This window comes from Silene latifolia, chromosome 1, assembly GCF_048544455.1.
Source record: "Silene latifolia isolate original U9 population chromosome 1, ASM4854445v1, whole genome shotgun sequence".
Classification (NCBI taxonomy): domain Eukaryota; kingdom Viridiplantae; phylum Streptophyta; class Magnoliopsida; order Caryophyllales; family Caryophyllaceae; genus Silene; species Silene latifolia.
Genome location: NC_133526.1, coordinates 11,475,371 through 11,547,459, shown reverse-complemented (window position 1 = coordinate 11,547,459; position 72,089 = coordinate 11,475,371). Strand labels below are relative to the sequence as shown.

General features: G+C 37.0%; 1 protein-coding gene and 2 long non-coding RNA genes across 3 annotated transcripts; 1 reads left to right on the top strand and 2 right to left on the bottom strand.

Moving 5' to 3' along the window:
• Positions 1-40,719: 40,719 nt before the first annotated feature.
• On the bottom strand, positions 40,720-41,176 carry LOC141651184 (uncharacterized). Its single transcript, XR_012546898.1, has 3 exons — positions 41,070-41,176; positions 40,923-40,972; positions 40,720-40,831 (listed from the first exon to the last, which is right to left on the bottom strand). It is a non-coding gene; the product is annotated as an uncharacterized LOC141651184 (long non-coding RNA).
• Positions 41,177-43,490: 2,314 nt separating this feature from the next.
• On the top strand, positions 43,491-55,553 carry LOC141598683 (uncharacterized). Its single transcript, XR_012523617.1, has 3 exons — positions 43,491-44,952; positions 53,548-53,610; positions 55,378-55,553. It is a non-coding gene; the product is annotated as an uncharacterized LOC141598683 (long non-coding RNA).
• Positions 55,554-60,007: 4,454 nt separating this feature from the next.
• LOC141598677 (hydroxyacylglutathione hydrolase cytoplasmic) lies at positions 60,008-70,510 on the bottom strand. Its single transcript, XM_074418403.1, has 7 exons — positions 70,247-70,510; positions 70,038-70,160; positions 65,729-65,890; positions 64,565-64,643; positions 62,798-62,911; positions 62,334-62,510; positions 60,008-60,321 (listed from the first exon to the last, which is right to left on the bottom strand). Exons 1-7 carry the CDS (start codon positions 70,291-70,293, stop codon positions 60,247-60,249), a joined length of 777 nt encoding a protein of 258 aa, XP_074274504.1. The 5' UTR covers positions 70,294-70,510; the 3' UTR covers positions 60,008-60,246.
• Positions 70,511-72,089: the final 1,579 nt, after the last annotated feature.

The window sequence follows — 72,089 nt, the reverse complement described above, 5'->3', positions numbered from 1 at the left end:
TTTAGTTTTGTATTTTTTGATTTTCTTGAGACTACCATTAGTAAAACCTTTAGTTTTGTATTTTTTGATTTTCTTGTTCATGTTCTTAACTCTTTCCCGGGTAGTTCCCAACGATTTCCACTTTATTTTTTATATCATATCGTAGATAATGATAGAAAATTTTAAGAGCTCTTTAAAACAATATTTATAAGACTCAAAAAATTATGGGTGGATACATAAGTTCCAAATAGGCCTCCTATTTATAATCATAGGATCACATCAACTTATACTAATCTTTCGATGTGGGATAATTCTACTATTTATATGTAGTATATTCACCACACCTACTTATTTTCCAATGTGGGACAAAACATACTAAAAAGTAGACAATTTTACGTATTAAGAAGTACACCATCTTTAATATGTGCAAATAATATGAAATCTATACTCTAATGATAGCATTTTTTACCACAAAGCTAATTATATTATTTTCATAATTTTTTTAACGATATTTTGTTGCCAAATGAAATGTAAAAGTTTGATATAAAAATTGGAAATATCACTTGAATATAATTTAGGAAATATACATATTATAATAATTAAAAGATTTTCCACTTTATTTTTTACATCAAAAATTATACTTTCCTAAATTGATTTTTGATGATGTGGACGCTCTAGAATCGCTCGAAAAAACTCTCTTTTATATATATATAGATAGACTAGGTACAAAAGATTACATAGATTACAATATGAAACAAGATAAACAGGAGATAATACAAGCATTCCTTAACATGCCCCCACAAGCTAGACGGAAGATGCGAAAGTCCAAGCTTGGTTAGTAACACATCAAAGCGCGGGCGCGGAAGCGGCTTGGTTAAGACGTCAACAAGTTGATCATCATTATCAACAGTAGTGACACAAAGGGAGCCAGATTGAACTTGCTCACGCACGAAGTAAAAATTAAGAGCGAGGTGCTTCATTCGGGAATAGAAGACACGATTAGCACTAAGCGCAGCGACATCAATATTATCACAGTAGATGGTTGGGGAGCGAGATTGCTCAATACGAAGTTCACGGATGAGATGACTGAACCAACTGAGTTCAACAGAGGTGTCGCCGACAGAGCGATATTCAGTCTCTGTAGAAGACTGCAAAACAGAGCGTTGCTTTTTCGAGCTCCAAGAGATGGCATTTCAACCAAAAAAGATAGCATAGGCACCAGTAGACACAAAATCATTTCGATCACCCGCCCAATCAGAGTCAGAGAAGGCGTGAAGAGAAAAGGCAGAGTGAAAAAAAATTATAATACTCGTCTCAAGAGTACCAGAGAGATAGCGAAAAACCTGTTTGAGAGCAACCCATAGTGAACGGAGGTAGGGCAATGCATAAATTGAGAGAGCTTAGTGACCGAGTAGGCAAGATCCGGCCGTGTTAAACAGAGGTATTGTAGACCTCCAACCAAAGTACAGAATGTTGTAGGAACAGCGAGTACCTCACCATCTGTAGCAAGCAGCCGAGATGAGGAGTCCATGGGAGAAGAAACGGGTTTCGAATCTAGCATGTGGGCCCGAGTGAGGAGGTCAATAACATAACGGCGTTGATTGAGGAACATGCCTTGAGAAGTAGGTCGGACTTCAACACCAAGAAAGTAGCCAAGATGCCCAAGGTCCTTCAAGCAAGGGACGGGATAAACGCCGACACGACCTTGGAGTGCGGACTTGTTACAATAATGTCATCAACATACACTAAATCATAAATTGGACACAGGCCATGTTTAATAAATAGAGATGCGTTAGCGAGAGAGTTCACAAAGCCAACACACAGCAACTAGGAGCAAAGTTCATTGTACCACGCTCTTGAAGCTTGCTTGAGGCCATAGATGGCCTTGCGAAGCTTACACACATGAGTTGGGAAGCGAGAGTCAACAAAACCCGAAGTATGTATACTTCCTCGGAGAGAGTGCCCTGCAAAATCGCGTTATTGACGTCGAGTTGACGTAAAAACCAATCAGGAGTAACAACAACATTAAGCAACTGACAGACCGTGGTCGGCTTAATAACAGGATTGAAGGTTTCGGTATAGTCTAGGCCGGGTCGTTCGTGAAATCCTTTAGCAACTAAGCAAGGTTTATGTTTATGGATGGTGCCATTGGGATTAAACTTGGTGCGAAAGACCCATTTGCACCCGATAAAATTTATGGAGGGAGAAGAAGGGTCGAGTTCCCATGTCTGTTGGCGCAAAGAGCTTCAAACTGAGACTTCATGGGAGCAAACCAAATAGGGTTGGCTAAGGCAGATTTGATAGTTTTGGGTTCAGTAAGGACAGGGGTGTGTTGAGCGGAGAGGTTCATCTTATCAATGCACTACTACAAATCCAGGCAACTACAACGCCCCTTTAACAACGATTATTCACGAAAATCACAATAGACGTTGTAAAATGTATGGCGCGAATTTTACTAAAATTAATTACAACGGGTATGGTTATAACAACCGTTGTTATAAGTTTTAACAACGGGTAACACATGCACAACCGTTGTTAATAATTTGGCGCAAAATTGACGCAAAGTTAGTGAAAAGTAATCACAACGGTTACTTTTGAAACCCGTTGTTAAAACTTATTTGACAACGGTTGTTGTTTTACAACCGTTGTTAAAACTTATTTGATAACGGTTGTTGTTTTACAACCGTTGTTAAAACGTTTTAACAACGGTTTTTGTTTAATAACCGTTGTCAATACCTTCCATACTATAAACCACACAAACACAAATCAACTACAGCCACAAAATACAAATCTTAATACACAAACACAGCAGACAAACACAAACACAAAACACACACTTTCTCATCGTCTCTTTCTCTCTTTCTCATCGTCGCTTTATCTTCTCGCCGTCACTATTGATTTCATCGTCTCTTACTTTCTCTAATTATCAGGTAAATCTCGCCGTCACTGATGGTTTCATCGTCTTTCATCGTCATTATTTTATTTTTCTAATTATTTCATTTGCATGTATGTGTTTTTATCGACCATTATGTTATTTCTTTAAGTATTATTCGCTTAATTAGCTAGTAAAACAAACTAAATAAACTAAAACAAAGAATAAGCAAGATGATAGAGAGGAATGCATGATAAACATAATTAATATATATATATATATATATATATAGTAATAAGATTATCTAAGTCCATGTCTTACACTTGAGCCCATGAGTTCCATTGTCTACCCTTAGATCATGTTATTGAATGGCTTAGATTAAAAGTAAAAAGCAACTAATAATAATATTCTAATGGCTAAAATAATTACCTCTCTCCTCCTACCACTCATAGGGTGGGTATTAGCATGCATGTAGCAGGTTGTCAATCAAAACATCACACACACACACGTCCTAAAAACTTCCCCCCACTTACCATCTCTCAATTATTCAAAATTAATTTCCCCCCAAAACATTTCCCCCAAATTAAACCACATTCATTTCAACTGCTTAAGACGAAACTGCTATAAAAATCCCCCAATTTTATCGTTTTTTTGTTACCTTATTATCGTTTTTTTCTCCATTTTCTTTGCTCACTTGCAAACTGCCATTGTCGTCCTTTCAATCACTTTAGAAGGTAATTTTTTTTGGGGTTTTTAGAGTTTTATGATTTTTCTCTGGGTTTTTAGAGTTTTATTATTTGTTCTCTTCATTTATTTAGACGTTTTTTTTAATTTATTGGACATTGTTATGTTATTGATTTGTATTTGATCTTTGTACTTTGTCACCATTGTTGATGTCTTGTTCTATTTGATCACCTTGTATTTGGTTTCTTCATTTTGATTAGCCGATTATTTTTAGCACATTTAGGACATGTAGGACAGTTATTTTGGATCTTTGTATTTTGTCAACTAACGTTTTTAGCATATATGTTCATATTCATTAAGATTAGTCAGTTTTTTTTGAAAAATCCTACTTTTGTTGCTTACAATTACTCTTTCTTTGTTAAAATTACAGTTTATCCATTTTTTCTTTGGAGAAATCCCACTTTTGATTACCCTTTTGTTAGAATTACACTTTTGTTGCTAAAATAACACTTTATGCAGCTACAATTACACTTTTCTTTGCTAAAATTACACTTTGTAGCTTTGTTAAAATAACACTTTATCTTGTTAGAATTACACTTTTTTTGTCAAAAAAATCACACTCTTTTCTCGTTAAAATGTTACTGTTGCCTGTTAAAATAATTTGTATTTTGTTAGAATTACACTTTTGTAAGCTAAAATAAAACTTTATTCTGCTACAAATCCCACTTTTGATTACTCTTTTGTTAGAATCACACTTTTGTTGCTAAAATAACACTTTATCTTTGCTACAATTAGACTTTTTGCTAAAATTACATCGTTGTCGTAAAAATAACACTTTATCTTGTTAGAATTACACTTTTGTCAGCTAAAATCACACTTTTTTCTATTAAAATGTCATCATTTTTTGTTAAAATAACACTTTATTTTGTTAGAATTACACTTTCCTCTGCTACAATTACACTTTTGTTTGTTAAAATAACACTTTGTGTTGCTACAATCACACTTTTTTTTTCTTTGAGAGTTTTTTATTTGCTGTTAAAATAACACTTTATTTTATTAGAATTACACTTGTGCATTTGCTATAATTACACTTTATCTTTGCTACAATTTTAACTTTTCTTTTTGTCTTATTTTTTTTGTATGCAACAATTAATTTTGAGTAATGTTAACGGATGTCGGTGGAAATGAGGGTAAATCGAGGCAAGTCCAAAAAAGCAAAGGTGCCTGTTAAGTTGAGTAAGGAGCTTGTTGTTGCCAAACCACCAAATCAATGAAACCAGGACACGAAGAAAATAGCAAAGGGGTTGTCAGTCGGCCAAAATGACTAGTTGAGCTCGTTGAAAAGCTTAATGATGCACAGCGAGATGCGGTACGGAGGATCGGTTTCGGTGGTATTATGGAGCTTAAGCTCAAAACATATCCGATGGGTCATGTTAAAGATTTTCGAAAGCATTGGTGATGAATCGTATATTTTTCGGGCCAAGGATAAGGAGTTCATGGTCACCAAGCATGACGTGTATGATTGTTTTATGTTACCACTTGGTCCTAAAACTCTTGAGCTAGTACCTACGGGCCGCCAAAAGGATTCTCAAGCGCCGGAGAACAAGCAATTGAAAGATAAATGGCGAAAAGCGTACAACATAAAAGGGGTTAACGAAGGCATTAATTTAGGAATTGTCTTCCAAGATATTTTTAAAAAAATACAAAAAATGAGGTCCGCAATTCTGCGCAGGCTGTTTGTTCGCTCGCAATGTCATCATTCCTAACTCCAACATCATACGTGGGGTTGACTTCAAGCTTTTGAGAGCTGTTGAAGATGTGGACTCGATTACGCGATGACGATTGGTGTACTTATGTCTTTGGAAAATTTGATGAAGGTTGCGGCAGATTTGGTGAAAATAAACAGACGCTATATTTGGGGTGTATCCCCTTCTTAATGATTACGTACTTTCAACGTTTCGATTTCCGTGGTAAGAGTTGTCGCCATGACCTACCTCTCATTAAGCACTTTGGGGCCAGACGCTTTTTCGACAGACTACATGGTGAGCTTGACAAGAACCGTTTGGGTCGGCTAACTTGGTCCTTGGTCAAGTATCCTCGGTGTCTTCAAAAAGAACTGTTAAGCATTGGTGGGGTGCCTAATGACAGCCAAGTGTTGGCCATTGGAAATGTGGTTAGTGATGCAGCATTACAAGTGACTTCAACTTCAGGACGGAAGAAGTTCATCGAGATTGAACTCCCTCCTGGTGTTGATGATGACGAGGAGTTGAAAGCTCGGGCTGTAGATGTAAGTGCTATTTGTTTATTTGTCAAGGCTAATTTTAATGTTTTAAAGTTACTTTTTCTTTCACTACAATTGTAATTGCGATATTAATCAGTAATTGCTTAAATTACAAGGTTGTCAGTTAAAATTATACTTTTTAAAGTTAAAATTATACTTTTGTATGTTACAATTACACTTTTGTCCTTTAAAATTATACTTTTTAAAGTTAATATTTTACTGTTGTAGCTTACAATTACACTTTCGTCCGTTAGAATTATACTTTTTGACCTTAGAATTACACTTGTCAAGGGTAAATTATACTTTTGAATGAACACTTTTGGTGAACAATTGTCCAGTTATACGTATTTTAATGTAGGATGTGCATGAGCTTTACTTGAAGATGCAAAGGAATGCTACTGTCTTCTATTCATGGTATGCGAGATGCGGCCATGACGCTCAAAAGGTTAACAGGAGGGATGAACCATTCTAGTGACCCTGTCGCTACACAATGCACGCAATCATTCTTTCAAAGCCAAAGGATGAAGGATTATGCTGTGGAAATGCAGGAGATAGCTGAACGAATAAATCATTCCGTGAAATCAGCACCTGTTCTGCAACAAAGTCCAGGTGATCAGTATCAGAATGACGAGGTAGACGACGGCGGAGTACGCAAGCGGCATGTTGGTGACGATGATGAAGAGGAGGACAATGGTGATGAGGACGAGGGAGATGAGGAGGATGGTGATGATGTTGACGATGAGGAGGATGGTGATGATATGGAGGATGATGGATACGATAATGAGAAAGAGGTGACTGTAGATGTTGGTACAGACCGTGAAGGCACGGTGGCCGCCTCAATTGTTTCGGATGAAGCAGCCAGTGAGAAAGCACGGGAGGTGTCTACACAACAGATAATGGAGGCCGTGCAATTTTACGGCACGGCTGAATTTACGGACTCTGCTAACAGAGACGAGTACAGTAAGGACACCGACGTGGATGTTGGTAGTACTCGTGAGATTTTCGTTATTCTGAAGGAGGAAGGTAGGTGGAAAGCAGGTGTCTGTTAAAGAACCACCCAAATTTGACCGGGAAATTCTCGAAGATATATATTCAAAAGAAGAACTTGATGAGGCTGAGAAGAAGTTCTATGCGAATGCTGCAGCTGCAAAGGAAGAAGAGTAGACGATGGATATGGACGTGCATGTGGCCGGGGATATTGAGATAGCTGACAATAAAAATGAGGAGGATGGGCCCACCGACGCTGATCCACCCGTCACTCAATTGCTGATTTCGTCTGCGGAGATTATTGAAGCAGAGCGCCGAGTAGAAATGCCGGCCAGAGAAGACCGGGGAATTGGAGAGGTAAGAGGTGGTGGCGGGGGCTCGACGCTACGGGAGCGGGTGTGCATGTGAGTGAAGTTCTGAATGCCGAGACGGACAAGGATGATGACAAGATTGGGAAGGGTAATGCTGACCCTGGTCTCCAATGTTCAAGTACAATAGTGGTTTCTGCAACACTAGACGATGTTGTACAAGTGGATTGTAAATCTGCGGAATTTTGTGGGCCTGATGCCGGGGAGCCTGAGAAGGGGGATAATGCTTTGGCGGATGTTCAGAACACAGAAGTTACCCCCCCTGCCACTTTGTTCCTATTTTCTACTGCTGAGATATGTGATGCAGAGCGCGCAGCCGAACAACATTATGAAGAGGGTGCAGGAAACGGCATTGGCGCAACGACTGACGAGCGGTTGTTAAAGGAAACGAGCGAGAAATATGTATATGCGTTGCAGGCAAAGGAATTTATGGACGTAGAATGGACAATCTTTGTATATTCTCTGCGGACGAAACGCGCTGTTCTGGAGCACCCAATATATCGTGCATCTTTGAAAATGAGGAGGGGTGGATTAATGATGAGCCAAATTTGGATATAAGTTCTCGGCGGTGGTAGAGAAGGTGGTGGGTGGGGCTGATGAAGGATCACGGAGGTAATGCATTGACCTTTGAGTTTAGAAGTGCCGTGGATGATGTTATTTAGTTAGAATTACATTTTTCTCTTTTAAAGTTACACTTTTTTTAGTTACAATAACACTTTCTTTGTTTAGAATTACACTTTTCTCTGCTGCAATTAGACAATTGTTAGTTAAAATCACACTTTATTTAGTTAGAATTACAATTTTCAGCGCTAAAACTACACTTTTTTAAGTTAAAATTATACTTTTGTAGCTTACAATTACACTTTTGTCTTCTAGAATTAGACTATTTTTAGTTAAAAGTACACTTATTTGTGATAAAATAACAAGATATTTTGTTTGAATTATAATTGTGTCTACTAAGTTATACTTTCTTCTCTGCCACAGTTACAATTACTTACTGATGATGAAATAACACTATTTTTATTACAGATGCGGCAGTTGAGGATGTTTCCGGTAAGTTTTCGGAAGGGACTATCGAGAGAAGAGAGGTAACAGCTGACGTAGTACCAGAGGCAGAGAACGCCGACATTCCTATCCCGGCCCCGTACGTCCCTCACAGTGATCTGAGCTACCACCCTTTTTTACTTCACTCGAGTGAGCCCTTACCATGCATGGATCACGTCATTGAGAACCTTGGGTGTTCTATTGATTGTGGGGCACCTAATCCTGAATTGTGCTTTGCGACGAGAAACCTAGCATTCAGTCAGGAGCTCCTAGTGCCAATGTTCAGTGACAGGAAATACGTGATTGACTATGCGTTCAATCAGTCAGACGCGTTTAACGAGTTGTAAGTGTATTATTTTTTACAAGAGGCCCTTAACATTCCTAATTATCTATATATTTGTTGGCTAATTACATTTTTTTGTTGTAGGGAACGATTGGTCCAATTCAGCGAGTTTTATTTCATTACCCGGGAAGATATTGCAACTTTGAACCCTCGGGAGCAAATCATGACAAGTGTTATTGATGGTTGGTGCTTGCTACTCAACCACATCATGAAACCTTCCGACATATCCCGTTCTTTCTTTGGACTAAGTCACACTTTAAGTTAAAATGTTACCTCTGTGTGTTAAAATTACACATTTGTCCGTTAGAATTATACTTTTTAAAGTTAAAAAGTTTGTTTTGTATGTTAGAATTGCACATTTGTCCGTTACAATGATACTTTTTGCCGTTAGAATTACACTTTTGATTGTTTAAATTATACTTTTAACATCTCCTTCGAGTTTATTCTAACACTTTTTTGGTTAAAGTTTCACTTTATTTTTATAAAATAGCTCTTTTAATTATCCTGTTCACGCATTGACACTTTTTAAATTAAAGGACCCCGCAAGGTATATTTGGAACGCTCAAAAGCTTGGGAAAGTGTTGAACAAAGACGAAGACATTTATGGTGGTGGGATACAGGCTGAAACACGTCGTGCACCATTCCAGCTTGATACGGACATGGTAGGTAACAAAACATGTAATCTGTCACATGGTTTTTAAGTTTTCCTTTTTACGATCTTAGCGACACACGGTGCGAGATCTTTTCGCCCGTGTTATCCGCGACGGTGATCACTACGGCTGCGTGTGCATCAACTTTCTCACCGAGCAGATTGACTACCTCGACAACCGCAAGTACGATGACCCAATAGAAACGCTCCCTTACGGAGGGATAGCGCGTATTTCGGTAAGTGTCCGATATCCAAAAGTCAGCCAATTTATATGGGTCGTACTACATTAACACATCGACATTTTTTCATGTTCGAGGCAAATATAATGGGGAAGTATTTGGTGTCTAAAGGGCATCTAAGGAGGCAAAGGTCGGCGGGTTCAAGATTGTCAACATTGAGTTCATTTGGCAAGGTCAAGGGTATTCGAGAAATGATCGTGGCGTCTTCATGATGCTACATATGATGTTCTACCGCGGAAGCCCTTTTCAATGTGACCTCGTGAAAGAGGATGCTATGAGTTTGTACCGTGCTGAGATTGCTGCAACACTCGTCCTCTGTGACATTAACAGTATCAGAGAAGATATCCTGACGAGGGTAGGTTTTTTCAAAACGACTGCTGGACATCCGTTGACAAGAAAGTTGAATGCTGTTAAGAGGAAAACAGATGGTGACATAGGGCGGAGACCACAAAACGTGCTCGCGAATCGAATTTGAAGAGCCCGTTATGGAGGCGCGCTTTGTTGCCATGCGCATTCCATCTCGGTAAAGCGCTATCCTCTGTTAAGAGCCATCCCCGTGGAAAGGGGGACGGGTTGGGCTGCTCTCTCAACTGTGGTAGAGGTGGTCTCAACACAAATGTGGTGTCGAAGCTGCTCCGGGGCAACCAAGCGTTAATCAAGGATATTAAAGTGAGGAGGAAGCATGTTGCCGACTATTGCTTGTTAGATGACCACACTTATGATGAACGGTCATCAATCGGCTTAATTAACTACTTCTTTAATCAAGGATGCTCAGATTATTTTTCACATTTATTTGACTTTAATTAACGACTTCTTTAATATTACGGGTGCGGTGAAGCAGTGGTGCGGTACACCCGTCACGCAACGCTTCGGAGAAAAGACATTATGTCCTTGATGCACGAAAACCTCATGTCGTTAAATGTGATCGAGTCTTTGGTCGATTTTGATGAACCATTTGGAGAAGGAGGAATATGGCGACCAAATGAGGATGTCATTCTTTGGTATACGTCACATGGTAATTCCATTAATCATTGCATAATATTTATGTCCACTTCTATTACACCTTTGTTACTTAGAATGACACTTTTCTTAATTACAGTGTTATTATGTGAATGTTCCACTTTAGTTCTTTTAATCCACAAAAGTGTCATTCTAACCGTGTGAAGTGTAATTTTAAGGGACACTAGTGTAATTTTGGGTGACAATGTAACCACATTAATCATGTTCACTATTGCCTTTTCAAGGATTTACTGTTGCGTATGCTCGGGACGTTTGAGCAACCAGGCACACAATCAGACAGCAACTATGACGACCTGTACCAGATCTGGGACACCTTCATCATCGGCGGTGAGCGTCATCGTTAACTTGAAAACAGACTTGCTATTTGTCCCGTTCTGCATTGACGACCATTTCGCATGCGTATGTATCAATCACAAATCAAATACGATCGACTTCTTTGGACGGGCAAAGGCATTCGATTTGAAAAAGTCGCGATTTGGCAAAGCAAAAGCGTTTAATTGTAAGTTATTGTCGATCGCTTTCTTCCGAATGCTATCTTTTTTGTTCAATCAGTTTTTATAAGGTAATTATGTACATTTGCAGTCTAGCGCAGTGAGTGATTATTTACAATCACGGGATAAGGAAAAGAAGAACACTAGGGCACGGGAATTCCTAATTATGTGTTGCGCCAGATACCTTTCAGCGGGATGTCACCAACTCTCAACCAACCAGAGTCGGGTCTGTTCACCATGATGGCTATGCTCTTATACGAGGGTCTTCCTTTTGAGCATGAAGACCTTGAAAAGAAGAAATCACGGCGCTATTTGGTGATCCAGCTGGTAGCTACCCTCGTTCTGGCAGACATGAACATTTTGCGCGAAGGTGTGCTCGAGAAGGTCAAAGCTTTTGTTAGCACGAAGGACAAACTGTGGAAGGTATTACAACAGAAGCGTAGACAGCCCCGTGCCAATGTGAAAAAATAACAAGCTTAATTTAGTAGTTCTTTTTTTGTGGGAATATTCCCTTGGCTATGTAAACACTTATTTCATACTTTGTATTATTTGCAGATGTTAGCAACCTTAATGTACAGTTAGTTTTTGTGTAAATAATCTTACAACATTCTATAAAAGAATGTCTTTTCCTCTCAAGCAAGATGCAGCCACAACTGTCTTTCAATGTATCTAGTTCAACAATATAGAGTAATATGTTAGTTAAATCGATCGAGAAGAAAGTGTGTTTGTAATACACAAAAGTGTAATTCTAACCGTCAGAAGTGTAATTCTAACAGGCAATAGCAGTGACAGATAGACCTTACATTACATAAAATATAAATGTAATTTTAAAAGGCAAAAGTGTCATTTTAGGAGTTTTATTTATGAAAAGATAGTAATGTTGTTTTACCTATTTAAAAGATGGTGCAATAATAACTATGTTATAATGCTTTAGTATAGAGGAAGTGTAACTGAAATTGCATACTCTGTAATTATAATGAGTTTAAGTGTAATTCTGATCATAACAATCCTACCGTAAGCAGATATGAGGCCATTGCAATTTTATTCTCTAGATATGCGTACTTTTCAGAACATAATTTGTCATAATAGTCAAGAGTGAAAATTTCAACGTTCTGAATTTGCACATTATAACTGTGTCGTCTAATAAAAAATACTTCATCAAAATACATTGTAATACCAACGGCGACCAGTTGTCTTCCTGGCAGTTTGATGTCTAAACACAATACGAAACATCATGTTGTACCTCGTATTTTGTGTAGACATCCCAAAAAATTGTACTACTTATTACGTATTATATTGATTATTCTAAGATGCCTTCTTCTTCTTCTTCTTCTTCTTCTTCTTCTTCTTCTCCTTATTCTTCGTCTTCTCCATCTTCTTCTTCTTCCGACGAGGTTTCTGTTGATTGCGACACTGGTGGGTGCTCTGCGAATGGGTTAGGGCAGTTCCTTTTGTCATGGTTCGCTAATCGCTTGCAATTTTTACACATACGTTTTGGCTTCCTTGCCAAAGCAACTGCTTTTTCCTTCTTCGACAACATTCTCTTTCCGCTCCCTTTGTTCTTGGATTTCTTGGGCGGCAAAATGGTTATCTCCTCACTAGGAGAACATCCAAGAATTTTCTCCAACTGTTGTCGTTTATTCAATGGTGATCCTAATGGTGAGAGTTTCTCCTTAAACTGTCTAATTACACTAGAGAAGTTCTCGACATCATTCTTCAATTTGCCCATGAGCAACCCAACTGTCTGATGAATCTCCGACCACATTACTGACATCGCAATCTGTTTTCCATCTATTATATCAACGTCCTCAGTTGCCTCACCATTACAATCGAACATTTTAGACAACCTTGCATCTTTACACCATCTTTTAACAATACATTGTTCTGGAATAATCTTCACTCCGTTTGATGTGTAAATCCATATGACATGCCGACAAATAATGTCTTTCCTCTCAAGCATTCTGCAGCTACAAGTGGCTTTCAATGTATCTAATTCAACAATATAGAGTAATATGTTAGTGAAATCAGTCAGATGAAAGTGTGACTGTAATACACAAAAGTAGCATTTTAATCAATAAAAGTGTGATTGTAACGGATAAAAGTATAACTTTAATCAATTTGTAATTTTAACTACCCAAAGTGTAATACTAATCAATAAAAGTGTAATTTTAACGGATTAAAGTATAACTTTTGCAACCCAAAGTATTATTTTAACAACGCAACGTATAATTCTAACAACCCTAGGTGTAAATTTAATCAACAAAAGTATAATTTTAACGGATAAAAGTATAATTTTAGTAAACAAATGCTACAGAATGATACATGGGCAGTATGTGACCTCATAATTTCCGTCCCTGTTTGCATCTCTTACAGTGGTCACTTCTAAAGAGCCACACTCAGTGAATCCTCTACTTTTACAAGTACCAATTGAGCACTTGGCCTCTTCTTTAAATTCCTCGAATACTTTATGACTGTACACTTCCGCCCCGTGCACTTCAATAGCTAGATGCGTTGATATTTCAGTGGAAACGTGTCTCATTACGATTGTATCTGTTTTTGTGTGTGTCTTTTCTTTGGTCCATCGCGCTGTCAAAACGCATCGTAAACTCAACTAATGTTCCTGACTTACTCTCAAATCTCTTAAAAAAACTATTTTCGCTCTCTGATCATTGGGTTGTCCTCATAACACCTCCCATATCTAGGTCCCTACAATGAGCCATAACCCCTTTGCTTCCTTTTAGCGTACATTTCTTGGAACAGACCAATGTTATTAACATTGTGTTCCTGCCAATTTCTTCCCATTTTGCATCGAACTCGCCGCTTCAATGTCTTCATCCCATATTATGGCATTCAATTTCTTTAGAAACACTGAATAATCATCTATCGCCATTCCATACTTGCTTGGAACCTTGTTCATGATATGCCACATACAATAGCGGTGGCGCTTGTTTGTCTTGAACACCAATGGCACCGCTTTAAGAATACCAGGATCCTGATCGGTGATAATGTACTTAGGCTCTTTGCCACCCATCGCACCTTAAAACGGGTGAACACCCATTTAAACGAGTCTGCATCTTCATGAGCAACAAGCGCTCCACAGAAAGTGACTGACCGTTTATGATTATCAACCCCCGTGAAAGGTGTGAATGACATGTCATACTTATTGGTGGAATACGTCGGATCGAACGACACTGCATCCCCAAAAACTGAGTAGTTCCTTCTAGCGATCCCGTCGGCCCATATAGCTTTACTAAGGCTACCGTCAGAATCAACATCATAGTCAAAGAAGAACCCTGGTCTAGTAACAGCCAATTCCTTAAAGTGGTCCACGAACATCTGACCGTCCCGTTCATCTAAGTCCTTAATTTTTTTTGAGTCCCTAAGTCTTTATTAGGGCCCTTGGATTAGGAGAATGGAGAGTGGAGATTTGCCTACTTTAAGGCCATTATAGGCGTGAAAAAAAAAGGAAATAGGGTGAGCAGGAGAGAGGATGTGTGTGTCAGTACAATTGGCTATTACCCACTGTGCACACACAAACACATGCATAATCACTCAACAACCTTCCTCAACACATTTCTAAACATACTCCACCAAAACACAATTTGAAACAAAAAACTCATCAGACTGGCGAAAATTGAGAGCAAATCCTACTTTCTTCATTTCTCATCTTCCTTTATCAGCTTGCATTATCAACTTCCTTGATCATCTTCCATTATTATCCTCCAAGCACAGAAACAAACAACAAGACCAACGTCCAACGTAAAAAATGACGGATTTGTAAATGGTTCCATTTGGCCATGGTATAATTATTGGATTGTTTTTTTTTTTTTTTTTGTTCATGTTGGTTTATATATCATATTTTTATAAAAACATTAGGTTAGATATTAACAGTTGTTTAAATATGATGAGGAAGTGTATTTTAGGTTATTTTTGAAGCTTGTTTTTATTATGTAAAATCTGTAAATCCACTCTTTTAACATGAACTCCATCATTATGGAGTTCAATATCAACTCTGTGAATAATAAGTTAAACTTCTCGATGATGGAAGTTAAAATCTGTGAATAATAAGTTCAACATCATAGTGTCAGGCTTGAAATTTATAATGTGAATTCGATGAAATTGTAATTTTAAGCGCAAAAGGTGTGATTTTAAGCCACCAAAGTATTATTGTAATTATTATGGTAGAATTGAATTTCAAAAGTGTAATATTTGTATCTTAAATTGAAATTGTCAATATCGTAAGTATAACTTATAAAAGTGTAATTATATCTGATAAAAGTATAATTTTAACAGGTAAAAGTGTTATTGTAAGAGACAAAAGTGTAATTATAACAACCAAATGGTTTATTGTAACAGAAAAGCAAGTTTTGAAAGCGTAATTGTAATAATAAAAAGTATAATTCTAACAGATTGATTTGTAATTTTAACAAGGTTAAATTGTTATTATAACGAGCAAAAGTTCTAAATTTGTAAACATTAATTCTTACTAGTAAAAGTGTGATTGCAAAAGACAATTTCTGTAAGTTTTCAAACTGTAATTCTAATAGAAACAAGTATAATTGTAACACAGAAAAGTGTAATTTTAACAACCAAATGGTTGATTGTAACAGAAAAGCTGCAAGTTTATAAACTATAATTGTTATAGTAGAAAGTATAATTCTAACAGGCAAAAGTGTAATTATAACTACGAAAAGTGTAATTTTAAGAAATATATAATTTTAACAAATATATGGGTTACTTTAAGTTGTTATGAAAACAATTGATAATAATTACGCTATTGTCTTTTTACTTTTAATCTAAGCCATTCAATAACATGATCTAAGGGTAGACAATGGAACTCATGGACTCAAGTGTAAGACATGGATGGAGGGAGATGGAGGGATGAGATCAACCCCAAAAATGTGTGTTTATAAGCTAATCTCACCATCTCTCTCGTCCTTCACTAATCCACTCTAATTAATCACTAATTTACTATATATTTGTTTTCCACTCATCCATTTCTCTTTCATCTTACACATTTCATTTCTCTCTTCTCTCAAACTCTAAAAAAAAACCCAAATAAATAAATAAAACCCAAAAATCCAAATAAATAAAAAACCCAAAAAAATCAAAAAACTCAAATAAATCATTCATTCCTCTCTTCCTCATTCACCACCACCCACCACCACCCCACCCGACACCAAATAACCACCCACCACCCCCGCCGCCGCCACCCCACCGCCGCTGATGCGTTTTTTTTTTTTTTTTTCTTTTCAACTCGTTTTTTTTTTTTTTTTTTTTTTCGTTTTGTGTTAATTTGTATGTTTTGAGTTGTTTTTTCCATTCATTATTTTTTTTGTCTTTTATTTTATTTTAGTTGTCTTTTATTTTGTTAGTTCTCATTTATTATTCATTTTCTTAAATCTCTTCTTGTTATACGTTTTTTTTAAGATTTCGTGTTTTAAATCTCGTTTTTTTTTGTGAGATACTTTTTTTTCATCTAAGACAAAAATGGACTAAAGTTATACAAAAATGAACCAAAGTTATACAAAAATAGACCAAAGTTATACAAAAAAAGACTAAAGTTATACAAAAATTGGACTAAAGTTATACAAAAAATTGGACTAAAGTTATACAAAAATGAACCAAAGTTATACAAAAATGGACCAAAGTTATACAAATATGGGCTAAAGTTATACAAAAATGAACCAAAGTTATACAAAAATGAACCAAAGTTATACAAAAATGGACTAAAGTTATACAAATATGGGCTAAAGTTATACAAAAATGAACCAAAGTTATACAAAAATGAACCAAAGTTATACAAAAATGAACCAAAGTTATACAAAAATAGACCAGAGTTATACAAAAATGAACCAAAGTTATACAAAAAATGGACTAAAGTTATACAAAAAATTGGACTAAAGTTATACAAAAATTGGACTAAAGTTATACAAAAATGAACCAAAGTTATACAAAAATGAACCAAAGTTATACAAAAATGGACTAAAGTTATACAAAAAATTGGACTAAAGTTATAAAAAAATGAACTAAAGTTATACAAAAATGAACCAAAGTTATACAAAAATAGACCAGAGTTATACAAAAATGAACCAAAGTTATACAAAAATGAACCAAAGTTATACAAAAATGGACTAAATCAGTCCATATTTGTATAACTTTAATCCATATTTGTATAACTTTAGTCCATTTTTGTATAACTTTGGTTCTTTTTTGTATAACTTTGGTTCATTTTTGTATAACTTTAGTCCAATTTTTTGTATAACTTTAGTCCAATTTTTTGTATAACTTTAGATCATTTTTTGTATAACTTTGGTTCATTTTTGTATAACTCTGGTCTATTTTTATATAACTTTGGTTCATTTTTGTATAATTTTAGTCCAATTTTTGTATAACTTTAGTCCAATTTTTTGTATAACTTTAGATCATTTTTTGTATAACTTTGGTTCATTTTTGTATAACTCTGGTCTATTTTTGTATAACTTTGGTTCATTTTTGTATAACTTTAAAGTTAGTCCATATTTGTATAACTTTAATCCATATTTGTATAACTTTAGTCCATTTTTGTATAACTTTGGTTCATTTTTGTATAACTTTGGTTCATTTTTGTATAACTTTAGTCCAATTTTTGTATAACTTTAGTCCAATTTTTTGTATAACTTTAGATCATTTTTTGTATAACTTTGGTTCATTTTTGTATAACTCTGGTCTATTTTTGTATAACTTTGGTTCATTTTTGTATAACTTTGGTTCATTTTTGTATAACTTTAGTCCAATTTTTTGTATAACTTTAGTCCATTTTTGTATAACTTTGGTTCAGTCCAATTTTTGTATAACTTTAGTCTTTTTTTGTATAACTTTAGTCCATTTTTGTACAACTTTAGTCCTTTTTTGTACAACTTTAGTCAATTTTTGTATAACTCTAGTCCTTATTTGTATAACTTTAGTCCATATTTGTATAACTTTAGTCCATTTTTTGTATAACTTTAGTCCAAAATTGTATAACTTTAATCCAAAAAAAATAAACTTTAATAAAGGATAAAACCAAAATAGACAAGATGTAAATAATAACAATAAAAAAAAACCAACAACCCAACCCAACCCAAAATCTGAAATAAACCAAATAACAATTAAAAAAAACCAATTAACAAAACCAAATTTAAATATCGTGTGTATAACTCTAATGCACGCAGTGTATAACTTTAATAGACAAGATGTATAACTTTAGTCCAAAAAATCAAATAACAATAACAACCAAATAAAAAAATAAAAAATAAAAACAAAAACCAAATCAAACAAATTATTCAATAATAAAAAAATCAAATAATAAAAACCAATTAACCAAACAATGAAAAGTGCTGGGACAAGGGGAGAGGCGGAACCGCGGAACCAACATAAACAAAAACGAAGACACAAACAAAAAAATTAAACAAAACAACATAAACAAAGACACAAACATTAACAACATAAAAAAAAAAATGAAAAGTGCTGATTAACAACATTAACAACATAAACAACACAAACATTCAATTCACGGAACCAACATAAACAAAACAACATAAACAAAGACACATAAACACAAAAAAAAAAAATGAACGACAACAGCAACGAGGGGAGACGGCGGCTGCGACAAGGGGAGAGGCGGATCTCGTTAGTATGTGGCGGCAGAGAAGGGATCTGATGGTGAGGACGATAGGAGGGAGGTCGTGTTGGTTGGGTGGTGTTGCGGTGGTTGTTGTCAGTCGGGTCGGGGTTGGGCGTTTTTGGTAAGGGTGGAGTAAAGGAGGGAGGACGGTGGTGGTCGGGTGGAGTAAATGAGGGAGGGTGCGGGATGTTGGTGTTGCTGTTGTGGTGGGGCGGCAGGTCGTGGTGGGTTGTGGTTGCTACGGTGATGTCGGTTCGAATGGAGGGAGACGGAGGTGGTGCTGGTGGGGTTCGAATGAAGGGAGGTTGCAGTGGAGATCGAATGGAGGGTGGTGTTTTTGGGTTTTTTTTTGGTTTTTTTTTTTTTGGTTTACTGATGAGAGGAATGAGAGAGAATGAGGGTATGAGAGAAGTATGAAAGAATGAATAATGAGGAAGTGAGTTGGGAGAATTAGAAGGAGGATGGAGTTATACAAATTAGGAAGGTGTTGTACATGGATTAGGAAGGGAGATTAGGGAGGGAGATTTATGGCCATCCATTGAGATGTAATCTCATCCCTCCATTCCTTCCATCCTAAGGTCCTTATAAGGACTTAGGGACTTATAAGATGTAGTGGCCTTATAAGAACCCTTCTCTCTCTCTCTCTCTCTATATATATATATATATATATATATATATATATATATATATATATATGGTTCTTATAAGGCCTTCATACCTTATAAGGCCCTAAGTCTTTATAAGAGCCCTTGGATGAAGGGATTGAAGGGATGAGATGAGGAGAGAGGCGTGTTTTTAGAAGAAAAAAAAAAAAAGGAAAATGGTGATTGTGTGAGAGAGAGGACCACTTTCACTGTTTATGTATTTGCGTCCATATCAAATCCCGCGGACAATAGCAATAAACAAAGCCTCCTATATCATTTTGCATGCTTCCCTCCTCTTTTCACCATTCAAAACATCTGAACAAGCAAAAACCCTAAAAAATCCTCTAAAAAACGATCCTAAATCTTTTGTAAAATACAATATCAATCATAAAAAAAATAAGAGAAATTTCAGCGCACATGTAAAACTACATCAGTGATCATCATCAAATAACTTTGTTGAAGAGAAATTAAATTCTCAGTGTTCATTAGAGAAACAAGCAGAAATGACCGTCCGTGGTTGTGGAAATGGATCTATGCGAGATTGAAGTTGCCGTCAATGGTGAGTTGTTTACTTTCTTATTTGTGTCTAGGTTATTATTGTAGGTTGATGTTAATGGCAAAAAATGACAGGTTCTTATTTCATTTTGGTAGTTTGTTGTTGATGGCAAAAAATGATGGGAATTTAAAAGCTTGATAAAGTACGAATTATAACTTCAGTGGGTTTTAGTATAACTCTGAACCAAATATGTATAACTTCAGTAATACAGTGTCAACATGCAGTTCTATATTCATCGTGGGTTTTTGTAAAACTCTTTGACAATTTCCTGCAGATTCAAGTAACAGAGTAACTCAAACCCTAAATTGTGCGTAAAAACTCTTACTAAACAACCAATTTTGATATAGTTATTCATGTTATAGCTGAAGTTTATACATTCATTAAGTGAAGTTATAGGATGTGGACAATTGTACATTATATGCCTAGAGTTATACAGGCTGTGTCAAGAGTTATACATTGTATGATTAGAGTTATACAGATTGTGTATAGAGTTATCCATATATATGTACGAATTATACATTGTATGACTAGAGTTATACATTCTGGAACTACAGTAATACACTCTACAATGTATAACTCTAGGCATATAATGTATAACTCTTAGCATATACAGACTGTGTTTGGAGTTATACATTATATCCATAGAGTTATACATTATATGCGTACAGTTATACATTTTATGCGAAGAGTTATACATTGTGTTTGTAGAGTTATACATCGTTTAACTAGAGTTAAACAGACTGTGCCTAGAGTTATACATTATATCCATAGAGTTATGCATTATAAACCTAGAGTTATACACAATCTATAACTCTATGAACAGTCATTGTGACTTAAATTAATAGATATAGATAATGTATAACTCTAGTCATGCGATGTATAACTCTAGATACACATTGTATGACTAGAGTTATACAGACTGTTCATAGAGTCATACATTAAATGCATAGAGTTATACGAGCTGTGTCTAGAGTTATACATTTTATGATTAGAGTTATATAGGTTGTGTCTAGAGTTATACATTGTATGATTAGAGTTATACACATTTTGGCTGGAGTTATACATTGTATGATTAGAGTTATACATTAAATGCCTGTAGATTATACATTACGTGCCCCGAGTTATACATGTTATTTGCATGTGTTTTTCTCCGTCATTGTTTTTTCTGTAATTATTATTCGCTTAGTTTTTATGTGTTTGTTAGTAAAACAAATTAAATAAAATAAAACAATGAAGATGATGGAGAGGATAGTAAAACAAACCCACATTTAACATACATGAACTTAATTAATAGATATAGATACATAAACTTAATGCATTGCTAAAAATACAGTTCTTAGGTGTTCATATAGGGATGAATTCTCTTCTATGATATTCATCCTCTCCTCCTTTGCTATTTGGAGGTTTCGTTCCGCAGATGCGATATCATCTAATATTTGCATTATCTCTTCGCTCCGACAAGCCATTTTCTTTGGCGTCCTTGAGTGCGATCTGAGCGTCCTCAAGGTAGGTCCTGTACCTCCTCTCAATGTCAAGCAACCGACGTATGAAACTCTTGTTGTACTCGGTCATAATGCATGTATAACGAATGGCATCATTCATTGTTGTTGAAGGAAGTTTGGAGTTTATTATTAGGTTTTAACGATTTAGGGTTCTGAGTTTAGGGTGGAGATAGGGATATAATGAACTGGTTTTTTAGATAGTAGAATGAAGAGAATGAATTTATAATTAGTAATGTGTCCTTTGAGTTGTTTTTTAATTAATATGTTTGGGGTTTGATGCTTAAATTAATACGAATTTTGTTTAGGAAGTTGTGCCATATCCCTGCTTGAAATCTTATAACCCTTCGCATTCCATATATTGTGCTGTTTCATTAAATGTATAACTCTTAGAATGCAAAGTATGCCTAGAGTTATGCATTATATACCTAGAGTTATACATTATTTGCTAAGAGTTATACATTGTGTAGAATGAGTTATACATCTTACAGTCTCTGCCTAGAGTTATACATTGTGTAGCTAGAGTTATACATCGTATGACTAGAGTTATACATTGTGACTAGAGTTATACATTGAATGACTAGAATTATGAATACTGTGACTAGAGTTATACATTATTTGACTAGAGTTTTACATTCTGTGACCAGAGTTATACAAACTGTGACTAGAGTTATACATTGTATGACTAGAGTTATACGTTGTGTAGCTAGAGTTATACATTATTTGACTAGAGTTTTACATTCTGTGGCCAGAGTTATACAGTGTGACTAGGGTATACATTAAATGACTAGAGTTATACAAACTGTGACTAGGGTTATACATTAAATGACTAGAGTTATACAAACTGTGACTAGAGTTATACATTGTATGACTAGAGTTATACAAACTGTGACTAGAGTTATACATCGTATGACTAGAGTTATACATTGTGACTAGAGTTATACATTGAATGACTAGAATTATGAATACTGTGACTAGAGTTATACATTATTTGACTAGAGTTTTACATTCTGTGACCAGAGTTATACAGTGTGACTAGGGTTATACATTAAATGACTAGAGTTATACAAACTGTGACTAGAGTTATACATTGTATGACTAGAGTTATACAAACTGTGACTAGAGTTATACATTGTATGAGTAGAGTTATACGTTATCTGACTACAGTTATACATTCTGTGCCCAGAGTTATACCGTATGTGCATAGAGTTATGTATTTCTTAATCATTTCATGGATGATTGATTCTGCTCAGATGGTCGCAAGCGGCGTGAAAGCGAGTATTGTAAGCATTTTAGCGGAGTTTACACCGTGTGTAGGGCAACAATTTTTTGAAATCGACGAGGCAGTGACATTCTATAAAGTTTATGCATTGGCAACCGGGTTTGATGTTCGGAAGTACTCGACGAAAAAATGGCGTGACGGTGAAATCAGGTCAAAGTTGTTGGTTTGCAACAGAGAGGGATTCACATATGTCCCAAAAGGAGAGGCAGTAATTAAACTTTTAAAAGAGGAAAGGCTAACTGCTGGGACCCTTCCCCGATTGACAGAACGTCCCGCTACTGACGAAGAGGCTAGGCCGAGTGATGCTCTTAGGGTTGGAGCATTACGATCTGCAGCTCAAATGGTCCCAAAAATGAGACCGGGATTAGGGAAGAAGGAATGCAATGGGGAAAAATAACTGCGAACCAGAGGAAATATACAGTCAAGAGGGTAGGGTGTAAAGCACATGTCAGGCTATTTATGAAGAATGGATTACTAGTAATTGACCGATTTCACATGGGGCATAATCACGAGCTTGTATCGAGTGAGGATCGTCAGTTTCAGAAGATGTCGCGGAACATAGAAGATTTTCACAAGTACTTGATAATGTACAACTCCAGGGTTAGTTTACTATTAAACAAACATCCACTAATTAAATGGCAAACTTCTAAAGTTATTCACCGAGATGATAAAGTTATGTAAACCTAAAAGTTATAAATAATAAGAAGTTAGAAGAATAGCTGAAAGGGTTAAAGTTGAGGAATTCTTGGTTATTATTCAGCACTGATAAGGATTTGTTGTCCACTGCAGTTGAGGATAGGAGCAACAAGGACGTACAACATGTGTAAGGAGTTCGTAAACGGGTTCGAGAACATTGGTGCATCCTTAACAGATTTTAAGAACTTCCACCGAGATGTGAAGTGCTTCATCCATAAACGGGACGGTCAATTGTTCATTGACCGGTTCAAGAGTATGGCACAAAATAGGCAGGGGTTTTACTTTGATTATGAAGTTGATAAGGATAATGACCTTGAAGCGCAATATGGGGTGACAAGACGCTAGAAGGAACTACTCCGTTTTTGGAGATGCGTGTCGTACGACCCAACGTACTCAACAAACAAGTACGATATGATTTTCACGCCATTCACTGGCATAGATCACCATAAGCGGTCGGTGACATTTACGTGGGGCATTGATTGCCCATGAAGACCATGAATCCTTCCAGTGGGTTTTCAACGGGTTTTTGAATGCTATGGGAGGAAAGGAACCAAGTACATTATCACGGATCGTGTCCGGGCATTATTAAGGCCGTACCCCTTGCTTTCAAGAGTGCACGCCACCGATTTTGCATGTGGCATATAATGAACAAGGTGCCATCAAAGGTCGGGGTGACAAGGGAGGATTATAAGGAGTTCATTCAGAAATTGAACAACATTATATGGGACGACAACATCGAAAGCGACGACTTTGACGCTAGGTGGGCGAGAAATAATGGAAGCGCATGGTCTTGTGAACGAAGACGGTTTCTGAAGCGTATGATAAAAGGAGCCAATGGGTGATGGCACATTGCAGGGACTTGAACATGGGTGGTGTAATGAGGACAACCGAGAGATCGAGAGAGCACTAATAGTTTTTAAGAAGTTCGAGCGAGAAGTCAGGTACGTTAGTGGAGTTTTGGATGCGTTTTGAAAGCGCTATGGACCATCAACGGCATACGCAGAAGAGACTTGACCATGAAAACCGACACTCAACACCGGCAATGGGGACGCATTTACCCATAGAGGAATATGCGTCGGATGTTTATACCCGTGAGGTTTTCAAGGAATTCCAACTAGAGGTTATTTGCTCAATCGATACATGTAAGAGTGTCGGCTATCTTTGAAGTCGATGGAGTTGAAGTGAGTGTCGTAAAGGATTCAATCGACTGAGAAAAGTTTCAACGTAGAGTACAACCCAGGTAACAACATTTTGGCATCAACTTTATGTAGTAGTTGGCTGAAGTTGCTAGATATAGTGCCAAAGTTACATTGTCTGAACATAGAAGTTATACAATTGTTCAGTGAACTGCTAGATTATCTATTGTATAACTCAAGATTATCTATTTGTATAACTCTACCTTGAGAATAACATTAGAAATTCAATTTTTCAATGAACTGTTGTCATTTGTAGTATAACTCTGATTACATTTTGAATAACTTTAGCTTTCAGAATGTATAACTCTTGTTGCCATATGTATAACTCTACTTTCAGAATAACATTACAACTTATTCAATTTTTCACCTGAATGCTATGACTATTTGTAGTATAACTACGATTAGAGTTTGAATAAGCGTAGCTTTCAGAATGTATAACTCTTGTTGCCATATGTATAACTCTGCGTGATAATGTTTAACTCTTATTATTATATGTATAAGACTACTAATAGCATAATTTTATTGGATTACGGGGACACAGGCTACGGTGCGGTGTATGATGTTTGAAAGGATGGGATTTTGTGCCGACATATAGTGTGGATTTTGTCGGCTAACGGCATGAAGACAATTCCAATTGATTACGTTTCTACAAGATGGAAAAAGGATGCATTGCAATTCAGATTATCAGAATGTGATGGTGTACAAATGGAAACAAATAGTAGCGCTGATGCAAAAGAAGTTGCGATGGTGAAGTTGTGGTCGAAGTTCATTCAACCATTGGTTTACTTCGTGGCGCGAGTGAGACTGAAGTTGTGAACTTAAGCTCGTTAATTAGAGAGTTCAAGGAGAAACTTTTACCGTACAAGAAGGATTTAACAAAGCAACAGGAATTTGAGCAACTCCTTGGTTGCCCGCCTTGATGACGAGGTAACAATACTTCCACCAAAACAATCGAAAAACAAAGGCGGCGGTAAAAGAATGGTGTGTCGGCTAAGGCTAAAGCCATTGCCTTGGCTTCTAAGCCAAAGCGCATGTGTAATAATTGTAAACAAATGGCACACCACGATAAACGGGCGCCTAACCCATTCTCTACGAGCATCCACCGTCTTCACCAAAGATTCGAAGGGTAGAAGAAGAAGAAGAGGAAGAGGAAGAAGAAGAAGAAGAAGAAGAAGAAGAAGAAGAAGAAGAAGAAGAAGAAGAAGAAGAAGAAGAAGAAGAAGAAGAAGAAGAAGAAGAAGAAGACGAAGACGACGAAGAAGAAGAATAGAGAAACTTAACATGTTGTAGTAGTAGGCAGTAGAAAAATACCCCCGTCTCAACAAATTATTTACAATCTTTTTTTCTTTAAAAGGTAAAAAATATGGTGAGACGGAGCGGGAATTTAATAGCTAGCTTTTGTCTATTTTGAAGGGGGATTGCACCTTCCAGAATGTATAACTTCAGTAATATGGTGTGTGAAATTTATGAACTAATGTTGTACAACTCTTTTACATTATTTTGATGACTTCTGTTCATGGCAACATATTCAATATTTAAAAGTGGCTTTAAGAAGGAATTATAATTTCAGTGGCTTTAAGTACAACTCTTACCCATATATGGATAAATGTACTTCACAGAGTGTATAACTCTTGTTCAAAATTTGTATAACTCTTGTTATTTTTTGCAAAACTCATAATTGTCTAATAAAATTTGCCTTTAAATAAGCTAGTCATATGTTGTATAACTCTTGTACACAGTTTGTATAACTCTTGATGTTTTTTGTATAACTCTTAGTTGTCTAATAAATGTTGTATAACTCCTGCACATAATTTGTATAACTTTACTTCACAGAGTGTATAACTCTAACACTTATCGGTAAAACTTGGATTTTAATTATGACTGACCAAGATGATATAGTAACAATCTATTCCAACAAGTTGTCTAATTTGTTAAGGAGTTTCTTGACCACATTCTAGAGTTGCAAAAAGAGAATCTGATTAAAAGGGATCCATTCTATTTTTTCGCGGAGTTTTTATCTCCTCTCGCGTTTGCTCTCCGTCTGTTTTCTACTACCTTCGGGATCTGTAATTTCTCGCCAATGAAACCATTGACCTTGGTCAGAACTCCTTCCCGGATGATGTTCATGTCGGCTAGGAGAAGCGTCGTCGCGCCAACCTGGATCACCAAATATCGACGGTTCACCTTCCTCTCGAGATCAACGTGACCAAAAAATGTCACCCTCGTACATTAACATGTGCATCATGCGAAACAAGCCAGACTCGGTGTCGTTTATCGTTTGCGGATGCCAGGCAAACGGGATCGACGGGCTGGAACGACGGTATGTCTTTCGCTCGCTCTTCGCATCGTCCCTAGCCTCCACGTAGTCGCTCATGAGGCTCTTGGCGAGAGACAAGAACGTCAAAAAGTGAGATTTGTGAAAGCGGTGAGAACACTTTTTAGTTGAACATAATTACAATTTAATTCCACTTACAATAACGTGACATGCTCCGCATATCTCCGATTGCCGCGGACTTGAATAGTACTTACTTGTCCGGAGATCAATCGTCCTAGAATTAAAGTTGATACACACACATGCATAATGCGCTTCAATCTTAATGGGTACAAAGATTAAATCCGCCTTCAAGCTGAAATCTTTGCCACAATCGGTTCGGAAGACGTCCCACGTATGGTACAACATCTCGGTGTCCGGTGTTTGTTGGACAGGATTTCGTACAAGGCTCAAGATTATTTCTGTTCAAGTAGCGAGTATATGAATGAGGATACCGGTGGAGTTATAGGGGTTGTGCATTGGAGTTTCACAAAGTAACTCTTACTGAGAATAATGAAGAATGGCTAAGTATATCTTGGTTGTTAATAACTTCTCAAGACAAAATGTTTAACTCCAGAGAGGGTATGTATAACTTTATACTTACTTTCCCTTTGTGATGATTTTAAAGAGGGTATGTGCAACTCTTATAACATATTAAAGGATTGATTAGGACCATACCATATGACGGATACCGAAGAAAGACGAACGAAACATCGCGCAATCCTCTGCCTCCAATCGATTAAGCAACAAGGACCAACACTCAATAACTTTTTCATCCATTGGCGTCTCAGGGAGCATAGACAACATTTCCAACCTATTAAGTGTTCCGTGCCGGCCGTAACTCACAAGTGGTTCTTGTAGTTCGAAGACAGTGTTAATCGGCTATGACGTATACTAAATGGGAAGGTAAGCGCTATTAAAATGATCGCATAACTTCACTGATGAAACGTATAACTGCAGTTTAGGAATGAGTAACTCCATTAACGATATATATAACTTCAGTGATGATACATATAACTCCATGTATTACTCTAGGTATAACTCCAGTCCTCTAATGTATAACTCCAAACTATAAATTGAACAACTCTGAGCATATTATGTATAACTCTACGCAACAAAGGGTAGAATTCCAGTATGGAATTGTCTCTATATTGATAAAACTTAATATGATAAAACATTAGGATTTTAGCACGACTTACGTAAGTGGAAATTTGTAGTCATCAAGGAAAACGTAATCAGCCACTTGTTTGCGATACACCGGGATATCCCTAGTTAATGCCTTGTTCATCTTCAGAATCTTGGCGACCACGGTAAGGTTGGCGTCTAGTTCTCCGCAATATTTGGTCCAACCAAGGCCATCGCCCTTACCCCGGGAGCGGCTATTAACAGCTGAGAGGGCCCGACTGGACGACGTCCGGCCCAGGGCTACTTTGGAAGGTGGAGTCTGGAAGGTTGAACTGACCTTAGAGCAAAGTCGTTTAGCAGAACTGTTCAATCCGGCGTCTCCAACACCTCTCTTCCTTCCACTTGTGTTCCGGTGTCCTCTGTTTATCACGCACCTCCTCCAATTCACGGTCTTTAAGCTCCTTAAAAGCTGATACCCTGGATAACACTTCTTCCCTGTCCAAGTTAATGTCACTGAGGACAAGGGTTGCAGCAATTTCCGCTCGCATGAGGTCATTGCTTTCCTTAGTCCCTAGGGTACAATCGAATGGCTCTCCACGGTACAGCAACATATGGACCATGACGCATGACCACGGTCATTGGCGGTATGTCTGCTCCCCCGCGATTGAATTTAACGTTGACAAAGGGAACCCTTCAACTTTCTTGCCTTTGTCGAGCCCTTTGTAGGCCATATACTTTCCCATTGCATCGTGACCTGGCGGAAGTTAGGCAAGGCGTTTAAAAGGGGAAGACGTATTAACAAAACAAATGGAGCTGATAATTAATCTAGTCACCAGCTTTATAAGTCTTACAGTAATACGCACAATCCCTCCGTATGGTAATGTCAGAAGATCGTCCTCGTAAGAACGATTATCAAGGTACTCGATCTGCTCGGACAGGAAATTTATGCAAATGCAAGAGTAATGATCTTTATCACCACTGCTTACCGGGACGAATACCTACAAAGATGCACCAAAAATCTAAGAGTTTTGAAACATAAATAGCAGATTAGAGGCATACATATTGTGCGTAGTTGGAGTTATACAGTCTGTGCCCAGAGTTATACATTATATGTGTAGAGTTGTACATTCAATTTCCAGAGTTATACAGTATATTCTTGCAGTTGTACATTATGTGCACTAAGCGGATACTGTGATTATACATTATCTTGTATATGCTTACAGTTGTACTTTATGTGCAATGAGTTATAAATCCTATGGTAAAAGTTATACATTATATGCCTAGAGTTATGGAGTGAAATTAGCCACTCATCAAAACTCTAAGCATATACTGTATAACTCTAGACAAATAATGTATAACTTCAGCCCTAGAACGTATAACTCTAGTAATTCTGAAAACTAAAGTTATATATTGTATAACTCTTGCCATAGGATGTATAACTCTAGCCATAAACTCTATAACTGTAAGCATATACAGTGTAGTGTATAACTCCAGGTATTACTCTAGGTAAAACTCCAGGCCTAACTCTAAAGCATATATTGTACAACTCTAAGCATATACTGTTAAACTCTACGAAAATAATGAATAATTCCAGTATGTAAATGACTCTATATTGATATCTGAGCTCACCATATCGGAGTCCAGTTGGAATGGACTAGAACACGACTCTGGCCACATGTCCCACGAGTAACAAAAGCCTTCAGAATGATCAACAACCAAGTTTTTCTTCCTGCCTTGCCAAATTTCAATTGCTAGGTCCTATAAAAATGATAGACGGGGGTTGGCAGCTTGTATCATAAGTTACGTACAGTTTGTCACAAAATAACTTGCGGAGTTCGAGCACACCTACAGCGTGAGCTAGGCCAAAGAAACAGCGCGAACTTGAAACAGCTGCGGTGTTTGCGTGCATAAGGTGATTGAGTAGTACAGACCAGCAGTCGATGACATTACCCAAAATCTGTTGCCCGGGCATCAACGACTGGAGATCAATACGCGTTATGCAGTTTGGACAGGGATATGTGACCAATTGTTCCCTACAAAGGATTAGCAAAATTGAGACACACAGCAAGGGGATGCATTCATGCCCTGTTTGACTGTCGTATTGAAATATAGGTCAAACTTATCTTTTACTTACGATTTTTTATGGTCGTGGAATTCATCAAAGACATAATCCATTACATCCTTCCTCACCCTGAACACCGTCCTGAAACGTTCCTTGTTAAATCGCAACCACTGTGAGCATACGTGCTGGTCAGGTTCGGGTGCCCCGCAATCCTGAGAGCAGCCTAGGTTCTCAGGTACAATGTCCATGCACGGAAGGGGGGCAGTTGAATGCAGTAAGAACGGATGGTGGATCATGTCACATCGCGGCACATAAATAGGGGGTGGGAGTGGCGCAACAGACTCAACCCTAGCATCTCTAATTTCAACTACCAAACCTTCTTTGGCAAAGACCAATCGTTCGCTCCTCAACCCCGGCAAATGCCTCATTCACATCTGCCGTGCTCATGAAAGTCAGAGGGATTTCATTTCCAGTACATTCCGTTGAAGGATTCCCCGGGGTGATCTCCACACCGACGCCAACATCTACGTTTACACCCCCATTGTTAGAATGTTGTTCAACATTCTCAATTACATCCTTTTAACGATGGCTGAATGAGAAATAACAAAATTAAACACCAAACGTATAACTCTGGCCATAAAATGTATAACTGTAAGCATAGAATGTATAACTATCTTTGTATAACTCTAGATATACCTCCACTATCTAATGTATAACTCCAAAGCATATATTCTATAACTCTAGTCATATCTTTGTATAATGTAGTCATATCTTGGTTAACGGTGGCATGAATGAAAAATAACAAAATTAAACACCAAACGTATAACTCTGGCCATAAAATGTATAAGCGTAAGCATAGAATGTATAACTATCTTTGTATAACTCTAGATATACCTCCGGCTATCTAATGTATAACTCAAAGCATATATTCTATAACTCTAGTCATATCTTTGTATAATCGTAGTCATATCTTGGTTAACGGTGGCATGAATGAAAAATAACAAAATTAAACACCAAACGTATAACTCTGGCCATAAAATGTATAAGCGTAAGCATAGAATGTATAACTCGACCATAAAATGTATAATCGTATACACTATAATGTATAACTATCTTTGTATAACTCTAGATATACCTCCAGCTATCTAATGTATAACTCCAAAGCATATATTGTATAACTCTAGTCATATACAAGTATAACCGTATCGTCATATCTTGGTAAAGAGTTGTACCAACCTGCCGTTGCGGTGGCACTACGGTTAGAAGGCTTCAACATAAGTTTCAACAAGGTTATACTTGATCAACTTAGAGTTATACACGACCAATAAACAAAAAAAAACGATTGTATAAAAAGTATTTATCGCAAATTAACAAACTTACCTCGCCACCAGGACCACTCCCGTCTGTTTGGAAGTCCACGTGCGGCTTCCTTCATTTCAAAAGTGAGAAAAACAGACACTCCATCAATTCTTGTGTGTCCAAACCCAATTCTGGGACTGTAGATTTTTCCATCACCATATCTGACGGTTGATTGTCTGACAATCTTTCAACATTTTCTGGCAATCCCTCCCCATGAACTTGCTCATGCACCTCATCACCTACCACGGGCCGAGGTTCAGCATTCTCTGACCGTCCGTCAGCTTGGCCTACAATGTCTGCTGCTCTTTCATGGTCAGTGTCTGCCAATCTTCCAACATTTTCAGCATTTTCATTCAATCCGTCCCCATGAACGTGCTCATGCCCCTCATCACCTTCCCAGAGGCGAGCCTCATCGTCCTTTGACGGTCCGAGACATTGGTCAATTTCCTCCTCGGAGTAACTCGCCTCCAACAACAGTTCTCTGACAGATGGGACGGGGGTGCACACAACCTGATCCTCTAACCCTGGGCTAGCAGGTGACACCGGCTTAGAAACGACTGTATCACCTCCCACTTCCTCCATAATCTTTGACCATGAAACTGCAACCGATTTCGTTGGCGTGTCGCCTTTGACGGACTCTCGACGCGGCTCAACACAGGGGTTACCACCCCATCCACCCCCATCATTGCCGAGACTCTCAAGAACTTCACTGATTTGACGCGTAGATGCATCGATTCCGGCAGATTTTTTTGGATGCTCAGTAACTACCTCTCCAAATGCGGGCGTTACCCCGAAACCTTGACCTTTCGCAACTGCTCACCTTCAACGACGACTTTTGAATCTTTTCACCCTCAAAGAATTCTTGAGAGGCCTGACTAGCATTTAGGCCCGTCGGATCACTATTTCTGACTTTGATCCGTGCGGTTGCATCTGCATACCATGAATAGAACACAATAGCGTTCCTTTGCATTTGCAGATAAAGCTCGTGAGTACCCTGCATCCAATAAGTACAGTAAGTTAGTTATATTATAATATATGGGTACGTTCAATTTGAAACAGAATCCATCTGCAGAAATATATAATAGTTTGCACTTACATCGAATGACCCTAGCTTTCAATTCCTGGTCATCCTCGACCCCCTTTGGTAGTTCTATCCGAATGAACTTCTTCTCGGAAGTTGGGCGGGGTTGAGGGGGTTGGGGGCTGTTAGCTTGATAGTTTGGGTTCACGCGGGTCGCCGAGGCGCACTCGTCCACACTCCTTCCATAAGAGGGGTCTTGAAGGCACCTCGGACACGGGTCTTAGACAAGGTTAAAGTACCCAATCCCCCTTGACCCACCTCAAATTTTACCTCTCTCTACAAGCGAAGCTTCATCCCAATGTTTAATCAAAGGAAGTTCATGATTACAAGGCTTACCCCCGTAATCATATCGAAAGTAGCTTATCATGAGGAAGGGGATACACCCATTCAAAATTGTTACCCCCTTTTTAAAGTCTGACCCCGCTTTCACCGTCATGTCCAAAATATAAGAGCACCAGTTAAAATGCGGGATGGCTTTAGGATCTTCTCTGACCCTTAATGACTTCCAATCTATCCCATTTGTTTGGGGTGGGTGCGAGAATGAAGACATAGAACAAAACAAATAGCAAGCAAAATTGATCGTCCGCCTCCTCGTACTCCGAAGTTGCTTGTGAACTTTCCCTAAGGGTATTGCACTATTCCCTTTGGCCACCCCGTACGCTTCCCGTCATTTGTCCTTGACTCCTTATTCTCGGGGTCGGTGGACCCTTTCTGCGAGCTCACAGGCACCAAAGGGAGAGGGTTGGGTCCGAAAGGTAACAAGAAAACAGATCATGCACGCCATGCTTATCGATCATAAACTTCTTCTTCCGCGAAGCCCTGAACACATATGAGTTGTCAGAGAAGGATTCCAAGAACAGGCGAACGTGTGCAAGTGGGAAGCTGCTAATCTTGAGCTCCAAAAGGCCACCAAACCCAATTTTCTTAACAGCGGACACCTGATCCTCATTAAGCTTTTCAATGAGAGAAACAAGTCTTTGAGGTCGACACGAAACCGTGATATCATGCACCCTCTTTACCCTTGGCTTGGCCTCAACCATCTGGGGAAAAGCAAAGACAACACACAAAATTATACAGACTGTAGTTGCAATTATAGATATTTGGAACAAAGAAATAGACATACTGTGAATTAAAGTAATACAATAGATAGTCAGAGTTATACAAAATATAAGTAAAGTTATACATTCTGATAATAGAGTTATACAAAATATAAGTAAAGTTATACATTCTGATAATAGAGTTAATCAGAAAATATCAAGAGTTATACATTAATGACAAAAGTTATTCAAAATGTAATCGAGTTATACAACAAATGACAATGATTATAAAAAGCTCAAACTTTGAACCTGGGAATCGGCTCCCTTCTCAAGACTTGGTGCATCATCCATCTGAGTGACAAATAAAAAGGGATTCAGATTATATAATGTGTAAAATTATATGTGTAACTCGAGCCATTAATGTATAACTCTATTATTAAAATGTATAACTCTAGCAATAGAAAGTATAACTCTGGCCATGTAATGTATAACTCTAGTAATAGAATGTCTAACTCTGGCCATACATTGTATAACTCCAGTTATACTTTATGACAGCAGAAGTTATTCAACATGTAATCAGAGTTATACAACAAATAACTGCGATAAAATGTATAACTCTAGCAATAGAAAGTATAACTCTGGCCATGTAATGTATAACTCTAGTAATAGAATGTCTAACTCTGGCCATACATTGTATAACTCCAGTTATACATTATGACAGCAGAAGTTATTCAACATGTAATCAGAGTTATACAACAAATGACTGCGATAAAATGTATAACTCTAGCAATATAAAGTATAACTCTGGCCATGTAATGTATAACTCTAGTCTGTGAATGTATAACTCTGGCTATACAATGTATAACTGTAAGCATATACAAGTATAATGAATAACTCGGTATAAATTGTATAAATGTAGGCATATATTGTATAACTCTATGTATGGAAACTAATTAGAAGTATAGTCATACATATAACAATTAGAGTTTGACATTATGAAGAAGGAGTTGGTCACGAGAATCGAAGAGCTATACATCTAGAACCCGAGTTATACATCTAGGAACCAGAGTTATACATATTGCGTACTAAAGTTATACATTTATTAACCAGAGTTTTAAATTAATTAACCAGAGTTATACATATTGAGTACTAAAGTTATACATCTAGTAAGCAGAGTTAGACATCTAGTAACGTATAAATCAAAATCAAAACTTTTAACCTGGATATCAACTCCCGTGTCAATACTTTCTACAACATCCATCTGTAGATGACCAACAATTGGGATTAGAGTTATACAGATATTTAATTGAAGTTACAAATCATTCTATAAGAGTTATACCAACAAGACGAGATTTTTTTACCTTCGATTCAGATTTCTTGGAAGATTTCTTGGCATTTTTCTTGGCAAAAACCATTGTTAATTAACAAATGACCTCGAATTCGTTCTGCACAACCATAATTAACAATTAAACAAATAAACATCAGCAAACCCATAATTGCAGATTGAAAAATCAAATGAACTCTTTTTATGATAGTTTAACAAAGGCAATAATTAACAAAAAACAAACTACAAATCACTAAATAAGGAATGGAGAAAATACCTTATAAAAAAATGGAGACAGCCGAGTTTGCACGCGAGTTGGTATTAATTTGTTGTGATGAAAATGGCGTTTGTTAGGATGGACTTAATTGGTAATGATGAAAATGGAGTTATCAGAATTGCGAAGATAGAAAAGGAAGACGAAATGACAGGAAATAGAGGGAAAACACAAATAGCCGCAAGTTGTTTTGAATTGTCTAGAAAATGAGGAGGGAAATGATCATGGACTGATGGACAAACAGTGTAGCATGCATGGGTTAGTGGGTAAGAGGAGAGAGGTAAATCAAAAATATTAGTTTAATGGGGTTTAGTGGGGTTTGACTGCGAAATGTTGGCCATTCGTTTGATTGATCCAACCGTCCACATTAGGACTTATGGACTTATTATATATAAGGACCTTAGTTGATCCTTCCTCTATATATATATATATATATATATATATATATATATATATATATATATACATAAATAAAAAAAAATACATTAATAAAAATGCAATTCTTATATTTTCATAGAGAGTCTTATTCTCTTCTATGATATCCGTCCTCTCCTCCTTGGCTATTTGGAGGTTCCGTTCAGCAGTTGTTATATCGTCATATAGCTGCAACTGTTGCTGCTCTGTCAAGCCATCTTTTTTGGCGTCCTTCAGTATGGATCGAGCATCCACAAGGTAGCTCCTGAAACTTTCCTCAATGTGGAGCAACCGGCGGATGAAATTGTTGTTGTTCTCGATCATAGTAAGAGTCTTAAGGATGATATCATTCATTTTGTTGATGGAGTTTGGAGTTTGTTTGAAAGATTAATTAGGGTTTATTTGGAGTTTGTTTTAGCAGTTAGGGTTTGGAGATGTATAGTGAGATAATGGAATGTTAGTTGAGATAATGCATGTATTTATATTAAGCAATGTGTGGTTTGAGTTGTTTTTTAATTAATATATATGTTAAGAAGTTGTGCCATAATCATCATCATATCTCTCTCTGCTGCTTCAAATCTTATTACTAACCCTTCTCATTCCATATTGTCCACTCATATGCACAGGGATGACAGTAATAATGCATGCATCGGAATTATAACGGGCCGTAATTATGCATGCATCTAGTAATATTTTTTTTTTTTAAAAAAAAAACAAACAACAACGGTTATTTATAAACAACCCGTTGTCTTTAGTTATAACAACGGTTTTGTATATAACAACTCGTTGTTATAACTTTCCCCCCAAAATTGAGTCACACTTTCCACAACGGGTTTTTATACTTAAAACCGTTGTTAATAGTTTTAACAACGGGTTTCTTAAGAAAACCAACCGTTGTTAAAACCTTTTACAACGGACGCTTTAACAACGTCCACTTTTTTATATAACAACGGTTTTTAACCGTTGTTATAGCCTGTATCTGTAGTAGTGATGGGTTTGTAAATGTTGTTGGAGGCACGGGTATTGTGGGTATGGGAGAGTGAGGGTGGAGGAGGGGGAGGACGACGTGGAGGAGGTGAAGGAGAAGGAGTGGGAGCAGCAATACGTGGTGAATGAGGTGGGGAGGTGGAGTAAGGGCGGAGTTGTGTGGAGCAGCGGGATGCTACCGGTGCACCACTCATCAGGGGTAAGAGAGAGAGATGCATAGGTAGAGGGCAAGGACTTATATGGGTGAACATGCTTAACAAGATACACGTGACGAGATGAGTAGATACGATTGGTGACAGGCTCGAGATAGAGAAAAGAGTGTTGACTCGGGGAGTAGCCAATGAAGACACAAGGGGTGGATCTAGCATCGAGTTTGTGTGATGTATAGGGCCGAAGTCAGGGATAACAGAGACAACCGAAGCTACGAAAGTTTTCATAGTTTGGACGACGGCCAAACAATTTAAAGCAACGACTGACATTGTTAAGGGTCAGACTGGTTAGATGATTTATAAGACAAGTTGTTGTTTGGAAGGCGTGGGGCCAATATTTGTGAGGAACATGGGATTGACAGTGACTCATAAGTGCCAGACCGGTATAAATAATTTGCTGATGACGACATTCCGCATACCCTTTACGTTTTAGTGGATATAGCCAAATATATTTAGTGTAGTGATCGACAAATACCGCATAAAATTTAAAATTGTCGATTGAGTACAGAGGTGATGTCCATAAATCACTGAACACGACTTCAAGGGGTGCATTAGTAGTGAGAGAGGAGTCAGCAAAAGGAAGGTTTTGACTTTTATTAATGAAGCAGGAGTTACATGGGGAATCAGAAATACGATTAATATTTAAACTACTGTCAATATTGCGTAAAACAGAAATAAATGGATGGCCGACTCGGTGATGAAGCTCGGATGTGTGAAGAGTGGTTGGAGAGGCACTCGGGGAGGGCAAGAAGGGTCATAAATAAACACCATCTCTAGCGATTCCTTGGTGGATAAGTGCCCTCGTGGAGTTGTCCTTGACACAAAAAGAGGAAGGTAAAAAGATGATAGACACATTATCATCAAGGCATAATTGAGACACGGAAATGATATTGCGGTGCATAAGAGGGACACATAAGACACGAGACAATTTAAATGAGTGAGACACATAAGGAATAGAAAGAGAGTCAGTGTGAGTAATTGACAAACCAGAACTGTCACCAATAACTATCTCGTCCGTCTCGTCATAAGGGCAGTGAAGAGTAAGATTGGAGAGATCAGTGGTGACATGGTGCGAAGCACCGCTATCGAGCAACCAGTTGTAGGGAACGGATGCGGGCTGGGTTAGGGTGGTGTGAGCTTGCGGCTGGGTTGTGGGAGGAGCGTTGGAGCGGGTTGTACGAGGTATGATGATGTCGGGGTAGAGGTTCTTGAAAACAGGGCGGAAGGCCAAGGTACGACCTCTCTCATTGCACCAATGACATTTTTCGAGATAGAGTTTGCGAGCGAGATTTGTGGAGGACGTGAGAGTAGGTTGTGGGGACGGTTGAGGGGTGAAGGAGGCAGAGGTGGTGCGGTGAGTAGTGGTCGGGAAGGGAGCCGAATTGGTGGTTTCTTAAAGTTTAAGAGAAATCTCTTTATTGACGAGTTTTTCATGGAGTTCGGCAAACGAAATTGGGGAGTCATGAGAATGGACCGCATTGATGACGGATTGATAGCGTGAGTCATCAAGACCCTCAAGGATGCGATCATTAATATCTTTGGGGTCGACAGGTTTGTTGAAGAGGGCTAGTTCATCAGTCACCGTTTTAATGGAGGTTATATATTTGGCAATTGACCTATTGCCTTTGGTGGTATGGCGGAGTTTGTGTTTTAGTTGTTTGACATGGCCACGGGAAAGGTTAGCATAGGTGGTAGCAAGAATATTCCACACTTTCTTGGTGGTTTTGGTACGAGTGATAAGAGGGCCAACAGTTTTGGAGAGGGTGCCGGCCACGTCACCGTGTATGTAGAAGCTTGTCCTGCCGGTACCAAGTTTTGTATGCAGGATTTTCGTTGACTTTGCCATTCGGATATTGTGGTCTCGGGAGGAGCCGTGATAGATCCACCAACATAGCCGATGAGACCGTATCCGACAAGAAGAGATTCAAACTGGAGTTGCCAAGTTTGGTAGTTATCGGATCCGGTGAGTTTCTCAACGGAATGTGCGCTGAGGATGACAAAGGGTTTGGAGGAATCATGAGGGTTTGAATTGGGAGGGTTGATGAAGTCGACATAGTCGGCGAGAACAGGGAAAAAAATTCGGAGTTTTAGGAAATTAATGGCTTGATACCATGTAGAAGATCGTATGAGTTTAAAAGTGATAATTGTTATTAACAATATGAACGAGTATATATACAATCCTAAGATACGGAGATGCTGTAAAACCTAGACTCTAGAATATTCTAAACTAGGTACAAAAGATTACATAGAGGATAATAGGAAACAAGATAAACAGGAGACAATACAATCATTCCTTAACATTTTGTATAGGGACTTGCTAAATCCCACACACAAATTTACTAGATCCCGCACATTTTTCCGTCTTATTTCAAGTTTAGCCCTCTCATTTCTCACCCTAATTTCTTGCGCAAAGAAAGAGAGAAATTAAAACCAAAAAAAAAAAAAATTTACGTAACCCTAACACTCAACAACCAACAACTCTTCCCCCACCCACTGCCACCGCCGACCACCACTCACCGCCCCCATTACCGCGCCGATTAACCCTACCCGCCACCATAACTGCGCTGACCACACTCTCTCCGCCATGTTCGTCGCCTCGATTCAGCCACAATCATCATCGTTCGATCCACCGGCCTTCAACCGCAACGAAGGTGTTGGATCGACAACGGGGCTGGGATGGAGTTGACGGCGAGGAGGCAGGAGATCGGCGCCGAGGTCAAGCGGTCAGTGGTGGTGGAGGGTGATTGAGGCTATGGTGATTTGGGGCTGTTGGAAGGGGTGACGGGGTTGGGATTGTGGTTGTTCCTTTTTTTTTTTTGAAGGGTAGTGGTGGAAAAAATGGGTAAAATGTGTTGTATTGAGTAAAATGACGTGTTAGATTTAGCAATTATGTTTGTTTATTGGAGTATAAAAATAGGTACTAAATAAAAAAAAGAGCCGTGAAAACCTCATAAAAAAACACCATGGAAACACATAAGAGGTACGGAAATGCGGTCTCTCTCTATGTGAGAGATCCTCATTCACAAAGCTTTTAATTTCATTCATAAATAGAGGTGACAATCATTGACACGATCCGAAAACACGACACGAACCCGACACGAAATTAACGGGTTAGGGTCAAGACGTTGTGACCCATTTAAGTAATTGCGTTGACACGGACACGACACAAAACTTAAATGGATCGGGTTAGGGTTGAGCTCATTTGACACGAACCCGACACGAATAACCCATTATCTAAAAGTGACATAATATATTCGGATTGAGACAATAATCCAACCAAACAACTTAAAAATAAGCATCTTCATTCATCAATTGTGGGATAATAGGGCTATAAAGTTTATTTTATTTTGTTAATTTATTGGGTTAAACAGGTTAAGTGGGTTAAAATTGACCTGCTTAAAGATATATGGGTTAAACAAGTTGGATTGGGTTATAGAAAAATTAAATGGGTCGGGTTAGGGTTGAGACAAATGACCCATTTATGTAATTGGGTCGGGTTAAGGTTGGAGTAGTAGTGACTCATTTAATGTTGACACGAACACGAACACGACCAGGAATCATAAATATCTATGTGAGTTATTTACATTTTTAAGCATATATTTACATTGTTACAACTAACAAAGTCATTCCAAAAACAAATGTGCAACTGTGCAAGTTAGTTCATAGAAAATAAAAGAAGAAATTAGAGTAATTAACTTTGCACATTTCTTTTGTGTTGAATTGTATATAAAAAACAAACCTAAATATTAATTCAAAATGAAGGGGGTATGACTAGATCTTACAAAGTTAATTCAACCCGAATAACCTCATCGATAAGGTTGACTTGAGACTCAAAAGCGGATTGAAATTGTCTGACCTGATTATGACCGAAACGCGCATTGGCTAAGTCTAGGTGACTTACATGGTATACAAGGTTTTCAGGCTATCTCATATACCCGAGAGTTTACCCAGTGTACAACAAAAGCAGGGGCTGCGGATTTCCTCGTCACCCAAAAGAAAAAAAAAAAGGAACGGAGGAAGTAGTGGTCAAGAGGGTGAGAGTAACAACTTAACAACCACACTATAGCTTCCAAGCCTTGAAAATGGAACACTATCACCATCACTATCACCATCGACCCAGGTATGATACATCCCCACAGTCCACAGCTCATTTAAGTTAGGGAAGACCATGACCTGGGATTGAAATTAATTTTAGGTGAAAAAAACAAGTTCATAATAATAAATCCTGAAAAAATTAAACAAACTGCCCCCATAAATGACAAACCTTGAAGTCCTCCTCCAAATCTTCAACCTCCTCCCCAAAACATGCAGTTTCTGAGGATAATAATTAATATAAGTAACAGTTTATAATAAATTGTACAGTAACTAAAACTCAAACTCAAACAAAACATAACATTCAAAAAAACATAACTCAGTCTTTTGAATTTAGTGGGTTAGATTTGGTGTCTGCTAAGATCTAATGGTCGCTTTCTGTCTCTCACTCTCATGAAGACAATGACCTTTCACTTCTTTACCTTTTTATTTTCACTTACTCTCTTTTATTTTTCCTCCTTAAATTAACTTCTTCCTTTCTTCCCTATTAACTTCTTCTTTTCTTCCCTTTTTTTGCACTCTTTTTTTTACCTTAATTATGCTCCTTTTGATTTTAACTTCATGGGTTTTTACTTTTTACTGTTGTTATACGGTTTGATTTTAAACGTTTGTTTAATACATCTGAGATGTATTTTAATGAAACGTATGAAATCAAACCCAAACATCGGGAGTGATTTCTTGTTAACGGCAAAGATCATAACTTGTCCTCCACAAATTCTCATTTGTGAGGGCTGATATCCGTCACAAGCTTGTGACGAGTCAAGTAAAACCCATATGGTTTAATAAGACAAATCATTTGTGATTTCCTATGCACTTTAATTGTTGTCTTATTTAACATGTGAGTAATACTTGACCCGTCACAAGCTTGTAACAGATATATCAATCAAGGGTGACTTATTGCTTTTCCTCAATGGCTTTCTATAATTTCTGCATTTTGTATTAAAATTGGATTAAAAAAAAACCAGTTGATTTCCAAAAACATGGAGAGATCCAAATTGGATATTGGAGTGCATCGCATTATTATGAATTCAGAAAGGTAGACATATGCTGATAATCTCTAGTCTTATCAATGTCAGGAAGTGGTGAATTAAAATAAATTTAAATTATTTTATTTTTTAAAATAATGTGTTGCATTAATATTTGCATTTAATAATAAAATATCTGGCAGTGTACTTGGGATGTCAGGGTTAGATCAAATCAATCGTCAGCTGTCTGCCAAAATGTAAAATAAAAACAAAAACAATACAATATGAATATATTTTATGATTCCCTTTTTGCTTCTTTTTTAATCAAATCGTATTTTTACGAATCAACTCTCAACTCGGTTTATTATTGCATCTTCTCTTCTCTTTCTCTCTCTCTATCTATCTATCTATCTATCTTCTGTTACCAATAATTCTTGGTTTGAGGTTTAATCTTATTTATTTATTTATTTATTTATATGTTTTTATATTTATGTTTTTCCTGTTATCTATGAGTTTTCTTGTAACTTGATGTGTTTCTTCTTTTTGCTTGCTTTTTCCTTCCTCTTTTCCTTAGCATAAGTTACTTTCATGTAGTTCTTCTTGAACTTTGTTTATCAAATTGAATTATCCAGAACTCTCTTACTTTATAGCCATTCGGTTTCAAAGGATGATTCATGTCGGCCGACGCCGATCCCTTTCCCTTTCGTAGTTGATGGTGAGTAACTGAGTATTATTACATCTAACCTTGTCTTTAGGGTTAGGGTTTGAATGTATGTGATTGCTAGCCTTAATTCTGACTCTATCCCTATTTAATCTTTCTATTTATTTTCTTCTTCGTCAGTTGTTGCTCGGACTCAGTTACAAGTATCCGATACGGATTCTGTCTATTTTATGAAAAAGACTCATGTTTTTGGTCTAAAATGAAATGTCGAGTGTTCGACATGGTAATAGTGAAGAGTCTGAGCAACATAGGTTGCATGTATTATTTAGTCATATGAGCTAATGATTACATTGATGAGCATAATCTTGTTATCTTATGTGCTCTTTTTCCCTTATAAACTTATCTTATGTGCTTATTAGTTCATTAATTACTTCCAGAATTTCCTTAATTAAGTGTTTCAACTTTCCTCAAGATGTCTAATTTATAGTACTACTTTGATTGTGATAGTTACAGTTTTGAGTAGGGTTGACTGGTTTAAGAAGTAGATACTGTATGCTCTAATTAATGAACTTTTAATCTACTATACCTAAAATGTGAGCAAGTTTATGTTTTTTCTTTGCCATTTTTTTTTTTTATGTAATTGAAACCCAAGTAAAAACGAAAAGTGTAGTTGGTTGCATAGGTCGCATTGGCAAGTAGAGTTAAGAAATAGTGTAAGAGAGCTCTCTTCAGCCCACTCATGGATGGAAGAAGGGAGTTTTGAATTATCTGCCGACTCATTCATTCAAACACTCAGTAGATCAGGACATTTACAAGAGGCTCTACTGTGATTGCATGAATGATGCGGGAGATAGTTTCAACTCTCTCCCTCTTTGCTTGGACTGAAGGGAGCTCCCTTTCTCTATTCCCTTCATTGGTTTTCAATATAATACCACCAAAATTAAATGACCATCTATCTATTGTGCATTTTTGTTACAAGCTATCATTGCTGTTGAAAATTGTTTGATCTTGGAAAAACCATATCTATTACTCCGTCGCTGTGATTTACATAGGACTTTTGGAGTTTAGGGTAAATATCATATTCATTGATTATACTTTCATACATTAGGTGATATGTTTACCCTTTATTTATTTTGTGAGGGGGAAATAAAACAAGTGTAAATATATCACTCGAACGGAGGGAGTAATTTCTTGTGCCCCTAGTTTGTTGATTGGTATGTGTCTCGGACACTCTTCTGTATTTAATTTCTGTGTTAGACTTACGATTGTTTTGGATTTGGAAGCCTTGCCACTTGTATCAAAGGGGATGCTCATATATTCAGGTTACTGGAGTTGATTATCCAAGCTGCTTTGAGGTATGCCATTGGTTTGACACTTTGACGTTTTCTTCTTCTTGCATCGTTGTTACAACGAATGTTTATCGCTGTTGAGGTACGAGTTCTAAAACTTAAATATAGACTACATTATATTACTCCCAAGTCTTCATATATCTGACACTAGGGCACTTCATTTTAAGCCTTAACAACGCGAATGTTTTCAAAAGCTAGCCAAATCGGATATCTGAATTCTGTACGAGTCTGGGGTAACACATCTTGTTAAAGAGTAGATTGTATTACCTGCTTCATAAGAATTATTCAATCAAGGGTAGTAACATTAAATTGATCTTTATTTTGTTGAGATGGAAATCATTTATTATCTATTGAATAATGTTATCCCTGACACAGCTTTATGCTAGTCTTCATAAGAGAGACCACTCATGAAAGCCTTTTTTTTTTTTTTTTTTGATAAGGTAAAGAAACTAGGTTAATCGAAATCAACCTATAACAACCTCGCGGATGTGAACGGTAAGAGTGTGATCTCTATTGAGCTTATACAAGTTTTGATGATCATGAGGTCACGCAGTTGGGTAATCCTTTCCAGTTGGTTTTGAAGATCTTGAGTCTATGCATATTGTTAATTAGTTCCAGTTGGCTACGCATATTGAGTCTACTCTATGCATAATTGCTTATGCCATTGTTGTTGGAAGTACAGAAATTATGTCTAGTCTGTCAAAATCCCCAAGTTTTCTTAGATTATGTTTTCAAAGACGTCGTCATATGTCTGTCTTAAGCGTAAGACGGGCCAAGTAATATCCTACTATAGGACAAATATCTTGTTATTCCCTTGGCATTTCACTTTTAACATATTTCACCCATTTTAACCTTAAAAGACAGATATATCCATCTTGAGAGAGAGAGAAGTTGATGTTTAGACCTTGTGCCTATAGATTATGATTTCAAGTTTCACTACGAGCTCTAATCACTTTTATTTCTTCTTCTATTAATTAAACAAAGTTGAGTTCAAATCAAGCGATCTATGCAATTTAATATTGCGAATGGTTTAGCTAGGGTTAATAGTTTTTTTTATCTATTTAATTTAATAAAAATGCAGGACTCGTCAACTTTGTCACATATCATAACTTAACATGGATACTCTGTAAACTCGTTATATAATGTTTCCTTGATGACATGGTCGCAGGTGTGGATTGGAGTTTAGTTTTGATTAACTAATGTCATGAACTGATGGTGTTGTCGCAGGTAGTGATTCTTTACTCATTTTAGTTCCACTGGTTTGGGTTAGTGAGTGGGTATTCACTGGATATGTCCACCCTCAATCATTCATTGCACTCAATAACAAAGTGCACAAATTGTGTTTTTTTTTTTTTTTTTTAAAATTCTGCTTTGAATTTTCTGTCTATATATGGCAATTCTTTACTTTCTTCATCTCATTTTTTATCGTCTTTATTTTCGTTTTTGAAAGGTAGAAAAAGAGAAACTCAAATATATAGTTGTTACTTTGTTAGGCCAAGCAACATTGCTTTCGTGAAGCCAACAAAACAAAGTCGTCGACTTTATAGCTTCTATTGGACATTCATTCCCAATTCTTTCGAAGTGGTTTGAAAGCCGGTGGCTTCAACTTATCTCTATCATTCGAAAGGATGAGATAGGTTAGTCCTATCTTAGAAGACCAACTACCATCCCCCACCAACCACCCACCACACCAAATAGCCCCATCATCGGCTAGGCAATCCACTCATAACCCTACTCACACTACCCTCAGTCATGTACGTCCTAACCCCTGCTTACTCCTCCCTCGGTGCCCATCACGATGTCCCTCCATCCATGTCGTCCCCCTAGCCACCCTATAACCTACCAAACCCTAAAAACACCAAACTTTTAATAAAACACTAATTTTTTTTAAAAAAATCATTAATTTGTTAAGTCGAATTCAATATTTCTTTTATAACATTTATAATTGATAAGTTGTGTAGATTTGAAAGGTTTTATTATTGTAATTATACAAATTAAGCTCATTGTTTTTTTTTAATAAGTGAAAAGGTAGGCAAAAGAAAAGTATGGAGTAATATGAAAAAAGTACTACAATGAGTAAAAAATGTACTGTGATAAAAAATACTTCCTCTGTCCCGGTCATTTGTTGTCCTTTTCCATTTTGGGGTGTATCAGTCAATTGTTGTCCTTTCTATTTTAAGAATGAACTTGATGAGTAATTTGATCATTTATACTCAATTTATTCCACTTGTCATTTAGTAATTGACCCCTTCCTTTTTTCCTTGGTCTTTGTACCAAAATCAAAGGACAACAAATGACCGGGACGAAGGAAGTAGTGATTAAGAATTGTGGGTGGGTGGTTGACTTTTTAGTAGGTTTTTTGAGGAGAAAATTAGAGAAATAGGTTTTATTTCCTCTTCTTGTTAAGAAAACAAATATGGTATATAAATCGGGTTGGTTACATTTTTTAAGGAGGGAATCAGACCTGGTTTGTGGCTAAAAACGGTTCCAGGTACTTGAAACGATTTTAAACTTAATTTTCAGGCTTTCAAAATTGATTTAAAGTTTATATTTTTTTTTTTTTTTTTTTTTTTTTGGCAGCTGTAAAGAAAGAGTTTTACATTATAGTGGTACGGCTCACTAAACCATACCTATAAACTACAACTTAAAACACCATAGAACTACTAATAACATAAACTAAAGCATGGTAACAATTGCATTGGTAAACAACGTCGTGTTGATGGCGTACGACGGTAGTCGGGACACGCTCTTCAAACTCAAAATCCACCCCAATCTCTAATGGATGAGCAACGCTGGCCAAAGGAAGACACCCATCTTTGCTTGTCTTGATAGATGTAGCTTCAGAGAAATACCTGCAACAAAACCCAAAAAAGGGTCTCGGAGATTCATCTCCTTGGGTCGTGAAAATCTTCCTCGGAAAACCAACGAGCCTCCATAAACTCATTTTTACTCGTCTTAAACAAAAAAAGCTTCCGGAGAAATACCTACAACAAGACCCAAGAAAGCGTCTCGGAGATTCATCTCCTTGGTCGTGATACACCTCATCCGGAAACCAATGAGCCCCTTGACCCAACGAGAGAAAACAAAGTGCACTTACGCCCCAAGGACGTAGAAAGAAAAGGCGGAACACAGACCACAAAAATCTGTCTCCAGAGGAGAGTAAACTCCTACACTTTGTAACACAAACCCCGCTGACCAAAACCCCATAGCCAAGAAAAGCGAGTAAATAGGTGGTAACTAAAGGGGGAAACCACTTGAAAATCCCCCTAACCAAAACCATCTCTGAAGACAACAGAGTGTTAGGCTCAACACAGACCCAATGCAAATTACCAGTCGTCCTAACTATCCCGTGAATAAGAGGACAGGACACCCCAAACCACGAGGATTTTATTAAATGAAAAAACAGAAAACACACAAACCACGAATTAAGAAAACGCGAGACAATTAAATTAACCACAGGGAAATTAGACGACCACATACAGGTTGAAAACCACCGTATCCAACCACTCCAACACCACTGCCACCCCAAACAGAACCTACCCAAAACACCCCTCATCCAAAAGAGACCACACAAAACACAGACCCGCACCCATCACCGACACACAAGCCAACAACTAAAACCACACTCTAGCCTGCCACGACGAAAACCACAGAAACGGACCGAAAAACACAACCTTGCACACACCAACAAACCATCAAAAGGCACCCATTTCACCAAACGAAACCTCCCAGGACCACCGCCTTACATGCAACAAGACAAACCTCGAGACACAAACACAAAAAAACAGGACACGGGATCGATTGGTGGGGGGAATCGGGGATCACCAATCGGTCCCAAACAGCCCAAAAGAGCTAAGCTCACCTACAACCACAACCGGACCCAACCCAGAACCGACGGAAACCAAGCCGTCAGACAAAACAAAACTGACAGAAAACAAAAAGAGCCGGCTGAGACCAGAACAAACGCGCATCCAAAACGACATGCACCGACTGACCGAAAAAACATACAAGAGGAGCCAAACCAGGGGTGGGGAGAAAAGGGGATCACCCCTCGGATTGCATGCAAGGTCTTGGTGAAAGGACAAGGGTCGGAGGGACAGGAACCTCGTGGTCAAAGCAGCAATCACCGAACCACACCGCTAAACAGACGGGAAGCATACCAAAGGCCGCAGTGAGGGAGGCTAGCGACATGGTGAGAACAAATAGTCGGACCGCCGAAGGGTGCGAAGTGAAGGGGTCAAAAGGACGGAGGAGGTGTAATGGATCGCCGGAGAAGGGCCATGGATGGACCCAACTCCGACGAAAAGGTAGAAGACGAAGGGGGGAGTGTGTGGAGGGAGGAGGCGGCGGCTACAAAGCTTGATTAGGTTTTTGTTTTTTTGGGGGTTTTTTCTCTCTCTTACTCTCTCTCTAGAAAAGGATTTTTTGATTTTCAGTTTATTAAAGAACAAGTTTATGTTTTTTTCTCACAAGGAGATAACCAACCTACTTACCATAAAAGTTGGTCTTACTATTTTCAAAGCGTCTTGTTTGTGATGAGCTAATTTCGTCACAAGTTTGTGACCTCTCACAAAAAGGGAGAGGGGACAAGGTGGGGCACCCCCCTTGTGCTTCCCCACTCCTCTCATGGATATTTTGTGAGAAGAAACGGCATCCGTCACAAGCTTGTAACGGATATCGCCGTCACAAATGAGATTTTGTGTACTCTTTTAGAAACACATGTACACACTATTGGTGAACTACACATGCTCTTTATCAAAGTTGGTTGATGTGAGTGATAAGGACTCTCATCTCTTAAATAAGTGGTCAGGGGTTCGATTCCTGACTCTTGTGAATGAAAAAATCAAACTTGAGAGGGATACTCCTGGTCAACACAAAAAAAAAAAAAAAACAAAGTCATGTTCTATTGGATTGAAACTGATTTGATTTGAATGAACTGAATTTATAAGATTTGAACGGAACTGAACTAAACTGAACTGAACTTATCTTATACTCGTAGGATATAAACTCTACTGAACTTATAGGATTTAAACTAAACTTAAATTAAGTGACGTATAAGATCTGAACTGAACTGAACTGAGCGAAACTGAACTGAACTTAACTTATAGGATCTGAACTGAATTGAAATTATAGGATCTGAACTGAACTGAACTTATAGGATCTGAAGTGAACTTAAATTAAGTGACTTTAAGTCCAAAATAATAATGCCAAATTCTCAATTGTGACCGACAAAATCCGTCACTTTGAAGAGACGTAAGATAAAGGGATAAGTGGGAGGACAAATGGCGAGTAGATGTGACCTTTGAAGAGACCGTCACATAAATAACCTAAAATAGCACTTAATATGCCGGGAATCCTTTTTAAATTTTCAGGGTATATTTAGATTAGGGAATTTTAAGGAAAATATTGTGTCGAGAAATTTAGAGGAGAGGAAAAGTGAATTGTTTTATTTTCATTTTACTCCATCTAATCCAATCCAACTTCCTCTATTTTCTTTTTTGGACAATTCAATTCAACATCTCCTTTCCTTATTTGGTAAATTTGTTGATATATAAATATTCTTCTATTTATGATATTTACAACAATGTCAATGCAACAATCGAATCCAATCCAATGTCCCTTTTGTTTGTGAAATACTCCGTACCTTCCAATCAGTTATTCTCTTATAAGACCTCTTTAATGTTTTATTTAATAATTTCATAAGACATTTAACTCAAATAATTTATGCACATAAATAAAAAGATACCCTCTCTGATCCACATCAAAGATAACACTTACCTAAACCGGATGATCCACACCAAAGGTAATATACCTTATTTGGCCGACAACATTACCAAATTGTCCTTATACCCATTTCATATTTACACAAAATGTCATTACATATCTCACATACCATCCCACAATTATATACCTCACCTATTTTTTCTCTCTTTAACCTTTTTTTAACACTTTTTCTTAAATACTCCATTTTTCCCTATGTTACCTTTGGTGTGGATTAGAGGGAGTAGTTATTTATAAAATTCGTATTTGAGGCACTACTTTAGGCAAGACTAGGCTTTGTTATTTCTGGCATAATTTCCGCTCGATTTCACTCATCTTAGTTCACTCATCTCAGTTCAATTCAGCTTATTTCTTCCCAAATTAACTCTTATTTCATTTTTATTTAATTCAGCTCAATTTAATTCAGTTCACCACCTATTAACGGAAAAGAACATAGCCTAATAAGTAATGATGGAGTTAAAACGGGCAACGGTGGAGCAAATAAACATGCCACTTGTATTTATGTACTTTAAAGAGGACAATCATAGTTAAAAAAAGTGGATGGTGTTCAAAATTTCCCTTAAATGTGCTTATTTTAATGAGTTCCAAAGTTAACAAGTACAGAATCTCGTGCTCCAAATGCTCAGCAGTTCACTAATTCGAGAATGGAAGTACAAACCTAGTCCTATTTTGCATTTCTTTTTGCATTTGATAATGTGTTCATGTCGTCTTGTTTGTTTCTTTCAACAGTTGGTCTTTTTAGGCGGTGCCGAATCTTAAGATTTTAGAATTCTGTTCATAAAACAAATAGGGGAGAAAGGAAAAGACCCCATGTGCCTCCCACTATCACCAATTTGGGCATTTTGTCTCACAAAATGGTATCCGTCTCTTACTAAAGACGGATAGTGCCCGTCTTTAGTAAGAATTTGTGTTCTTTCAAATAATGCGGCCATTTTTCTGTTTTTGCTTCATGTTTTTACTCTTAATAATATTATTAATTTTGAGTGCTTCAAATCATCGGTTCATACATTCTCAATTATTTATTTCCTCATTAGGAGGTTTTTTCTATACCATGTTTCGCGCTCTTAATTTATTATATATTATTATTACCTTATTATTATTGCTTGTTGTTCATTTGTTTAGCATACTATTGATGCCTACTCTAGTTTATAAGGCTATGCTTTCATATTGCCAATTTTAGGCAAGTTTGTCCTCTTCAATACATAGCCTATTTTGGTAAAAAAAAAGACCCATCTCGGTTGACCAATTATAGATTATCGGTTCGTTTACCGGGGAAGTGGTAAATGACCCTCTTAACTTTACTTGATAGTGAAATCAACCCCCTTAAGTTTGCTTTGTTATAATTTATCCCCTTAACTTTGCATTTAAGTGAAATTAAGTCCCTCACCCAAAATCTCATGAGAAATTCAATATATCACATCATAAAAAGTGAAATCAATTATACTTTTTACAAAATATACTACTAGAATAAAAAAGTTAACAAATGGAATCAAAATTTAAAATGAATTAAAATTAATTAGAGTTTTAAAATATTTTACAAAATCAAACTTTGTATGTTTTATAAAAGAACTGAATATTTTTCCTAAATTTTTTGACAGTTCTTTACAAATAAATATATATATAAAAAAAATTTAGTAGAGAAACTCTAAAAATATACAGTGTGTGCCTAATTTTAAATAAAACATAAACTATTTGAATTTTTGTGGTATGAGAAATGAATTTTTCATAAGATTTTTGGTGAGGGGCTTATTTTCACTTTTTAGCTAACTTAAGAGGCTTAATCACTCCAATCTAAACTTAGGGAGCCTAATCTCACAATAAGCCAAAGTAAAAGGGTCAGATTACTACTTTCGCGATTCTCTTACCATAGACCAAACATAGCAAGAGTAGAACAAGTGAGTACAACATTTGTCGATCTTTTCTCGAGCACGTCCTCAGAAATTATGAGCCCATTAATAGCTCCCTACACTTGTAAGTTGTAAATGACATTAGCAACGGACCTGTATAAACTCATCTTATCGTTAAATAGTTTTCATAACAATAAGACAGTCTCATTAAAACAGGCTTAGGCTCTGAGTTGATGATTGTTTTTAAAACACTAAACTAATCTGAATCGCGAAAGCGGGCTGGAGAGAGACCAAGAGCGGCATGATGCTTAGTGGACAACCAAGAGCTAGCCCGAAAATGGTAGTGGTGGTTGTGAATTTGAAGGTAGCCTCATTCCTATATAACCAAAGCTTCGAAAGGGGGAAGAAGATGATAGTATTCCAATTAGAGTTACTAGAGGTATACTTAGTGTGTAATTGTGGAAGAAGAAATCAAAAGTGACATTGGAATTTGCCCAAAGTTCCCCAGCATGCTCACAATCTTTAAGAGTATGTAGTGATGTCTGAAGCTGGCAAGTGCTGGTGTAAAAGATGCAGTTAGGATCAATGAGAAATCTTTTGAAAAATAAGGCATTATGAGGAATCCTATATATGTAATAATACCCCGACTTAAAAACAACCGGAAGCGGTTACTCATGATAGATTGCCATACTTGACCCATTGATCAACACGGGCCCTTTCCAATATTCTGGCCTTATACATGTGCATCCCGAAAGCTTATCCACGAGGTCACCCATCCCAAGATTATTCCCAAATAAGCACGATTAATTAGCTAAGAAGTTCTTATCATGAGCTTCTAGAAAAAAATGCACTTTATTGATTTGAATAATACCTTTTTTTTTTTTTTTTTTTTTTGATGACGAGGGGTTGAGTCCCCCCCACGCATTCCGCACCACCACATGGACCATGTAAGCCACCCTGGGGCCGGCTGCGGTGGCAAGTGATCATCGCCCAACCGATAGTCGAACCCGGGACCTCTCAACTCCTGCATTTCTGCAAGCTTTAAGGTTTAACCCAGCTACCACTGGACTAACACCACTTGGTTAATACCTTCAATCCTATTAGGGATAGTCATTTAGCTTATCAAAGAACCTCTTCAATAGGCTACCTTACTTGAAGAACCTCTTCAGTTAAGATGGGGTATTACACACCCCCAATTGAAGAACGCGACGTTCGCGTTACGCTTGACAACATAATCGCTAACTCAGAATTCTCTCCTACTAGGTGCAAATCACATGATCACGGGGTTCCTCTGATACCATTTTCAACATCTTAGACCGAAATCGGTTACTCACAATAGCTTGCCAGGCCGTTTACTTGGCCCAATGATCAATATGAGCCATTTTCTAGCATTTTTTACCTCACTCATGTGCATCCTGAAAACTCCCAGAAGGTAACCGATCCCAAGATACTTCCGACACGCTTAACTGTGGAATTCTTATCATGAGCTTCCAAAAAATAAAGTTCATTTTGTTGATATGAGTTGTATTTTCAATCCTATTAGTTACGCATTAGTCATTTAACTTTATCAATGGACCTCTTCAATGGGATACCTCGCCTAAAGAACATTTTCTTTTAACATGAGGTATTACATGTAATACCCCTGAGTTTTAGAAAGCACTCGGCCGAGTAAGGGAGTGTACTCGACCGAGTGGTCCATACTCGACCGAGTGGTCCATACTCGACCGAGTGTGTTTTAGGTTTGACCCAGGGGCTGATTAGGTGGCACTCGGCCGAGGGGCAGACGCACTCGACCGAGTAACCCGGTTCAGACCCAAAAAACGCCGTATTCGGTTCCGTGTTTTTGGTGAGTGCTATTTAAGGTCATTAACAGTGTTTTGCCCCTCTCTTTGACCCTAAAACTCTCTCTAAGCCCTCTCAAACCCTTTCTAGAATTTTTCTATCACCTTTTGAGAAAATTCAACCTTGGATTTGAAGATTTAACATCATCCTTCATCTTTACTTTGCCATTTTCATCTTGTATGTATTTTTTTTAATATCTTTTATTGTTACCCAAACCCTAGAATTTAGGGGTTTTGTCAGTTAGATGTCTTAATTGTGTCTTAATTGGGGATTTGTGTAATTAGATAGTTGTAATAGGGATTATATATGTATTATTATTGTGAGAACATAAGAATTAATTTATTAATTGTAGGACGAGACTTCATAGAGGAGGATTCTTAGTATTGTGCTTGTGCTTGTGGAGATTTGCTAAAAGGTAGGGTTTCTCTACTCGGTTCTTATTAATATGAATGCTTGCATATGTCATTATTGTTGTTAGTTTCATAATAACAGTTGGAATAACATCATATCATGGAAGAGTTGGTCATTGTGTCATAATAATTGTAGCAATTGTTGGTACATGGAGTCATGATATACTTGATATTCATGGTAAATGTGAAAGTGGCATATTTGGCATATTGTGTTGCATATTGTGTTACATGTGGATGTTGTTGGAGTTGTGGTTGTGTTGCGGCGGTGAGGAAAGTGAGGCGGTTCGGGAGATTGTCTCACGCCCGGGTCGCTCCTTGAAATTTCTCACTTCAAGGAGGACGTGCGCGTTAATGATCTCAGGATGAGAGATTCGTGTTGCGATGTGAATCTGGTAGGAGTCCTGGTCGTGAACCGGACTCGGTATGTCGTGTTACAATGCGGGTACTTTTTGGGCTGCGGTCCGACTGTTGGTGGCGGTGTTGCGATGTCGTCCTCGTGTTGAGGTGGAGTTAGAGTCGGGTTCGGAGTAGGTGTTGTGATATGCGTGCTTCATTCATTTGCATTGCATTTATATTGTGCCGTGAGTATTTATATTATTGAGACTGACTAGTGTTGGTTCTGTGTCAAATTGTCACCTCCTTTAATTGTGGTGGCATGTGATGATCCATATGATATTTCCGGTTATATGGGGAGCACTTAGATTGCAGGTTTTGGATTTGATGATGATCGGAACATGGGCCGAGCCATTGGCATTCGAAGTCTAGTCGAGCAATCATATAATTGTCGATGTAGACTTCATTAGAGTTGTTGTTGTAGTTTGAGACTTGGACTTTAATAAATGTTTCTTGATTGGAGTTTTGATGCATTATCTCGGAAAACCGAGATAGCAGCACTCCTACTTAACTTGGTCGGGTAAGTGGGAGTGTTACATTACAGCCTATCCCACCAATAGAGTCAAATAAAGCCCTTAATATGGGATTGTTTAAAGGTGTCCTAAAACCACATTAAATTAGAAGTGAAAGAAGGTGGGCGAGCAGAGAGCTCGAAGAGGCTAGCATAAGCTTGCCCAATAGAAAATTTGGATTTTGGGGAGAGAAAAATGTGAGTATATTTTTGATTGAGGAGAAGAGGGGAAAAGGTTACAAGGATAGTGAAAATGACTGTTTTAAGTAGGGATGTTCATTCGACGGTCCGTACCAAAGATCAAACGGGACCGTGTAATTTGGTCCGGACCAGACCGAACCATACTTTATTTGGTCCGGTCCACGGTCCACCTATTTACGTTAGTTTGGTCTTTGGTACGGTCCTGGCATATTTGGCATATTGTGTTACATGTGGATGTTGCGGCGGTGAGGAAAGTGAGGCGGTTCGGGAGACTGTCTCACGCCCGGGTCGCTCCTTGAAATTTCTCACTTCAAGGAGGACGTGCACGTTAATGATCTGAGGATGAGGGATTCGTGTTGCGATATGAATCGCGGCGAGTCTGGTCGTGGGCCAGGACTCGTGTTGCAATGCGGGTACTTTTTTCGAGGTCCGTCCATTGTTGGTGGCGGTGTTGCGATGTTGTCCTCATGTTGAGGTGGAGTTAGAGTCGAGTTCGGAGTAGTGTTGTGATATGCGTGCTTCATTCATTTGCATTGCATTTATATTGTGCCGTGAGTATTTGTATTAGTGAGACTGACTAGTGTTGGTTCTGTGTCAAATTGTCACCTCCTTTAATTGTGGTGGCTTGTGATGATCCATATGATATATCCATTTATATGGGGAGCAGTTAGATTACAGGTTTTGGATTTCGTGATGATCGGGACATGGGACGAGCCATTGACATTCGAAGTCTAATCGAGCAATCATATAATAATTGTCGATGTAGACTTCATTAGAGTTGTTGTTGTTGTAGTTTGAGACTTTGCAAATTGTATAATTCATTTTATGTTAATCATTAAACTTGGATAAATGTTTCTTGATTGGAGTTTTGATGCACTACCTCCAAAAATCGAGATGGTAGTACTCCTACTTACCTTGGTCGGGTAAATGAGGGTGTTATATTACAGCCTATCCCGCCAAGAGAGTCAAAGAAAGCCCTTAATATGGGATTGTTTAAGAGTGTCCTAAAACCATATTAAATTAGAAGTGAAAGAAGGTGGGCGAGCAGAGAGCTCGAAGAGGCTAGCTTAAGCTTGCCCAATAGAAAATCACAAATTCTCATACCTTGTCCGGATAGTGTCCGTTTATAATGAAAGACAGGTGAAATATAATACCATTTTTCTAATAGGACAAACAACAAGTGGGGGTGGTAGGGGCAAAAAATGTCACCACTTTCATTGTATTTGACCCGTCTAGTCTATAGCAATAGACGGATATACCCGTCTATAGCAAGAGTAATTGATAGAAAATTTGGATTTAGGGGAGAGGAAAATGTGAGGATATCATTGATTGAGGAGAAGAAGGGAAAAGGTTACAAGGATAGTGAAAATGACGGTTCCAAGCATCATCTTAAATGATGCTAGACGTAAAATTAAGCACGAGCAGAGATACTATTAAAGGGGTAGTGAATGACACTACGGAAGGGCCCAAGGCTTGTCTAAGGATCATTCTACATACCGATAGTAATCCCATCACCAATTGCCCAAATAATGGAAGTTTGAGGTAGACCCAACCATGACCAATTACATTCTTTCGAATATGCGATCGCGAATTGAAAGGAATTAGGTTAGGTCGACAAGAAATGTCCTTACTATGGATAATTGGATACCTATAGAAACAAGATTGGATTTATTAAAGACGGAATTCCATATTAAACGGATGGAGTAGACTTTTTTTCAACGGGGAACAACCCCTTTCAGATTTAACCACATAATCCCAAATAGTGAGATGGAGCTTCCTAGAAAAAGCATCCGACCTAAGGAATTACTTAGTGATTTTATCAATGGCAAGAAGAGATGACGAGGGGAAGTATGAGGTTTGTCTACATACATTTCAGAGGTTTGTCTATTATTTTATAAAGGTTTGTTAATAAAGAGGATTGTGAGTTGGGTGATATGGACATGTGGTATTCGACAAAACTCATTTAGGGTTTGTCTATTGCCAATAAGACTCAATCCGATCCAAACGACCCGACCTAATAAGGGTAACCTTGTGCACAATATTTTGATGAGTGTCCTTATTCCATGGCATTTTCTGTGCTTGAGATTTAACAAATTTACGCTTACCATTTGGTGAAAAACCTTGTGGACAATATTTTGATGAGTGTCCTGGCTTCCCACAAGTATAACAATCGCCTTTGAATTCCCTTTTAGATTCCCTTTTAAAATTTGCATTATTTCTTGTTCCGTGAACTTGATTAGAACCTTTTGAGAAAAGCTTAGAATTTTTAGAAAAATTCTTTTTGGTTTCAACCAAGTTTGCGTTTGAAGAGGAGGGTTCGAAAACATATTTTCCTTTTGTTTGAATACGGTTTTGCTCCTCAACTTTGATATGAGAAATAAGTTCCAAAAGAGTAAAATCTTTTTGCTTATGTTTCATGCTAGAGACATAGTTTTGCCAAGAAGGAGGTAATTTGTCAAGTAAACAATTTCCTTGAAAAATTTCACTATTCATACCTTCAGCAGTGATTTCCGCGCACAAGTTTTCGTACTCATGAACTTATCCAGAACAGGTGAATTATCAGCCATTTTAAAACTCAACCAACGGCTACAAACATATTTTTTAGTTCCAAAATCATCCGATCCATACTTAGTTTGTAAAGCTTCCCAGATATCTTTTGCTGTTTTATACTTACCATAAATCGTATATAAAGCAGGACTCATGTAATGCAAAAGCATTCCTCTACATGTTTTGTTGTCTTCTACATAATCCCTCCCGGAATTTTCAGGAGGAACAGTACCAGTAAGTGTATAGTCTACTTTAATTTGACCAAAGAAGAATTCGATTCTATCAGACCACATCCTATAATTTTTTCCGTTGAAAAGCTCGAATTTAGACATGTCAGGAATGATAGGTGAAGGAGCAGCGAACGACGCAACAGAAATAGGAATTCCTCCCGTCATATTGTAGTGCCGAGATTTTTTTTTTTTTTTTTTTTTTTTTTTTTTTTTTTTTTTTTTTTTTTAAAGTTGACTTTAGATTGTTATACACATACTGTAAATATAGAAGAAAGATCTTATCTGGAGAAACCGGAAGGTTGTGATGTGACGAGAAGCCACTGTCCTAAAGTCAAAAAAGCCCCGTACTACACACGGCCTCAGTAGCACTTGACCCCAGGATTAACACAACCGCTGCAACTTTGGGGTAGGCAAAGAGGCAGGAGAGCAGCCAAGAACGTTGCCAATATAAACCTCACAGGAATTTTTTAAGATAGAGTAGTAAAGAAGTAGAGAAGAGTTCTGATTGTGTGCTCCAAACTGAGAATGAAAGGCCGTTTATATAGACCGTAGTAGTCAATTCCGTAGACTGTACCAATCAGTCCTGAGAATTGAGCGGAATTGAGCCTTTGAAAACTGAAAAATAATGTTCCATAAAATTAAAAGGAGGGGCCCAGAGCCCAAGGCCCAGCGTGGCGAGGTGCGCGCGTGTGTGGCCCAGCCCAAACTTATTAACCTCCACAAAAGGTCTAATCACAAGTTCAAACAAGAAGGTAGAGAGAAATATTATAAACCCATCAAACTTGTTTCATTTTTCCAATGTGGGACAAGAAAAAAAATCTTAACTAGTTTTTTCCAAAGTAAGACAAAAGAATTTTTGAGCCATTATTCCAACACTGCATATCTGAAAACTAACCGAACAGAAATAACCCAATCCAAAGTAAGTAAACTTGATGTTCAAAACTGACCCGATTCAAATTAATTAGGTCTAAACCTGATCAAATTCACCCATTTAACACTTCCATCGAATGCCCTCAAGTCGGGTTCGTTAGATCGGTTTAGAAGAGTGGCGAATAACAGAAAATCAGTGGTCCTATAATGTTTAGCTTAATGTATAAAAATAACAGTGGTCCCAATAATATTCAATATAGGAGTCCTGTATTACGTTAAGAGTTGAGACTATTTTGTTCCATATTTTAAGGTGAACAAACAAAGCTTTCGGCCTAGATTTCTGGTGCACTCTTATATACTACTACGAAGTACTCTCTTCTTACTGTAGAAAGCCTACATCACTACTCTTGCTGCTTTTGCAGCTCCTGCTTAGAATCTCTCTTGTTTGACTGCTGTCTGTGTATTTCTACTTTCATGCACGTTGATCGGTCAAATTAGTTTTAAAACTACTTTTCTTTCCTTTTTTTTTTTTTTTTATCCAACGAGTTTTCCTTGTGATGGATATATCCGTCACAAGCTTATGACGGGTCAAGTATTACCCACTTGGGTAAATAAGACAAAAGTAATAGTGTCTAGGAAATCACAAATAACTTGCCTTTATCTAACCAAGTAGGATTTGTTTGACCCGTCACAAGCTTGTGACGGATATTGTCCGTCACAAATGAGAATTTGTGTTTTTTATCCGTATGACCATATCCGTTAAAACGGATCTATCCGTCTTAAACTTAACAGAATTTGTGTTTTCTTCATGTTGTACGGAAGCGTGAATACCTCTTGTTGGCCGTGTGCTGCATCGGTGTCCACTGTCCATAGTTGTACGATATTGTCCGCTTTGGGCCAAGCCTTCACAGATTTACTCTTGAGTTCCTTCCCAAAAGACCATGTACTATTATATTTTGTAAACACTTATAAAGATTATCTTTCACCTTTACACTACTGATGTGAGACATGAATTTACACCCTAACAATCATCCCCTCAAACCAAGGACCATCATCTTGACTCATACCTTGAACTCACCTTGCAACCCCAACTTCTAGAACCCGCATAACAAGTGGTATCAGAGCCCAAGGTTCGACTTGGGCTAAACACGAGGATGCATCAAGCCTGAGACTTGAAGGTGTTCGTATACGGCAAGGCTTGGAACTCCTATAGCTCGAGGGAGAAGTCCAAAGGCAGCCCGGTGTGACGCGCTGAGTCAGTGGAATCAGACCAGTCCAAGATTTATACTGGTTAGGGTGAAATTGTCACATAAAAAATCTTGCAGTTTGTAGGGCAAGTGGGAGGGGGGAAGGACTCTATAACAACAATCTCTTAGGGTCTCAGCATGCCTATTTTAGGGTGAAATTGTCACATTTGTGTGGGTTGTATACTTCTATGGATTATCTGATGTATGAGAAATGATACTATTCTTCAAGGGTAAGCAAATCAACTTTCATGTCTCATGTATGGGACATTGGTTTGTCATTCCCTACGCTTTCAACTTCTTGTCTAATCTATCTATTTGACCTGTTTCGTGGTTTAAGATGAATATATCTGTCTTAAACCAGAAGTTGTGAACCTTAAATTACCCTACTCCAAACAGTCGCATCACGGATCAACAGTCGTCATCTGTTTAGCAGACTTTTTCTTCTTAACTCCATAGTTTTGACAATATTCTTTTATGAAACCTTCTCAGTGTAGATGGTCACTACTTTCGGTGCATTTATTCATACAGACTTTTACGAAGTATATAAGAAACCTGGAGCGCTAAAAGCTTGTATACAACGAAACTGCATCTTTATACTCTGCATAGTTACAAACCAGAACGCACATGTAGAGGAATCCTTAGTCAACCTCTCCAGTTATCTTTCAGTTTCCTGATTTCTCGAAGCGCTTCTATGGGGGAGCTGCAGCCGACCTTTTGCTGCAATGTGTATAGTGAATTTCACATTAGAATCGAGGCATCAAATAGAAAACAGGATAATACATGAAGGCACAAATTGCACAATTGTTCTCCATGAGAATTGAGATTTAACCCATTCAATTTTCAGAGGCCACCTTGCGAATGAATAACCACTTAACCACAACCAAACCTCACAAATAGATCCGGTCGTATCGGGTTTGTGTCCGTGTTGGACTTTAAATTGATCATTATCCCCTAAACCTGAACCAGGACCAATGACATAAAAATGTCCACTATCTCAACCCTAATCCTCCATTGTATCCCAACCCATTTAACTTTTCTATAACCCAAACCGACTTGTTTAACCCGTTTAAGAGGTTGAAGCATTTTCAATCCTCTTGACCCGTATAACCAATTAAAACAACTAACACAACTAACCGGTATAAATTATTAACACAGTAGCGATTATGATATGCCTTACTTCATTCGTTCCATTGAATTCTTTATGTTTGCTTTATGCACGTATATCAATGCTCGTTTTCTTTTGTTCATATCTTTAGTACCATACTACTAAAAATTACAAAAGTTCGATATTCATAATGCACTCGGTAAGACAATTTAATCAAAGATCTCACATGACTATCTTTTATGTTATACTTATTAGAAGTTGTATTAACTATTGAGGACTCTTCTCACTTATGAATAGTGCTCAAAAAACAAACATAAAGAATTCAATGCAAAGGAGCAAGTATTTTTTAAGAGCATAGGTAGGTTAATGTGACAATCCACCCAAATTATGTCCAATTACGACGCATTTAAATTAATAAGTTATTCGTGCCGAGTTCTTGTAAGAAAAAACCTCAAAACCCTAACCCGATCGAAATAAATTTCGTGTCGTGTCCGTGAAGACCCAATTACTTAAATAGTTACAAGTTGCAGCATCTTAACCCTAAGTCGTTAACTTCGTGTTGGGATGTTTTTCGAGTCAGATCGCCACCTCTAGCTCTAGGCCCACAATAGGTAAGATCCTCAAGGGACAAATAAATAAAAAGTAAATGCGCATCTACCTATATTACTTTGACATTTGACCTTGGTAATCAGTTGTGTATTCGGTAGCGCAACCGGATATAAAGTTTCGACACTTCATCAGACCGAAAACATGAAAGTCTAACTTAAAAGATAGTTGAATTGTGTCCGGAACATGCGGCAAGTTGCATCTAAGATAGTTGAATTGTCAAAAACAGACCTGGCCAGCATACCGACCCACATTCTTAGTGTCATGAACCCGTAAATTTAGATATATGACCCAAAATCAACACAAATTACAGATAGCATTCCTTCAAACATTGAATGCAATACGCGTGGCCTTTGAGGGGATGATCTAATTTTTCAAGATTGATCACACATTCACACCACAATCTCCAGAGAGCACGCCTTCCATCTGTTGTCTTTCTCTCAACTTCCTGTTCTGGGAGGTCCAAATTTCACTCTCCACAGACCAATATAGGATTTCACGATGCACAAAGGATGGGTTTGTTGAACATGAGAAAACATTACTACCCCAAGCAAAAGTCAATAATTCTTTAACAAAAAACTAGGACACGGTAGACATCAGTTCACATAAAGCCATAGAGACCCCTTTCTAAAGCCATGGCAAATTAGAAAGCCAAAACTCTTTGGTCTAAGTGTCTAACTATTCTTCCTTAGAAACATCCGTACATTACATATGGTTATATGGGTCTTAGATTCTTCTCACTTGAAAGTTGAAACTACAGAAGTGCTACATCACAATATTCTTGGTAACAGTAACCCCACACTCGTTACCATTTCAAATCAAAGGGGAGTATTAAGGCATGTTAGAGAAATCTAACACTTATGACAAGACGCTTGGAACATTCCAAACAATTCACCAAAAATAAAGAAAAGGTAAAATCAGAATAGTGACAGCATCAATTCATATGCATCAAACTGTAATAATCTTATATAAACCATATAACTTAGATCACAGTAACTAAAAGAAAGTGACAAATTACCTGAAGCTCGGATATTTCAACTCGCATAAATGGGTTAGTTTCCAGCTCTTCTTCAATGGTTGAAGGAACCGTGGGAAGACTAGCTTTTTCCTGATTTTGAGACCATGTCAATTTTTCCACTATCTTAGTATTTTCGGGTTCAACTGTCAAAGCAAACTGGAGATTCTTCACTGTGTACTGAAACGAACAAGAGGTGGAGCGCACTATAAGGATTCCCATGTATTACAAGGTACTTTATTACTCCATTAGGCTATAATTTTTAGTCTAAATTCATTTGTCTAAAACATTGTTTTGTACAGAGGAACCACCATCTGATGAAATAGTCACAGCACCTTGGGAAAGCCGCTAAGTAGCAGGAGTAATTGCTCTTATGTCCACTTTCAGAAGAACTCAAATTTGCCGGGAATTTAAACCACATAATAAATAATTCTCCTTTGAGAATACACATTCTTCACATAACTTACCTCATGACCACAATAAACTTGAGTAGGCTTAGGCAAAGATCCCAACGTAACACAAAGTGACTGGTACATCTGTTCTGCTGTACCCTCAAAAAACCTACCGCATCCAGCAATAAACTGGACAGAAAAACAAAATCATAAGTAAGACCATCAACTTCTACGGCAAGAAACTAAAATCAAGGAATATGGGCTTGGAGATGCCAACAAACAAACGAGGAAGTAAGGCAGGCATTGTATGACTACTTGTTTGTGGTTTTCGGGCTTCCTATCCCAAAGGCTAGTAAAATAGGTTGCAAAAATAAAACTAAGACTAGTATTGGTGCCCGGCTTCGCCCGGGCTATCTGTACTTGCCATTAATTTTTTTTTTCATTAAATAAAATTACTTAAAGTTGCATACCCATAAATTTATCATTAATATATTTTGCTATGACATATCCTAAAATTACGATGAAATAAATTTTGAGACAAATTCACTACTCCCGCTACTAATATTTTACTCTTATTAATAATGAAACAATAATAATAACATTTCACTACTTCCCCGTAATTATTGTTAATTTCACTACTTCCGCCGTAATTATTGTTACTGTCACTACTGCCGCATTAATATTGATAATTTCACTACTCCCGCCGTAATTATTGTTACTTTCACTATTGCCGCATTAATATTGATTATTTCACTACTCCCGTTGTTGTTTCTACCACTTTCACTAATCTCGCTGATAATATTGTTACTTTTACTATTCAAATGAGTGACTATTATCATATAACTATATCCAATGGTACTACAATTCTTTTCTTTACTGACGAAATTACTTTTACTACTTAGGCATGTAATTTGAAGAGCATATATATTTATATAAATATATTACATATATACATTAAATCAAATCGAAAGAATTGTGCAATATTATATATTATGGAATCTAACTTGAATTATTTATAACCTACTTATATATTATATTTTGTATGTTATATTACATTATACTTATGTAATATTATATATTACATCTCTATACTTCTAATAAACTATAAAATTTAATAAAATTGCATAGATTTTAAATTTAATATATAATTTTATTATGATAATAATTAATACCATAAGTGCGTATGTTTATACTAATTAATTATATTATTTTAAGGAAATTGACCATCTTCTAGTCTTCCATAAATATTTAGGAAAATTACCAAGCATCTTCTTTCTTTTTAGTCTCCTTAAAATTGACCATCTTAATTAATTATTTTATTTTATTTTAAGGAAATTGACCATGTTTTAGTCTCTTACAAATGTTTAGGAAAATTACCAAGCTTCTATATAATTTAATTTTAATCCAAATTATATAATATTTGCATTGTGATCCCTTAATCGGGTCCATCACATGGGGCTAGTGATTTAAAACTATATAGTATAATTAATTTGTATAACTTTCTTTAATTACATTGAAGTCCCTTGGTTTCCGGATTTAATATATAGTATTGATTGATTGATTGATTGATTACAATCGGTTCCTGGAAAAAGGTGAAAAATGATACAGTACGAGTAACGAGAAACAAAACCAAACGACCCTTGTCATAGTAGTTTAGGCAATGGAAGTGGCTTCTGATTATCTACTTTGAATCCCTTGTTGACTAAATTTGAGGGACACGTGCTAAGACAAGTGATAGAACAAAAACCAATTATACTTCAAAAGAAAAAAAAAATGCAAAAAATGGAAACATTTGAGATTAGTCCATTCTACACAACAGTGCCAAACAAACTAGAGGCTTACCAGAGTATCTCCGGTGAAAACAGCAGGGGTCTCCTCTTCTTTTCCAGTCACATAGTAACTTATATGACCAAGGGTATGGCTAAAACGACAATGGAAACGATGATTAATTCAAGGTTGCAAAGAGATGAATATTCAGTAAAGCTACGTGAAAACTAATTGTGGTTTAAAATATGTGTTAAATAGATGAAAAATTGGTGAAAAAACACTATAGATAACCAAAGTGGAATATATGCCAAACCTCAGGTCACCATACGAAAGTGGAATAAGTGAAACCTGAGGCCACCAAAGTGGAATTACGCCAAACCTCGGGGCACCAAAATGTAAATTTTCTTGGAAACAATTATATTCATATTATCATTTTTACAATAATCAATAATCAATTATCAAACACCACCTTTCATTTACCAAAGTCAATGATAAACTCACTTTCAACAACAACAACAACATTACCCCAGTGCTTCAATGACTCTCGCAAATTGCGGGGTAAGGGGGGGTCGGATGTACGCAGCCTTACCCTTGTGTTAGCAACACAAAGAGGTTGTTTTCGAATGACCCAAGATGGAAATTGCGTCGAGAACTGCATCTTTTAGGCACAAAAAAATTAATTTTCCAGTAATGACAAACGGAAACACGTGATTATTGTTGTTTTCCCGTATAATTTGATTAATACTGCCTTCTAAAGTACATTTTTTTCTTATGAACTACTACGCATTATAACATAGTTTCCAAAGACGTCTAGAAAGTAATCAAAAAGAAACTGTCAAAAATTAAGATAGTTAACCCAGAATACTGAGAGGTGAAACAAAACCGGTTGTGCCAAAAATCTGCATGAATAAAATAAATAAATTCATAAATGAGGACGAAACAAGTTCTGCGCCTAAATTTTTTTATTTACGGAAAAGTGATGGTTTGAGCCTTTGAGGGAGCGTTAAAACGTAAAAGTTACTATAAAAAGAAGTAACTTAAGAAAAAGGTGATATAGTGACTTAGTGAGGGTTTCACGACGTTAGGTACTTGTAAGAGTGTGCTTGACAATTGATCCCTTTTTAAAAGATGTACAATAAACTGTGACAAAATAACGGTGAAAGTCAACATTGCTTGATCACCAAAGTCAAATGAAAACAATATTAAAGGGATAGATGGAGTAGTCCTGAATCCGCTTACCAAGGTGTATGCAGACAAAGGATGTTTGTTTCAGCTCCCAAGGAAATCTTATCACCATTATCGACTTTATTAGTGCATCCTTTCACATCATCAACTGAACCTCCATAAACCTTTATTCCAGGAACCAATTCTTTTATCTTCTCATTTCCACCAGCATGGTCCCTAAAAAAATGGGTTTGAGAAGAGGAGATTAGCACTGAGCATTGATCATGATGCTGAAACTTCACAGAATCACATGTAAAACTAACAGATACAAAAAAAAACAAAAACAAATTAGAGAGTTAGTTTGATCTATATGTTGTCACAACTACCAGTCTTGGTAATATTATTACTGAGAAGTAACAGAAACTTAATAGTCCTCCCTAGTCTTATAGATGCAAAAAGGAGCAAGTTTTCTGGCGGTGAGAGATCATGTAAGGCAATTTCACTTGTTATGTGTTAGTATCTCTAAATTCTTAGGGTGCAAATTTCAGCTTCAGCTAGGAGGTAATTGATTCCTTGTCAACACCATGAGACTCTACAAAAGCACTTACATCCAAGAACATCTAGGCACCCAAGACTGACATTATGACAGAACTTATGTAACTTGCATGGAAAAAAAACACCCTATCCAATATTATATAAAAACGATAATGATATCGTGTTGCTACTTGAACCATTATATATCCACCAATTACAAACACATGTTTTGACAAAGTATGCCCGAATTCTTTATAAAACCTTGTCAGTTTTCATGTAGGGTAGGAAATCAAAATTCATCAACTTAAACACCCCACACTTTTCCACTGCAGTTGAAGGGCACTAAGATTCTGAAATCACCCTGCCTAATCCTAATCAGGCTCGTCAGTTTAACTTTTGTGATCACATAGGGACTACCCACCATCAAGTCATCAACATCAAAATTGCTTATGCCACATCTTCAAAGAATCTAATAAATTGTTACATGAGCATGCATAAGCCAAAACCATGGCAAATTCGTATTAGAGAGAGGTAAAAATTGACACCCCAAATTTTGGGCTTCGACAAGAAAGTGAGGGATGATTCGACATTGGGGTGCTACTTGTGTGCATATTAGAGTTATATTGAGTCAAGAACGAGAATTAAAAGTTCAAAGTTATTGGGTATGTTCCAGCCTAAAGTTCCAGCCTAAAGTGAGGGTGCATATTGAGCTATTGGGTATGTTCCAGCCTAAAGTTCAAAGTTCAAACTGCTCTGCCTTTTCATTGTACAAAATGTTGTTTGATGCTTCTTGTTTAAAAGTTACAGAAGCTTCGTTACCCCAGAATTAAATCCTAGCTTTGCCCCTAATTGCAGCTATATATGTCTGCCTAGAAGCGCCATAGGCCATTATGTCACGGAGTTTGAATTATTCTGAACTTTTAATGGAATGGGTCATTGTAATCAAATATATCCAGCAAATAAACTCGGATTTATTGGCAGAGAAACGAAAAAAATAGATTCATCATGCCATTTCAATTTCAACTTGAGTCAAGAACGAGAAAAAGAATTATTGTCCCTCTCCGACGATATCTTGATTGAAATACCCATAAATGGTATTTTCCGTAGAAATAGTATTTTTGCTTATTTTGATGATCCGAGTTCCTAGATACCGAACAAAGAGTTTGGGAATTTACTAAATATGAGACTATAGAAATGTGCATTCCGGCATTAACAACGAGGATTTGATTGAGTATCGAGGAGACAAGTAATTTCGACCAAAATACCAAATGATCGGTCGGTTTTTCTTATTTCCTAGGAAGTACATACTTTACTCGGATCTTCTTCGATAATGGTACAGAACAATAGTGATAGTATCACTGCAGCAGATACACAAATTACTTTAAACACCAGAAGCCGCGTAGGGGGAATGGTTTGAATGAAGAGGGAAAAAAAAGATTGAACTCTAAAAATATTTTGAAGATATCTATCTCCTAGGGCGACAAATAAGATATCCCGACACAGCGGCATTTTGATGCCATAAGGAAAGACATTATCAGGAATCAAAAAATTTGAAAATTTGGCTCCATGTCCATCGGATCACCCCTACTAAGAAAAAAAAAAATTGGTTCGACCTGTAGTCACATATGAGATCACATAGGGGACTACCCACCATCAAGTCATCAATATCAAAATTGCTTATGCCACATCTTCAAAGAATCTAACAAATGGTTACATGAGCACCCATAAGCCAAAACTATTGCAAATTCCTAATCTTTTGTGAGAGAGATTAAAATTTGACACCTCAAATTTTGGGTAGCGACAAGAAAGCGAGGGTTGATCAACATTGGGGAGCTATTTGTGTAACATATTCGAGTTATATTGTGTACAAATAATTATGATTGAGCTATTGGGTATGTTACAGCCTAAAGTTCAAAGTTCAAACTGCTCCGCCTTTTTTATTGTACAAAATGTTTGATGCTTCTTGTTTAAAAATCACAAAAGTGTCATTACACCAAATTTAAATCCTAATTTTGCCCCTAATTGCAGCTATTTATGTCTGCTCAGAAACGCCATAGTGGATCAGAATGACAAAGTTCCTTTCGTTTATTATGTTTTCTTGGTTTGTAGAGCGTTTATCTCACAAACCATAAGATAGCTCGTTTTGAATTTTGAGTGAGACCATATTGTCTATAATTAATTTTGACATGTAAGAAAAAGATGAAAGCCATAAGTCGGTCGATGCAATATAGCAAAACACATTAGTTCCCCTAGACTCCTAGAGTGAGTAATACCAAGTAAAATTATCATGTAGTCATGTACACCTTATTTCAGAACAATGTAAATAGCTAGCGTTACAAGAACAATTAAAAGAAAAGACGTCATCAAGACTCAACAGTCAACAGTTAACATCATCCAGAGTAACGACTTAAATGTGCTACAGTGAGAGGTTATAGAGGCATAGAGGTAGACGGCAATTATGATGTCCACAATACGCTGATGATCTTACTTCATGTGCTAGACTCACCATGCAGACATACACTATACCAGAGATATGAGATCCTATGTTACTCTGACACTTCACTTAACTGCCGTGTCGCGTGTGAGACACGTGTTAGTGTCCGACACGACACGACACTTCGACACTTCAATTTAGACCACAAAATAGGAAAATTCGCTCAAAATAGCCGTGTCCGACGTGTCAGACACGACACCGTGTCGGAGAGTCGGAGTAACACAGATGAGATCTCATCATCTCACAACTACTTTTTCTCAATCCTAACAAAACAGATTTATAAACAACCATAAGCTCGAGCCGAACGGATTCATGGTAGTTTAGGCTGATGTGGCAGGAAAATCTCAAGTGACAACAGTGAACTACTTTCCTTAGTTCGATATAAAGTTAAGTTATAGCTAATCAAGGCAGTCATCTAGGGAAAGAATCACAAGGTCCATACTTCTTTCAAACATATTTTCGGACATTCAAACAATAGAAACCCGAGAAAACTTATAATAATTGTGTGCAATCCTCAATCTCATCTAAGCAAGCAGTTCCAATATGAATTTAGCCAACAATAATCAGAGGGTTCAACACCCTGTCCAATATCTTCATTAACCATTATTGACAATCACAAAGCCTCATTTCAAAATAATCAAAATTCATAGTACATGAACTTTGACTACTACGTGTAATAATCCTCGATACCTATCATAGCACTTAGCAAACAACAATTCACCACAGTTTTCCACTGCTTAGACTATCAACTCAAAAAAATAAAAAAAATTACGAAGTACTCCCTCCGTCCCGGTCAATTGTTGTCTTTTGGTTTTGGCACACAGACCAAGGAAAGAGGAATGGGTCAATTACTAAATGACAAGTAAAACAAATTGAGTGTGAATGATTAAATTGCTCATCAAGTTCATTTTTAAAATAAAAAGGACAACAATTGACTGAGACACCCAAATATGGAAAAGGACAACAAATGACCGGGACAGAGGGAGTAGTTTCAATCCAAAGAATTTTACACACGTTTATCAATACTCAATTGCGTTTGTAATCCACAAGTTACTCGCAATTTTACAGCATCAATATCACAAACAAATTGATGCAATTTTTGATGTTCCTAATAAACTCACTTTTTTAAACAAACATTTATTAATATCTTCTAAACAAACTCAAATCTTTTATCTTTTACAAATAGTACTATAATGAGTAAAAATCATACTGCGAAATTAAAATGCTAACGACATTTCATTTCAAGTGTACTTGAATTCGATTAAAACGTATCTAAAGCCTAATTAAAACCGAACAATTACTCACAAAAACGAAAATAATTAAAAGTCAAAAGAAGAAAAAAGAAAAAGGAGATACCAGTGTTTGTGAGTGGTAAGAACAAAGCTAAGATGAACGCCGTGTTGGTTAGCGAGTTGTAGAACCTTCTCAGGCTCCACCGGGTCAACCGCCGCGGCTTCCTTGGTTGTCTCATCAATAATCCTGCATAAAAAAATGATTATAATTGATGAGTAAGATTAAAAGTGAAGGAAAAGTGTGAAGATAGATAAATAAATAGGAAAACCTACAAGTAGGAGTAGTTGTCTTGCAAGCAAGGGATGTGGTATATCTTCATTACTCACTCCAGTATTATCGCAACACAGATTCAATTGATGAATGATTCCGATTTTTTCTGTTTATCTCTATCTCGCCATCAAAACGGTCAACTATTATACTAGGGAGAAGTTGAAGAGAGGATATTGACGATAATCCAGATAGTACCAATTGACACACGATCAAAGTTGGCGGGCCTGAAATGTAAACTCTTATCTCTTAAATAAATGGTTTCGATTAATACCAAAAATAAAAAAACAATTGACACGTGAACACAAATACGGATACGAGATGTGAGTCTGTGACACATTACCCTAAATTTAATCCGATAAGGATATAGCCCAAAAAAAATACGGAGTATTATTTAAATGAACAATTTGAAACATTATCCAACATTTAAAATATGGTTATTTTAAAACATCAGAAAGTGATTAAAATTACAAAATAAGCAGTATTATAAACTCAAATTCAAACATATGGAGTACAATTTCACAAACTTAGATAATTTATAATCTACGAGTAATTAGTAGTTAGCAATATAATATAATTAGTACCAAAATTAGTACTCTGTAGTTAGTAATTGCGATTAATATGTTATTCAATTGGTCTCCTTTGTGACGGGTTATCATTTGTGGCGAATATTTTGTGAGTTAAAATGGTAACAAAATAGGTTAGTGGAGAAAGGGGACCACATGAATAGTATTGCAGAGAGAGAAAAAGTGGGTACTTTGTGAGGTAAAATGGTATCCGTCACTCAAGAGTGACGGATATGTGCCGTCACAAACAAGAATTTGTGTATGTTATTAGTGTAGATCATGTGCAAATGCATGACTTTTAAGTAAATCACTAGTTTTCAAACCGTGCAAAATTGCACGGGTATATTTTTAAGAACATTGATATAATGATTAACATTTAAAAAATGTTAACCAAAATATATGAATATTTTATACTCTATTTCTTTTAGTTTTATTTTTTTTAGCGGTACTGATGAAATTCATTCTTTTTCCTTCTAGCGTTTAAAGTAATTTTTTGAGATTTTTTATTATTTTTCATTATTCATAAAAAAAATATCATGTTATTTTTTTTGGTAATAATTATACTTCATGAGAATCAAATGGTAATTTTTTATTTTTAGAATTAGAAAATATGTAAATCTGGTAATTGTATGCTTAAAAAATTATTTAAGATTGATGTAACTACTCCGTAAATTTTTATAGCTATAAATTTTTAAGCCCTTATTCTATCAATTTTAATTTGTTCAATTTAACATTGTATTGATATTTCATATTATATTATTTACTTAATATTCTTTAAGTTGTAAAATTGTAAAATTAAAAAAATAAGAATCATTATATAAACATATTAACTTATCAGATTTTTTTTGGGTGCGTATAACTTATCAGATTATAAACACGATAAATTTGTAACAAAAAAGAATTTAATTCAACTAAATGGCAAATGGGGCCCACGATTTATTTTATAGGAAAAAACAAAAAGGAAAAAGAAAACTGCATAAGGTGACGTGGATCAATGTGGATGCATGAAATGTTTTTGTATTTATTAAGATAAGATGTATAAAGATGTTAATTATTATACCTTGCTAACATGCTTAAGAGGTAATACTCGAGTATTGGTCTTACGCCTATGTTGCTTACGATAATCAATTGGGTTGATTATGCATGTCGATTTTTTGTCGTAGAATTGTACCAAGAGAGTCAACACAAGGAGGGAGAAGTGAAGGACTTTTACATTGTAAAATGTAAAACGAGCCCATCAAATTGTATTTATAAATAAATTGTGAAATAAGATCACAAATTA

What these genes read in the sequence shown, in the direction of transcription:
- LOC141598677 (XM_074418403.1), bottom strand. Translation starts at nt 70,293, where the DNA reads ATGAAGATATACCACATCCCTTGCTTGCAAGACAACTACTCCTACTT. An exon ending in TTTTCACCGGAGATACTCTG is followed by an intron (nt 62,912 to 64,564) that starts GTAAGCCTCTAG and finishes TTTTCTGTCCAG; the next exon opens with TTTATTGCTGGATGCGGTAG. An exon ending in TTGAAATATCCGAGCTTCAG is followed by an intron (nt 60,322 to 62,333) that starts GTAATTTGTCAC and finishes TACACATTGCAG; the next exon opens with CAAAAGGTCGGCTGCAGCTC.